This window comes from Nerophis lumbriciformis, linkage group LG33 (assembly GCF_033978685.3).
Source record: "Nerophis lumbriciformis linkage group LG33, RoL_Nlum_v2.1, whole genome shotgun sequence".
NCBI classification, from domain to species: domain Eukaryota; kingdom Metazoa; phylum Chordata; class Actinopteri; order Syngnathiformes; family Syngnathidae; genus Nerophis; species Nerophis lumbriciformis.
In genome coordinates this window covers 14,265,373-14,337,461 of record NC_084580.2, presented here as the reverse complement: position 1 = coordinate 14,337,461, position 72,089 = coordinate 14,265,373, and the positions used below count along the sequence as shown (strand labels likewise).

The 72,089-nt window shown below is 41.0% G+C and overlaps 2 protein-coding genes across 2 annotated transcripts in view; both read left to right on the top strand.

Moving 5' to 3' along the window:
• Window positions 1-27,118: 27,118 nt before the first annotated feature.
• Window positions 27,119-54,718, top strand: tspan36 (tetraspanin 36). The gene is made up of 7 exons (XM_061928667.1): window positions 27,119-27,260; window positions 45,769-45,960; window positions 46,047-46,121; window positions 47,900-47,995; window positions 51,778-51,927; window positions 54,042-54,125; window positions 54,291-54,718. The coding sequence occupies exons 1-7, from the start codon at window positions 27,201-27,203 to the stop codon at window positions 54,369-54,371; spliced, it is 738 nt and encodes a 245-aa protein (XP_061784651.1). The 5' UTR covers window positions 27,119-27,200; the 3' UTR covers window positions 54,372-54,718.
• A 2,002-nt stretch (window positions 54,719-56,720) lies between these two features.
• LOC133575820 (coxsackievirus and adenovirus receptor homolog) overlaps window positions 56,721-72,089 on the top strand; it is a 26,864-nt gene continuing 11,495 nt past the window's right edge. The window contains exons 1-2 of the mRNA XM_061928677.2: window positions 56,721-56,788; window positions 67,287-67,340. The gene's annotated coding sequence lies outside the window, so the exon portion shown is untranslated. The remainder of the gene's footprint in view (window positions 56,789-67,286; window positions 67,341-72,089) is intronic.

Here is a 72,089-nt window from a genome sequence, read left to right as displayed (position 1 = left end):
ACTTCATAGCGTAAATCACCAAAAATTATTCCCGGGCGTGGCACCGCTGCTGCCCACTGCTCCCCTCACCTCCCAGGGGGTGAACAAGGGGATGGGTCAAATGCAGAGGACACATTTCACCACACCTAGTGTGTGTTTGTGTGACAATCATTGGTACTTTAAGGTAGAGAGCCCCTTTAGTGTGTCGGTATCCAATCCATTCCACTTGTTCATATAGAAAATGCCCACATCACTCAAAACCCAGTCCGCATTTTCTCTGCGACCTTGCCTGCGGTCCTTGGACTTTTTCATATAGAAAATGCCCACATCACTCTTGTAGAATCTATATAAAGTAATATACATTAGTCTAATGTTAAAACAATGAAAAAAACATTAAATATATTTGTTTTATTGTATTGTTACATTAATAGCTGTTGTATTGTTATAGAATGGCTTGTTAAACATTTCATAGGATTTTCAGAGGGAGGAAAAACCAAGACATTTAATATAAAATGTCAAATTAATAAATACATTAAAAGAAAAAGAAATACAATGGTTAAAAGCCATCGTCCCGGGGAGCATTTCATTTCGTCCCTGCATTTTTTAAATAACAATAATAACAATGAATAATTTCTAAGTCTTTGTTAGACGTTTGTGAAGTTTTGTGCTCGTGCGCTACGTTCGCTCGTGTCCTGTGCATCTCCTGGGGGCTAAGCCCCCCCTGTCCTTAAAAGCTAGTGACGCTCCTGCAAATTAGTAACATATTGGCTCTTAATTAGTCATTATTAAGTATTTATTCTGCATAGCCTTATACAACCAGTAAGCCATTAACTAAGAGTCTTCCCTCAATAACCTCAGAATTATTGCTTATTAGAATAGAATAGAATGGACTTTATTGTCATTATATTTGCATATAACAAGATTAAGGACTCTAATTTAAGGTGCGGTATAGTGGGAACAAATATGGGGTAAAAATAAATTACACAAGAGGTAATAAAGAAAAAAAAACTAAGAATTGAAATAAACACTACTATTCAATAAAAAATAATAAGCAATCCTGTACAATATACAAAACTCTATAGAAATACAAAATACTGTACAATATACAGAACAAGACAAGAGTACCGGAGTAATAAATAACAATCAGTGTCGGATGTGTTGCACTCGAAGGTTGTTTTTTTTTCAAACTTGTATTAGTAGATTGCACAGTACAGTGCATATTCCGTACAATTGACCACTAAATGGTAACACCCGAATTAAGTTTTTCAACTTGTTTAAGTCGGGGTCCACGTAAATCAATTCATGGTATTTGATTTGATTTGATTGTTATTATTATTATTATTATTATTAGCCTTTATTTAACCAGGTAAAATCCCATTGAGATCAAAGGATTATTAAAGATCCCCATTAGCTGGTTGCCACAACAACCCACTAGTCTTCCTGGGGTCCACAATTCAGTACAATTCCAAGTAAATGCATATAATTATAACTACACAATACAGGAAAAAAAATAAAAGCATCAATAAGAAAACAAGCAAACAATTTACAGTCACAGAACAACAAATACCATATAAATTTGGGCGGCATGGCGTAGTGGGTAGAGCAACTGTGCCAGAAACCAGTGAGGGTTGCAGGTTCTCTCCCCGCCTCTTACCATCCAAAAATCGCTGCCGTTGTGTCCTTGGGCGGGACACTTCACCCTTTTCCCCCGGTGCCACTCACACCGGTGAATTGAATGATGAATGATAGGTGGTGGTCGGAGGGGCCGTTGGCACAAATTGCAGCCACGCTTCCGTCAGTCTACCCCAGGGCAGCTGTGGCTATGAAAGTAGCTTACCACCACCAGGTGTGAATGAATGATGGGTTCTACACGTAAAGCGGCTTTGGGTACTTAGAAAAGCGCTATATAAATCCCAGTTATTATTATTATTATTATTATTAAATTTAACTAAACAATATACAACCAAACAAATCATCAACGAGCAAACTAATTTAGAGACTCAAATAAAATATTACTTTCTTTTTAAAAACCTGTTTACTTTCAATGCCGGTGAGCATTCGAGGCAGGTTATTCCAGAGCGATATCGATCTATAAATAAAAGAGTTCCGCAAAGCATTCTTCCTGGGACGAGGGAGTACAAAATTCCCCTCACTGGACGCCCTGGTATTATGATTATGTATAGTGCTACTGTGAACTATTTGGGCCATGAGAAAAACAGGAGTTTTACTACCGGTTACTGATTTGAACAATATAAGAGTATTAGCTGACAACCTGTTCTGCACTGTTAGCCAGGAAAGAGAAGCATGCATTTGGTTAACATTGGTTCTTAGGGGACAACCCAGAACCAGCCTTGCTGCCCTATTCTGTCCTATTAGGGTATGATATTGTATAGGGGTGAATTATTATTATAAGTTAGAGGTATTAGTAACCCTAACCCTCACCCTAACCCTTATATGTTCCCCTAGTGTCCAAATAACTCTAAATTAAGTATGTGTTACTTTGCCTTATTCTGCATGGCCTTATTATACAACCAGTAAGCCATTAACTAAGAGTCTTCCCTCAATAACCTCAGAATTATTGTTTATTAGTAACCCTAACCCTAACCCTAACCCTTATATGTGCCCCTAGTGTCCATTTACTATTTATAACTCTAAATTAAGTATGTGTTACTTTAATAAGCAACTAATTAATGGTGAATATGTTCCCCATACTAAAGTGTTACCAAGAAAAAAATTAAGATATATGGTGTCAAAACTGTTGATTTACATACGACCAAGGTAAAATGCTTTATCAGTATCATTCATTCATTTTTTTCTTTCATTTATTTATTTATTTCAGGCAATGACATAAAAAAAAAATAAAAATAAAAAAGTACAAAGTTGACAACATATAATAATATAAATTGATATAGTGCAAAAGGTAATGTACAGTATGTAATGCATGATTGTCCAGTTTTGCCTGAAAGGGAGTGGGAAGAAGATAATATATTTAATCCCACCCCCAGTTCTCCATTCAGTGATTATTCCCATGAGTTTAACTGTTACTTTGTAACAGTGAAACAGTCATGCATCCAACCCCGCTTCGAAAAAGCTGTGCACTGAAAATTATTTACTCATTGTAGCCATGAATCCTGAAAAAAATCAGCACACATTGTTTTAATATTTTTTATTTTGTTTGTTGTTGTATCCATCCATCCATCCATTTTCTACCGCTTATTCCCTTCGGGATCGTGGGGGGCGCCGGAGCCTATCTCAGCTACAATCGGGCGGAAGGCGGGGTACACCCTGGACAAGTCGCCATCTCATCGCAGGGCCAACACAGATAGACAGACAACATTCACACTCACATTCACACACTAGGGCCAATTTAGTGTTGCCAATCAACCTATCCCCAGGTGCATGTCTTTGGAGGTGGGAGGAAGCCGGAGTACCCGGAGGGAACTCACGCAGTCACGGGGAGGACATGCAAACTCCACACAGAAAGATCCCGAGGCTGGGATTGAACTCACGACTACTCAGGACCTTCGTATTGTGAGACAGACGCATTAACCCCTCTTCCACCGTGCTGCCCCTTGTTGTTGTATACATTGTACTATTTAGTTAATGTTGGAGTTCAATTTAAATGTGTTACTATTTATTGAGTTTATTAAATAAATGTTTTCTTGTTCCTAGGGAGGGCGTACCGGAAAATAAATGGGAAGCACCGCCTTAATTGAACAATGTTGCAGTAAAACATAAACAACATTTTTAGATAATAACAAATATCAAATAATTGTAGCTGCATAATACTTACAGATACATGAGTTTCCAAGGCAGAGCCGTATTAGAAAGTGTTAACTTAGTGGGTCATTGGTGTTGTTAGGCCTATTTTAGGGGGGCTCAAGCCCCCCCAAAATATTCTTAAGCCCCCCTAAATAATTTGGTGTTTTTTTGGTTTTTATTACAAAAAAAATGCCGACATATTCATTATAAAGTGGCCCAAATATGAGTTTAAATAAATAATCATATAACCTGTTATTATTCACTCAGTTTCCCCTCACTTCGTAGCGTAAGGTAGAGAGCCCCTTTAGTGCGTCGGTATCCAATCCATTCCACTTGTTCATATAGAAAATGCCCACATCACTCAAATTCCAGCCCGCATTTTCTATGCGACCTTGCTTGCGGTCCTGCAGGTGTACGAAGCACATTATCTTCCTTTACAATGAGTGAAGCTGCACAAAACCTTGTGTGTGCAATTGTAAATCATTTATTTTTTTAAGTTTTGTGTTTCTTGTAGAATCTATATAAAGTAATATACATTAGCCTATTGTTAAAATAATGAAAAAAACATCATTAAATCTATTTGTTTTATTGTATTGTTACATTAATAGCTGTTTTCTTATTATAGGATGGCTTGTTTAACATTTAATAGGATTTTCAGAGGGAGGAAAAACCAAGACATTTAATATAAAATGTAAAATTAATAAATACATAAAAAGAAAAAGAAAATATATGGTTAAAAGCCATCGTCCCGGGGAGCATTTCATTTCGCCCCGTGCATTTAAAAAAAAAAATAATAATAACAATGAATAATTTCTAAGTCTTTGTTAGCCGTTTGTGAAGTTTTGTGCTCGTGCGTAACATTCGCTCGCATCCTGTGCATCTCCTGGGGGCAAAGCCCCCCTGTCCTTAAAAGCTAGTGACGCCCCTGTAGTGGGTTATATATATTTAGGGAACCGATTGTTTAAGCAGGATGTCATTTTATTAACTAGCTCTCAGTCAGCACAAGGCAGGACACCTTTAGCAAAATAAGCTAAGCATGCCCACCTGTGGTGTGGGTTAGAACTGCAGGTAATTAACTACATAACCACATCTTACGCCCCCTTAAAGTTAAAGTTAAAGTACCACTGATAGTCAGTCACACACTAGGTGTGGTGAAATTACCCTCTGCGTTTGACCCATGCCCCTGTTCCACCCCCTGGGAGGTGAGGGGAGCAGTGAGCAGCAGCCGTGGCCGCGCTCAGGAATCATTTTGGTGATTTAACCCCCAAATCCAACCCTTGACGCTGAGTGCCAAGCAGAGAGGTCATGGGTCCCATTTTTAAGATAGAACCACTAACCTAGGCATTTAGCTAATTACTTCTACTACAATCACTTGGTGGCTCCTGCAGAAAAATGTTTACCATCAAACAATACTGACTTATACAGCAACACAGGAATGTACTTTTTCCCATTTTTTTTAATATGTAGACTACCAGCCTTCCAGCAAGTCCCAGAGCGCATTCTTGCTCTTTTTTGTGGGATCTCGCCACGACCTAACAAAGTATCTCAAATAAGCAGGAACTTGACTGGACAGGTGTAGATATGACTCCTGTGTCTCCTGGAAACCCTGCACTGCTGTCTGGAGGTTCCGCCGCCACTGGAGATCTCTCAGGTGTGAAGACATCATTTTGTACAGGAGTAAAGACAGCCGGTCCCTCTGGAGAAAACTCCAATGGAAGTGTTGGACCCATAAGCTCAGTCGGTTCCCGTATCCTTCCAGTCAAGGGTTTTTCGGTCTCAGCTGTTTGTCTCCTGCAGATTTGATTGACGTGGCTTCTTACTGTACGTCCATCTCCTGTTTGGGCTGTGTTGGTCCCGTGTTTTCTTCAACGACAGCTGGTATCCTGTAATTTCTTATGTACACCTCATCCCCTGGCCTAAAGCTCCTCCACTCACGGTGTATGTCTTGCTGTTCTTTTTTATTAAGCTGCTTGCTACGGATCTTTGATTTCACGTCTGGCAGCAGCAGATCCAAGGTGGACCTCAGTCTTCGAGACATGAGCATCTTGGCAGGTGACAAGCCCGTGGTCGTTTGTGGCGTTACTCTGTAATTGAAGAGAAATCTAGAAACTTTCGTTTCCAATGTATCTCCTTTTATTTTGTGCATTCTTGTACAGGAGTAAAGACAGCCGGTCCCTCTGGAGAAAACTCCAATGGAAGTGTTGGACCCATAAGGTCAGTCGGTTCCCGTATCCTTCCAGTCGGGTTTTTCGGCCTCAGCTGTGTCACCTTCGGACTTGATTGACGTGGCATCTCACTGTATGTCCATCTCCTGTTTGGGCTGTGTAGGGCACTAGTCCCATGTTTTCTTCAACGACAGCTGGTATCCTGTAATTTATGTACATCTCATCCCCTGGTGTAAAGCTCCTCCACTTACGGTCTATGTTGCTGTTCTTTTTTCTTAAGCTGCTTGCAACGGATCTTTGATTTCACGTCTGGCAGCAGCAGATCCGAGGTAGACCTCAGTCTTCGAGACACGAGCATCTTGGCAGGTGACAAGCCCGTGGTCGTTTGTGGCGTTACTCTGTAATTGAAGAGAAATCTAGAAACTTTCGTTTCCAATGTATCTCCTTTTATTTTGTGCATTCTTGTACAGGAGTAAAGACAGCCGGTCCCTCTGGAGAAAACTCCAATGGAAGTGTTGGACCCATAAGGTCAGTCGGTTCCCGTATCCTTCCAGTCGGGTTTTTCGGCCTCAGCTGTTTGTCACCTTCGGACTTGATTGACGTGGCATCTCACTGTATGTCCATCTCCTGTTTGGGCTGTGTAGGGCACTAGTCCCATGTTTTCTTCAACGACAGCTGGTATCCTGTAATTTTTGTACATCTCATCCCCTGGTGTAAAGCTCCTCCACTTACGGTCTATGTTGCTGTTCTTTTTTCTTAAGCTGCTTGCAACGGATCTTTGATTTCACGTCTGGCAGCAGCAGATCCGAGGTAGACCTCAGTCTTCGAGACACGAGCATCTTGGCAGGTGACAAGCCCGTGGTCGTTTGTGGCGTTACTCTGTAATTGAAGAGAAATCTAGAAACTTTCGTTTCCAATGTATCTCCTTTTATTTTGTGCATTCCTTGTTCGAAGGACTGTACGGCCCTTTCCGCGAGGCCATTCGTATAGGGGTGAAAGGGCGCAGAGGTGATGTGTTGTATGCCGTTCTGTTTAGGGAAGACTCCAAACTCCTGGCTTGTAAAACAGGTTCCATTATCCGACACAATCACTTGAGGCAAACCATGTGTGCTGAAACACTGCCTTAGTTTCTCGATGGTTGCTTGGCTCGTGGCTGTTCCTGTGGGATATACATCCATCCATTTCAAGTGTGCGTCCACAATGATCGAAAATATTTTTCCTAAGAATGGACCTGCATAAACAATGGAATGCCAGGTCTCCATGGGTTTTAAAACCCATGGAGACCGGAGGCTGCGCCCTGAAGAGTAGGGGCATAGCAAGTCAGTGATGTACTGAGGGGCCCCACCATGCAATGCACGGAATGTCATGACTAAAAGTTTAAACTCAATGCGGAATTTAACTGGAAGCCAATGAAGACTGGATAAAACGGGGGTAATATGGGCTGTTCTGGGTGCACCGGTCAAAAGTCTGGCAGCTGCATTTTGTACCGTCTGAAGTCTCTTTAGCGTTGACTTGTTGAAAAGAGTGAAAAGAGAATTGCAATAGTCAATACGAGACGAAATTAACGTGTGAATGATCATTTTGAGATCCAATTTTGACAACAAATTTCTTAGTTTAGAAATATTTCTGAGATGATAAAAACTGTTTTTGGTCAGTTGATGACAGTGACCCTCCAAAGACATGGACTGATCAAACACAACCCCATGGTTTCTGAGGCTGCTCTTAACAGATGCACCCAGAGCACCAAGGGAGCTCTTGGTCAGGGGGATCTTTTTATCGGGAGCAATTATCAGAGTTTCCTTTTTGTTAGAAATTATCTGGAGGAAATTTGAGGACAACCAGTTTTTAATACAGGATACGCACTTCAAGAACTCAGACAACAAGTGAAACTCTGAAAGAGCATAACAGTTGAATATCATCTGCATAGAAATGATAAGAAACATTTTTAAAACTACTGTTTAACCTCCCAAGCGGCATCAGATACAACAAAAATAAAACAGACCCCAGAACAGAACCCTTGGCCACACCACATAACAGCCTGGACATATTGGACATTACATCATTAAAAGCAACATTAAAAGTAACATTAAGGTAACATAAAAAGCCTGACATGTCTGGACTTCCTGCTCAATGTCAGAGTCCATCCCTGGCCCCCATACATAGGAGCGTGCTAGGCCCTTCATCCTGGAAATGCTAGGGTGCATTTGGTGTAACTGTTTCAAAATAAAGTTCTGTCCTCTTTTGGGAATGATTACTCTTGCAATCCATCGTTCATGCTCAATTCAAGCCTTTGCTGCCTATACGATCTGTATTGTGCATCCACTTGTTCTGGCCACCCAGTTCTGGAACGCAGCATAATTCAGCCCTGAATTCGGGAAACAGGTGGAACAAGATAAAACTAATTGACAATGAGCGTCTGGTGTGCTGGCAGGACATGGAACAGAAAGTAAAAGTGTTTCAAAACACAGACCAAACAGGAAATACTGAAAAAACAAGAGTACCGGGACAAGAAGTGAGTCTAAACACAGCAACGATCATGTTGCTGTGTTTAGACAACAATGCTGAAGTGCTTTATTGATTTGTATTATTATTATTAAAAGTATGAAACTATTGTATCAAAATTATTTATTTTCCAAGCTTTCACGGGCCACATACAAATGATGTGACTGGCCAGCTGTGGTCCCTGGGCCTTGACTTTGACGCCTGTGTGTCACGGCCAGGGCGCATTCCAATGCACACTCTGCTGATTGAGCCTCCAAGAGCGCACCTGCGCGCGCCACTCCGGCAGAGGCTGCAATCATTCACCGGCAATCAGTACACTTGAAGCTGATCATCTGACCTGTCTTCATAAATCTGCACAACCTGCTAATCCCGCGCCAGAATGTAGTCATCTGTTCCCGTACAGTAAGCCGACTAATGAAGCTCTATGCATTCTCTCTCTGTGTTTCTCTACCGTTGTGTTTGATTGGTCTCGTTTCTTCCTTGTCGTACTTCCTGCAGTCTGCTTTCGTTCCACGTTTCGAGATGTGTGTCTTGTTTTCCTACGTTCCCTGTTTCCTTGGCTGCCTCTTAGATCTCGACCTCCCGCTTGGAAACGGACCTTCAACGCTTCGCTATAGCCCCGACTTCCTGCCTGCTCACGGATCAACGAGCCTGCCCTGCCCCTTTTGGACTTGCCTCTCGCTCAACACTCCGGTAACACTCAACAGCTAATCTACACACATAGTCACACACCATGCACTCTTGGATTTTGTCACACTCCATTCCCTTGTTTATTTAATATTATTATTTGTTATTTATACACTTCATATATATAAATAAATAGGGCTTAATACTACGCCCCTGTTGTCTGTGCCGTCTCCTCCTCCTGTACACACAACACTGCTGTACATGAAACACTATCTTCCAAGTGATACCTTTTTCTCTCTTAATCTATACAAATAATTACAGATTACACTCATTTTGTATTATAGATTCCATTTGATCTTGATTAAAACATGAAAGTGCGTCTTTATTGTTTTGGTTGTTTGTACACTTTTCGGTACTCTTATGTCAGTGTACACGTGCCTGCTGATACATGACTGACACCTTCTGGTGAGATTTATCATTCAATGTACTGTAGATTATTTTGTAAAATAAGATTTAATGCTAATTTTACAAGGGCATTCATATATACAGTCTCTTAATGTATGTTAATACTAGATCAGGGGTCCCCAAACTTTTTGACTTGGGGGGCTGCATTGGGTTAAAACAATTTGGCCGTAATATATAAATATATATATATATACATATTACACCTTCTCGTTCAATATGTTTTCTTTATTTTCATGACTATTTACATTGTAGATTGTCACTGAAGGCATCAAAACTATGAATGTAGACTTATGTACTTAACAAAAAAAAAAGGTGAGATAACTGAAAATATGTTTTACATTCTCGTTTCTTCAAAATAGCCACCCTTTGCTCTGATTACTTTTTTGCACACTCTTGGCATTCTCTCGCTGAGGTTCAAGAGGTCGTCACCTGAAATGGTTTTCACTTAAAAGGTGTGCTTGAAGCTCATCAAGAGAATGCCAAGAGTGCAAAGCAGTAATCAGAGCAAAGGGTGGTCATTTTGAAGAAACTAGAAAATACTTGGCACCAGGACACCCTAGGCCGCAGTTCTATGATCGACTTTGTAGTTGTGTCATCGGATTTGCGGCCTCATGTTTTGGACACTCGGGTGAAGAGAGGGGCGGAGCCTTCTACCGATCACCACCTGGTGGTGAGTTGGCTGCGATGGTGGGGGAGGATGCCGGACAGACCTGGCAGGCCCAAACGCATTGTGAGGGTTTGCTGGGAAGGTCTGGCAGAGTCTCCTGTCAGAGAGAGTTTCAATTCCCACCTCCGGAAGAACTTTGAACATGTCACGAGGGAGGTGCTGGACATTGAGTCCGAGTGGACCATGTTCCGCACCTCTATTGTCGAGGCGGCTGATTGGAGCTGTGGCCGCAAGGTAGTTGGTGCCTGTCGTGGCGGTAATCCTAGAACCCGTTGGTGGACACCGGCGGTGAGGGATGCCGTCAAGCTGAAGAAGGAGTCCTATCGGGTTCCTTTGGCTCATGGGACTCCTGAGGCAGCGGACAGGTACCGACAGGCCAGGCGGTGTGCGGCTTCAGCAGTCGCGGAGGCAAAAACTCGGACATGGGAGGAGTTCGGGGAAGCCATGGAAAACGACTTCCGGACGGCTTCGAAGCGATTCTGGACCACCATCCGCCGCCTCAGGAAGGGGAAGCAGTGCACTACCAACACCGTGTATGGTGCGGATGGTGTTCTGCTGACCTCGACTGCGGAAGTTGTGGATCGGTGGAGGGAATACTTCGAAGACCTCCTCAATCCCACCAACACGTCTTCCTATGAGGAAGCAGTGCCTGGGGAATCTGTGGTGGGCTCTCCTATTTCTGGGGCTGAGGTTGCTGAGGTAGTTAAAAAGCTCCTCGGTGGCAAGGCCCCGGGAGTGGATGAGATCTGCCCGGAGTTCCTTAAGGCTCTGGATGCTGTAGGGCTGTCTTGGTTGACAAGACTCTGCAGCATCGCGTGGACATCGGGGGCAGTACTCTGGATTGGCAGACCGGGGTGGTGGTTCCTCTCTTTAAAAAGGGGAACCGGAGGGTGTGTTCTAACTATCGTGGGATCACACTCCTCAGCCTTCCCGGTAAGGTCTATTCAGGTGTACTGGAGAGGAGGCTACGCCGGATAGTCGAACCTCGTGGAACTGTGGACCAGCTCTATACTCTCGGCAGGGTCCTTGAGGGTGCATGGGAGTTTGCCCAACCAGTCTACATGTGCTTTGTGGACTTGGAGAAGGCATTCGACCATGTCCCTCGGGAAGTCCTGTGGGGAGTGCTCAGAGAGTATGGGGTTTCGGACTGTCTGATTGTGGCGGTCCGCTCCCTGTATGATCAGTGTCAGAGCTTGGTTCGCATTGCCGGCAGTAAGTCGGACACGTTTCCGGTGAGGGTTGGACTCCGCCAAGGCTGCCCTTTGTCACCGATTCTGTTCATAACTTTTATGGACAGAATTTCTAGGCGCAGTCAAGGCGTTGAGGGGATCCGGTTTGGTGGCTGCAGGATTAGGTCTCTGCTTTTTGCAGATGATTTGGTCCTGATAGCTTCATCTGGCCAGGATCTTCAGCTCTCACTGGATCGGTTCGCAGCTGAGTGTGAAGCGACTGGGATGAGAATCAGCACCTCCAAGTCCGAGTCCATGGTTCTCGCCCGGAAAAGGGTGGAGTGCCATCTCCGGGTTGGGGAGGAGATCTTGCCCCAAGTGGAGTTCAAGTACCTCGGAGTCTTGTTCACGAGTGAGGGAAGAGTGGATCGTGAGATCGACAGGCGGATCGGTGCGGCGTCTTCAGTAATGCGGACGCTGTATCGATCCGTTGTGGTGAAGAAGGAGCTGAGTCGGAAGGCAAAGCTCTCAATTTACCGGTCGATCTACGTTCCCATCCTCACCTATGGTCATGAGCTTTGGGTTATGACCGAAAGGACAAGATCACGGGTACAAGCGGCCGAAATGAGTTTCCTCCGCCGGGTGGCGGGGCTCTCCCTTAGAGATAGGGTGAGAAGCTCTGTCATCCGGGGGGAGCTCAAAGTAAAGCCGCTGCTCCTCCACATCGAGAGGAGCCAGATGAGGTGGTTCGGGCATCTGGTCAGGATGCCACCCGAGCGCCTCCCTAAGGAGGTGTTTAGGGCACGTCCGACCGGTAGGAGGCCACGAGGAAGACCCAGGACACGTTGGGAAGACTATGTCTCCCGGCTGGCCTGGGAACGCCTCGGGATCCCCCGGGAAGAGCTGGACGAAGTGGCTGGGGAGAGGGAAGTCTGGGCTTCCCTGCTTAGGCTGCTGCCCCCGCGACCCGACCTCGGATAAGCGGAAGAAGATGGTTGGATGGATGGATGGAAAATAAAACATGTTTTCAGTTATTGCACTTTTTTTTGTGACTTCACATGTGTTCATTCATAGTTTTGATGCCTTCAGTGACAATCTACAATGTAAATAGTCCACTAATTGACTGAAAAGGCATGCATTTGCGCGATGATGTCACGTTATCGATGGGAAAATGCATTTTTAGACAATATGATTTACCTGAGTGACAAGGCGGTAGAAAATGGATTTGAAAGGACAGATTATTTTAAATAATATATATATACATTTTTTTTTACTTGGGACTTCCCGTGGGTCGGATTTTGGATGCTAGCGGGCCGGATATGGCCTGCGGGCAGTAGCTTGGGGACCCCTGTACTAGATAATAGAGTAAAAGTCAGCTCAAATATGTGTAAAACATACTTGCCAACCTTGAGACCTCCAATTTCGGGAGGTGGGGTGTGGGGGGTGGGTGCGGGGGGCGTGGTTGGGGGCGTGGTTAAGAGGGGAGGAGTATATTTACAGCTAGAATTCACCAAGTCAAGTATTTCATATATATATATATATATATATATATCCCCGCGACCCCGAAGGGAATAAGCGGTAGAAATTGGATGGATGGATGGATATATATATAAATATATATATATATATATGTATATATATATATATATATATATATATATATATATATATATATATATATATATATATATATATATATATATATATATATATAAGAAATAATTGACTTTCAGTGAATTCTAGCTATATATATATATATATATATATATATATATATATATATATATGTATATATAAATAAAAGAAATACTTGAATTTCAGTGTTCATTTATTTACACATATACACACATAACACTCATCCACTCATTGTTGAGTTAAGGGTTGAATTGTCCATCCTTGTTCTATTCTCTGTCACTATCTTTCTAACCATGCTGAACACCCTCTCTGATTATGCATTGCTGTGTGGCACGCACAAAAGTGTTTTCATCAAATGCACTAGATGGCAGTATTGTCCTGTTTAAGAGTGTCACAATATTGCTGTTTACGGCAGACGGACTGCTTTACTGTAGACGTTCTTTATATTGTGGGAAAGCGGACTCAGGTGCGCATGGAGCTGGAGGGGGCGTGGCCTCCATCTCCGCCTGAATTTCGGGAGATTTTCGGGAGAAAATTTGTCCCGGGAGATTTTCGGGAGAGGTGCTGAATTTCGGGAGTCTCCCGGAAAATCCGGGAGGGTTGGCAAGTATGGTGTAAAAAGATGTACCAAGCTACAAAGTTTTTATATTGACATAGAAATTGTTCTGCGGGTTTGTTTTTTACACACAGTGTTGCAGGGCAATAAGACATTAAAAAAACTGCTGAAACATTTTGCATTAAGAAAAACTACAGAATCTTGTGAAAAATGGGGATACAAAAACCAAGGCAGGCCTGTAAATTATGCCAAATAATCTTTTATTTTAGCAATAGCTACAAAACGCCACTAGATGGGGCTATTGCTATGCAAACACCTTGCTGTTCACGCCCTTATTGACGTCATGGTTGTTAACTTGCATTAAGGATGTTGTTTATGCAAACTGTTTATATTCGGGATTTTCCGATCAGGGTTTATGATGCTGGTTCTGATACCAATCATACATGAGTGAGATCAGCCAATACCAATACCGATTAAATGTATTTACTGTATTTATTTTTATTTTATGTGAGTACTATTAACAGCAAAACAAAGTTTATACACATTAACTAAACAAAAGTGAAAACTAGGGATGTCTGATAATGGCTTTTTTGCCGATATCCAATATTCCGATATTGTCCAACTCTTAATTACCGATACCGATATCAACCGATACCGATATATACAGTCGTGGAATTAACACATTATTTTGCCTAATTTGGACAACCAGGTATGTTGAAGATAAGGTCCTTTAAAAAAAATATATACAATAAAATAAGAAAAAAATTAAAAACATTTTCTTGAATAAAAAAGAAAGTAAAACAATATAAAAACAGTTACATAGAAACTAGTAATTAATGAAAATGAGTAAAATTAACTGTTAAAGGTTAGTACTATTAGTGGACCAGCAGCACGCACAATCATGTGTGCTTACGGACTGTATCCCTTGCAGACTGTATTGATATATATTGATATATAATGTAGGAACCAGAATATTAATAACAGAAAGAAACAACATTTTTGTGTGAATGAGTGTAAATGGGGGAGGAAGGTTTTTGGGGTTGGTGCACTAATTGTAAGTGTATCTTGTGTTTTTTATGTTGATATAATAAAAATAATTAAAAAAAAATAAAAAATTAACCGATACCTATAATTAAAAAAAAACGATACCAATCATTTTCGATATTACATTTTAAAGCATTTATCGGCCGATAATATCTCTAGTGAAAACTACTGTCTACTACTCATTTAAATCATTTGGGTTTTGCCCTCAAAGTCCTCACATGTGTCCATGGAGAGAATTTTCCTGAGGGAACTCTCCTGAAGGAATCAATAAAGTACTATCTATCTATCTATCTATCTATCTATCCAATGCCCCGAGTTTGGAAATATTAACAAAAACAAAAAATATATATTTTTAGGAAAATAAAATATCGTCCTAATCACTCTAGTGTCGATAATTTACTATTTACTATACTATATTTAGTATAGACTGTGGCAATGTTGACTTGTTAATTTCCTGTTCGTAACTGCTTACTTTTTTGTTACGATACACTTCCTAATTTTTTCTAAACACTTGTTTCTTAATGTCGTTTAAAGCTAGCAGTTAGCTTAAGCTATTAGCATGTCTGCTCTTGGCTTCCTCGGTGTGTAACATGTTTAGCCTCGTCCCCCTGATACTGACTGATACTTAGCTACTAAAAAAACACAGTTTATTTGCCATTATGGTGATTATTAGCTTAGAGGAGTGACAATACATGGGGCGGTATAGCTTGGTTGATAGAGTGGCCGTGCCAGCAACTTGAGGGTTCCAGGTTCGATCCCAGCTTCCGACATCCTAGTCACTGCCGTTGTGTCCTTGGGCAAGACACTTTACCCATCTTCTCCCAGTGCCACCCACACTGGTTTAAATGTAACTTAGATATTGGGTTTCACTATGTAAAGCGCTTTGAGTCACGAGAGAAAAAGCGCTTTATAAATATAATTCTCTTCACTTTTAGGGACAGAGGGGATCTGCATTTGTGATCGACTTTAAAAGTCAATAATCGGCAATGGTGTTTGTGTACTTTTTCACAAAAATGAGTCGATACTGTTCGGTGGCTGATTCATCTGCACATACAGATCATTTATTTCAAGTGATTTCCTTGAAATAGAACTTTGAAGTCTGGTGTGCTTTGAAAGTCAAATCAATTCAAGGCAGATGTGTCAAACGGCTGTCAGGCCCGCGAACAGGTTTTATCCGGCCCGCGGGATGAGTTTGCTAAGTATAAAAATGAGCCGAAATGTTTTGAATTAAAGAAACTGCTGTTCTAAATGTGTCCACTAGATGTCACAATAGCAATTCTTTGTATCTTTGTAGATGATGCTATATATGTACAAAAAATAAACCACATGATGTTAGAGCAGTGGTTCTTAACCTGGGTTCTTTCGAACCCTCGGGGTTCGGTAAGTCGGCCTCAGGGGTTCGGCGGAGGTCAAAACACACCCGACTCATCGTGTAAATAAAAACTTCTCCCTATCGGCGTATTACGGCTACGGCAACAGCAGAAGTCAGACTGATTTGCAGGTTTGTAATTTGTTGTGAGTTCATGCACTGTGTTGGTTTTGTTGTTTGAACAAGGTGATGTTCATGCACGGTTCATTTTATGCACCAGTAAAAAAAAACCTGGTAACACTTTAGTATGGGGAACATATTCACCATTAATTAGTTGCTTATTAACATGCAAATTAGTTACATATTGGCTCTTAACTAGTCATTATTAAGTACTTATTAATGCCTTATTCGGCATGGCCTTATTGTAACCCTAACCCTCTAACCTTCTGTTCATAACTTTTATGGACAGAATTTCTAGGCACAATCAAGGCGTTGAAGGGATCCGGTTTGGTGGCTGAAGGATTAGGTCTCTACTTTTTGAAGATGATGTGGTCCTGATGGCTTCATCTGGCCAGGATCTTCAGCTCTCACTGGATCGGTTCGCAGCTGAGTGTGAAGCGACTGGGATGAGAATCAGCACCTCCAAGTCCGAGTCCATGGTTCTCGCCCGGAAAAGGGTGGAGTGCCATCTCCGGGTTACGGAGGAGATCTTGCCCCAAGTGGAGGAGTTCAAGTACCTCGGAGTCTTGTTCACGAGTGAGGGAAGAGTGGATCGTGAGATCGACAGGCGGATCGGTGCGGCGTCTTCAGTAATGCGGACGCTGTATCGATCAGTTGTGGTGAAGAAGGAGCTGAGCCGGAAGGCAAAGCTCTCAATTTACCGGTCTATCTACGTTCCCATCCTCACGTATGGTCATGAGCTTTGGGTTATGACCGAAAGGACAAGATCACGGGTACAAGCGGCCGAAATTAGTTTTCTCCGTCGGGTGGCGGGTCTCTCCCTTAGAGATAGGGTGAGAAGCTCTGCCATTCGGGGGGAGTTCAAAGTAAAGCCGCTGCTCCTCCACATAGAGAGGAGCCAGATGAGGTGGTTCGGGCATCTGGTCAGGATGCCACCCGAATGCCTCTCTAGGGAGGTGTTTAGGGCACGTCCGACCGGTAGGAGGCCACGGGGAAGACCCAGGACAAGTTGGGAAGACTATGTCTCCCGGCTGGCCTGGGAACGCCTCGGGATCCCCCGGGAAGAGCTGGACGAAGTGGCTGAGGAGAGGGAAGTCTGGGTTTCCCTGCTTAGGTTGCTGCCCCCGCGACCCGACCTCGGATAAGCGGAAGAAGATGGCTGGATGGACCCTCTAACCCTGGCCCTAACCCTCTAACCCTAAGTGTTACCAAAAACATAACTTTGTCTTGAATTTGAAAAAAAAACAAAATTTTATTTTTCATTAAAGGGTTCGGTGAATGCGCATACAAAATGTGGTGGGGTTCGGTACCTCCAACAAGGTTAAGAACCACTGTGTTAGAGGAAAATGAGCAAACTACATAAATAACATCCTGCAATTGGATTTTTACATTATTTTTCCATCTTGATAGATAGAAAGTTAACACCAACGAGTTGACTGATGAACATTATCACATCATTCATTCAGAAAGTATATATAATGACAAATAAAAGTAGAATACTACAAACCCCGTTTCCATATGGATTGGGAAATTGTGTTAGATGTAAATATAAACGGAATACAATGATTTGCAAATCCATTTTAACCCATATTCAATTTAATGCACTACAAAGACAAGATATTTGATGTTCAAACTCATAAACTTTATTTTTTTTTTTGCAAATAATAATTAACTTAGAATTTCATGGCTGCAACACGTGCCAAAGTAGTTGGGAAAGGGCATGTTCACCACTGTGTTACATGGCCTTTCCTTTTAACACTCAGTAAACATTTGGGAACTGAGGAGACACATTTTTTAAGCTTCTCAGGTGGAATTATTTCCCATTCTTGCTTGATGTACAGCTTAAGTTGTTCAACAGTCCGGGGGTCTCCGTTGTGGTATTTTAGGCTTCATAATGCGCCACACATTTTCAATGGGAGACAGGTCTGGACTACAGGCAGGCCAGTCTAGTACCCGCACTCTTTTACTATGAAGCCATGTTGATGTAACACGTGGCTTGGCATTGTCTTGCTGAAATAAGCAGGGGCGTCCATGGTAACGTTGCTTGGATGGCAACATATGTTGCTCCAAAACCTGTATGTACCTTTAGCATTAATGGCGCCTTCACAGATGTGTAAGTTACCCATGTCTTGGGCACTAATACACCCCCATAACATCACAGATGCTGGCTTTTCAACTTTGCGCCTATAACAATCCGGATGGTTCTTTTCCTCTTTGGTCCGGAGGACACAACGTCCACAGTTTCCAAAAACAATTTGAAATGTGGACTCGTCAGACCACAGAACACTTTTCCACTTTGTATCAGTCCATCTTTGATGAGCTCAGGGCAAGGGAAGCCGGCGGCGTTTCTGGGTGTTGTTGATAAACGGTTTTCGCCTTACATAGGAGAGTTTTAACTTGCACTTACAGATGTAGCGACCAACTGTAGTTACTGACAGTGGGTTTCTGAGGTGTTCCTGAGCCCATGTGGTGATATCCTTTACACACTGATGTCGCTTGTTGATGCAGTACAGCCTGAGGGATCGAAGGTCACGCTGCTTATGTGCAGTGATTTCTCCAGATTCTTTGAACCCTTTGATGATATTACGGACCGTATATGAAATCCCTTGCAATAGCTGGTTGAGAAAGGTTTTTCTTAAACTGTTCAACAATTTGCTAAAGTAATTGTTGACAAAGTGGTGACCCTCACCCCATCCTTGTTTGTGAATGACTGAGCATTTCATGGAATCTACTTTTATACCCAATCATGGCACCCACCTGTTCCCAATTTGCCTGTTCACCTGTGGGATGTTCCATATAAGTATTTGATTAACATCCCTCAACTTCATCAGTATTTATTGCCACCTTTCCCAACTTCTTTGTCACGTGTTGCTGGCATCAAATTCTAAAGTTAATGATTATTTGCAAAAAAAATATTTTTTTTATCAGTTTGAACATCAAATATGTTGTCTTTTTAACATATTCATCTGAATATGGGTTGAAAATGATTTGCAAATCATTGTATTATGTTTATATTTACATCTAGCACAACTTCCCAACTCATATGGAAACGGGGTTTGTATAAACCGCAACATGTAAGTGCAAAAAAACAACAACATGATTTGTACATTTTCAGAATGTGCTTGTTCGTATTTTTTAAACAAAGAAAACAAATCTGAAATTGTCTTTATTTTTAAGTTATCGTGCCGTGATTTGACCAGTCCCGGCCCACTCGGGAGTAGATTTTTCTCCATGTGGCCCCCCCCATCTAAAATGAGTTTGACACTCCTGGTCTGTTTACCTTTTTTATTTATTTTTTTGTCACATTATATTTGTACACATATGACAGTTTTTTCAAACAGCAGGTGGAGTAAAATAGATTTCTGAGAATAAAAAATAAAAAAAACAGTCCATCAGTAGTTCTGGATGACTTGAGGAGCCTTACATCCTCCTCCTCCTCCTGTATGTCCTTGGTCTGACTCTCCTTTGCCTGGCTCTGCGGACCCTTCTGATCCTTCGAGGTGCGACTCTCCTCCTCCTCCCTCTCCTCCTAGTGGCTCTCCTCCTCATAGGAGTGCGTCTTCTTCTTCTGGGGCGAGGCCTCCTGGTTCTCCTTCTCCTGCTCCTCCTCCTCCTCCTCACTCTGACCATCCTCCTCCGTCTCCTCCTCACTCTTCTTCTGCTCCTTGGTCTTCTTCCCACTCTCCTTCTACTAACTCTCCTTCTGCTCACCCTCCTGCTCACCCTCCTTCTGCTCACCCTCCTTCTGCTCACCCTCCTTCTGCTCACCCTCCTTCTGCTCACCCTCCTTCTGCTCACACTCCTGCTCGTACTCCTCCCTCCTTGCCTCCTTCCTCTCCCCATCCTCCTCCTCCTGCGAGGTGAGTAAGGATTGATCTTATATGAGGCTCTGGCGCCTGTGCCTCTGGTGCGCAGAATGTACTTTCTGGCATGCAGCCTGCGGACTGCGAGGCGGATTGTGCGTCTGTTCCTGGTCACGTTGTAGCCATTGGCCTTCAGGACCCTCCTGAGGCCGGCCATGGACACGCCCGACGCCCCCCCGTATGAGGAGAGGGCGTGCAGGATGAGGTTGGACACCATGGTCCCCCCTCTTTTTCCATACTTCTTCCGTGATTTTGGAACAGACATTTCTTCAGGTGTGTTTTTAGGAGGGGGAGCGTCAGCTTCAGGTCTAGGTTGGATTTACAAGATTCTTCTCATGGCATCTATAAAAAGCTTTACTCTCAGTTACGCGCGTATAGTTCAGGGCCTTGGGCGGCTTTTGGATACAGTGCGATGCGTAATTACGCGCGGCAGCGGGTGACGTGTCAACGCGCGTCATCATTACGATGTCGAATTAAACAACCCTATTACAAACGCCTAACAGCCTGCCACTTAATTTGGGGGAATTCTGGGATTAAAACTTTGAAAAAAAGCTTTACTCTCAGTAACAGGTCTATAATTTAGGGCTGGGGTGTCAAACTCGTTTTCATTGAGGGCCACATCGCAGTTATGGTTTCCCTCAGAAGGCCACTTTTAACAATGAGTAATAAATTAATATACATTAGGGGTGTGGGGGAAAAATCGATTCGAATTCGAATCGAGATTCTCACGTTGTGCAATTCAGAATCGATTCTCATTTTTTAAAAATCGATTTTTATTTTTATTTTTTTTAATTTATTTTTTAAATTTATTTATTTTTATTTTTTTCTATTTTTTTCATATTTTTTTTAAATTAATCCATCCAACAAAACAATACACAGCAATACCATAACAATGCAATCCAATCCAATTCCAAAGCCAAACCCGACCCAACAACACTCAGAACTGCAATAAACAGAGCAATTGAGAGAAGACACAAACACGACCAAAAGTAGTGAAACAAAAATTATTATTATCAACACAGTATCAATATAAGTTACAATTTCAACATAACATAGCAGTGATTAAAAATCCCTCATTGACATTATCATTAGACATTTATGAAATAAAATAAAAAAGAACAATAGTGTCACTGGCTTACACTTGCATCGCATCTCATAAGCTTGACAACGCACTGTGTCCAATATTTTCACAAAGATAAAATAAGTCATGTTTTTGGTTCATTTAATAGTTAAAACAATTTGAGATTATTGCAATCAGTTGATAAAACATTGTCCTTTACAATTATAAAAGCTTTTTACAAAAATCTACTACTCTGCTTGCATGTCAGCAGACTGGGGTAGATCCTGCTGAAATCCTATGTATTGAATGAATAGAGAATCCTTTTGAATCGGGAAAATATCGTTTTTGAATCGAGAATCGCGTTGAATCAAGAAAAATCGATTTTGAATGAAATCGTGACCCCAAGAATCGATATTGAATCGAATCGTGGGACACCCAAAGATTCACGGCCCTAATGGTTTCCCTCAGAGGGCCACTTTTAACAATGAGTAATATATGAATATACATGTATATATATATAATACATTAACGATATATATTTTTTACAAAAACTGCAAAAAAAAACCTTAAAATTTTACTTCAAAAACTGGCAGCTCAGTCACCAGAATTTTACAGTAAAAGCAGTTGTTTTAATTTTAATAAATGGAATGGAAAAACAATACCAGTTTTTAGCCAGGTTTTTTAGGGGTTTTTTTTGGTTTTAATTTTAATAAATGAAATGGGAAAACAATACCACTGTTTTCAGCCAGGTTTTTTTTTTACTGTAAAATCTTGTCGTTTTAATTATTATTTTTTTGGTGTTTTTTTTTAAGTTTTGGTGTCTTACTGTATATGGGAAAAAAACAGTACCAAAGTTGATTTTACGGTAAAAAACTTTAAATTTTATTGTCAATTTTACAGTCTACAATTTGATTGTTGATTTGTTTTGAAATCATAAGTCAAAGCAGATATTTCAGTACAATATTTATCTTTATTTTAACAACAAATATTTTCGGAATACATGATAATATAATATTTAGATATTGATGATATTGAATTTTAAAAAGATATGCAATTACATGTAGTACATGATTTTTAATGTCAAAAGGGAAAGAACAAATATATTTAGTAAGAAAAGATTAGGCATTTCATTAACGCATATTATTTCCAGGCTTTCGCGGGCCACATAAATAGTGTGGCGGGCCAGATTTGGCCCCCGGGCCTTGAGTTTGACATCAGTGCTTTAGGGCCGTGGTCCCCAACCACCGGGCCACGGCCCGATTGGTACCGGGCCACACAAGAAATAAAAAAATAAAAAATAAAAAATAAATTATTTATTTTTTATTTATTTATTTATATTTCTGTTTCCTACATTATATATCAATATAGATCAAAATAGTTTGCAGGGATACAGTCCATAAGCACACATGATTGTATTTTTTTATGACAAAAAAAATAAATACAAAATAAAAAATAAATACCTATCCATTCCCAGTCTTGTTGCTTTTTGAAGTATTGGACTATTCCATATGACTTCAAAATGTATTTCTGCTTTTTGAAATATTGGACTACTCAACTACCATTCCTTTATAAAATCTAGTTGCTCTTTGAACAATTGGACAATTCCATATGCCTTCAAAGTCTTCTTCTTTTTTAAGGGTTTGGAATATTCCATTATTTTGCCTTCAAAAAGTATTTTTGCTTTTTAAAATACTGTTTTGCCTTTAAACATTTAGTATTTCATAGTGATGTCCGATAATGGCTTTTTTGCCAATATCCGATATTCCGATATTGTCCAACTCTTAATTACCGATACCGATATCAACCGATACCGATATATAGTCGTGGAATTAACACATTATTATGCCTAATTTTGTTGTGATGCCCCGCTGGATGCATTAAACAATGTAACAAGGTTTTCCAAAAATAAATCAACTCAAGTTATGGAAAATAATGCCAACATGGCACTGCCATATTTACTATTGAAGTCAATGGGTTCTGGGTATTTGTTCTGTTGTGTTTATGTTGTTACGGTGCGGATGCTCTCCCGAAATGTGTTTATCATTCTTGTTTGGTGTGGGTTCACAGTGTGGCGCATATTTGTAACAGTGTTAAAGTTGTTTATACGGCCACCCTCAGTGTGACCTGTATGACCAAGTATGCCTTGCATTCACTTGTGTGTGTGAAAAGCCGTAGATATTATGTGACTGGTGCGGCACGCAAAGACCGTGCCTTTAAGTTTTATTGGCGCTCTATACTTCTTCCTACGTCCGTGTACAAAGCGGCGTTTTAAAAAGTCATACATTTTACTTTTTGAAACAGATACCGTTAATCGTGAAACCGATACAGATAATTTCCGATATTACATTTTAATGCATTTATCGGCCGATAATATCGGCAGTCCGATATTATCGGACATCCCTAGTATTTCATTATTTTTGCCTTAAAATATGTTGTTGCTTTTTAAAAATAATGGATTATTTCATTCTTGGCCTTCAAAAAGATATGTTGCTTTTTGAATTATTGGAGTATTTAATTTTTTTGCCTTCAAATATGTTTCTGTTTGAAATATTTGACTATTTCATTATTTTACCTTCAACAAGTCATAGGTGAATTCTTAAAATATTTCAGACTCCACCTTATTGTTTTAATTGCATTTAATGAGAGCAGAAATTAAAGGGACACATGACGTGGTGTGCTTTGAATCATGAGCAGTTCTTTTTTTTTTTTAATTTACCATAATCTTCTCTTCTACTCATCTCATGTATAAATTAGCAGTATAGTTTACTATCTATGGGTGTCCTGATCCTATATTGATATTGGCTATAAGCCCGATATTAGCAACAACAATAAAAAAGTATCTCATTCTATTGGCTTGCACATAAAATGTCCAATAAAAGCTCAGATAAAAGCAGTCCTGCAGCGTGTTTAAATGTGCAAAGATGGACAGCCAGTTAACATCTAAATGTCCTTCAATGAGCAGACGGTTGGTCTTTTCTTGTATTTTAGTCAAAAAGGTAAACATTGTAGGCTCTAGGGCACTAGAAGCTCGCAGCTACAGGAGAGAACAGCTAAGCACACAATAGCACACAAGCCAGACATACGTAATAAGTGTCCTTAGTTGAACAATATTGCAGTCTAAAACACAATATTTGTCAATATTAAGAAAAGTCAAATAATTACAGTTGCATATTACTTACAAAGTCTCAAAGGCAGAAGCGTATTGGAAAGTAACCTGTAACAAATGTGTCCGCATCATTCAATTTACTGCATCATATGCACAAGTGTAATTATTTTTTGTAGATATCTATCTAATGCTCAGTGGCCTTGTAGTTAGAGTGTCTGCCCTGAGACTGGAAGGTCGTGAGTTCAAACCCCGACCTAGTCATACCAAAGATTACAAAAATGGCACCCATTGCTTCCCTGCTTGGCACACCGCATCAAGGGTTGGAATTGGGGGTTAAATCACCAAAATGATTCCCGAGTGCGGCCACTACTGCTGCTCACTGCTCCCCTCACCTCCCAGGGGGTGAACATGGAGATGTATCAAATGCAGAGGATAATTACACCACACCTAGTGTGCGTGTGACTATCATTGGGACATTAACTTTAACTTTTTAATATAACCCCCCAAAAAATCACCACTTCAATTTAAAGACAGCATATGTCCAATCCATTCCAGACGGTTAATAATAAATAGGTTAGTGTTTTTCTCACCTACCATTGTTTTATTTTTGAATAATTCCACTTGATCAAGCCTTTTCTAACATTCCACACAAAAATGATACAAGTATGCATGATTCGTATCATTCATATCGTATCGGATCAATATTGTTAGCGACCAATATCGAGGCTACAATATGGGTATCATACCGGATATTAAAACATTGTATCGGGACAACCTTATTACTATCCCACTGCAAGGACTCAACATGCGACCATTTTACCTATATAGCTGAAAACATAATTGTCTCGCCAAAATAAAATCAAACTCTATAAAGTACTTTTAAGGTCGCTCTTGAAAAAGAGATTTTAATCTCAATGAGTCTTTACCTGGTTAAATAAAGGAAATTTAATATACATTTAAAATGCAGCTGTGGAGGGGGGCGTGGCCTGCGGGCCTGCCACGGACCGGGGTGTGCAAGGACCGGCCTCGAAGACAGCGGTAGGTGAGTGGATTGCCCAGCTGGGCGTTGTTGTCTAATCACCTGTCGCCCATAGTAGCAGCAGCCGGGACGAGACAGGGGGTGGGAGTGGGAGCCAGAGAGACTGAGGAAAAGACACTTTGCTGGAAAGCAAAAGCCCATCAATATTTATGCAAATAACCTGTACCCTGAAATCCGGGCTCTCGTGGCAGTGTGTGGTGGTCCGAAGAACCCACCAGAGGGCAACCTCTACAGCAACATAAAGTGCTTTACAAAAGTAATGCCCTAATACCCCCCTCCTTTATATAACCTATTTACTATAGACTAATTTTTTAAGGTGAAAGTAAATCTACTGCTATACAAAGTGTACACTGACTACTCTAAAGTATAGTTATGTTGACTTTTTATAGTTTTGCCTTTGTACATCTACACCTCCCGCTGCCTCAACAGAGCCAGTGCCATCATCAAGGACAGCACCCACCCTGGCTCTGACCTGTTCCACCTGCTGCCCTCAGGGAAGCGCTACAGGTGCATTAAAACCAAAACAAACAGGCTAAAGAACAGCTTCTTCCCCAGGGCCATAACCATCCTGAACGGACTGCCCCATTGTCCCTCATAACTGCCTTCTCTTCGGTGCAATAACCCATTCCACCAACCACCCTGTTTTTTTTTTGTTTTTTTTCCATGTATATATTCATTTCACACCATATTCATTGCACTTCTACATTTTTTATATTTTTATATATTTGCACATTGTTTTTCTAGCATGCACACATCGCACTGTATGGAATGGCCTCAATCTCATTACCTTGCGTAATGACAATAAAGCTGATTCTGATTCTGATTCTGTATACTTCAGTATTTAGAGCAGGGGTGTCAAACGTAAGGCCCGCGGGCCGTGAACAGGTCTTATCCGACCCGCGGGATGAGTTTGCTTAGTGTAAAAATGTACCTGAAATTTTTTAATGAAAAAAACTGCTGTTCTAAATGTGTCCACTAGATGTCGCAATAGCAATTCTTTGTATCTATGAGGAAAACTCCCAAGGATGCATTACATATGTAAAAAAAAAACCCAAAAAAACACGTTAGTACATCAGTCGAGGAAAATGATCAAACTACATAAATAACATACTGTAATTTGATTTTGATATTATTTTTTTTATCTTGATTGAAAATTAACACCCATGAGTTGACTAATGAACATTTTCACGTCACTTATTCAGAAAGTATAAATAACGACAAATAAAGGTAGAATACTATAAACCGTAAACATGTAAGTGTAAATAAAACCCAACAACATTATGATTTGTAACCGCCGCTCCTCCACATTGAGAGGAGCAAGATGAGGTGGTTCGGGCATCTGCTCGAACCACCTCCCGAGGGAGGTGTTTAGGGCACGTCTGACCGACCGGCAGGAGGCCACGGGGGAAGACCCAGGACACGTTGGGAAGACTATGTCTCCCGGCTGGCCTGGGAATGCCTCGGGATCCCCCGGGAGGAGCTGGACGAAGTGGCTGGGGAGAGGGAAGTCTGGGCTTCTCTGCTTAGGCTGCTGACCCCGCGACCCGACCTAGGATAAGCGGAAGACAATGGATGAATGGATGGCACTTTCAGAATGTTCTTGTTATATTTTCAAACAAAGAACAATCTGAAGTTGTCTTTATTTTTAAGTTATCGTGCCGTGAGTAAATTTTTCTCGAAATAAACTAAGTTTGACACCCCTGATTTAAAGCAAAGTTTCAGCTAAATGTGAATTTTTAATTATTTTTTTTGGCATTATTCCTTTCTTTTGTGTTCTTTATCATTCTTTTTTTTTCAAAGGATCCAACCACATGCTTCTGCTCACATTATACGTGACGTACAGACATCGGTCTTAATAGGTTTAAAAAGTGCATCAGAAAACAGTTAAATAATATATCCGTGATTACGTGCGTTGTTGAGAAATGTGACTTCCTCCTTCTTCCATGCGAGGAGATCATGTGACCTGCTGACGTCAGAGCAGTCCTGACTGGAAACCTTGTGACCACTTCAGGGACTGCCAGAGCAACAGTTGGAGCACTGCGACTTTGCCCGGGCTGTCTCATCACACAAACATGGACTGCGGCATCATCACCTCCAAGACCATCCTCATCTTCCTCAGCCTTGTCTTCTTGGTAAGACTCCTTATGCCTCTCCTATCCCTTATTGATGACTCATGTATGTATTTTAATCGATATATTCCCTAACTTTGCTGCATAATAATTCAATCACAGTTAGGCCTGGTCAACCGAGTGTTCGCGTGTTTAAAAAAAAACAAACCATCGTGCGCACTTTGCGGAGGTAAACACGACTCGGCATTCTCTTTTTAAATAAAGGAAACGTATAACCACGAATATTATACGCCAAATAAACAAGAATGCTCTGTGACTTGCTTTTTTTTCCGGCAGGTTGTTTTAAATGAGTCGTTTTGCCCTTTTTTATGTTCAGTTCAGTTGCCTTTACGTGTCGTCGATCAAATGGCTACTAGCTCCTCTACGACTAGCAATGTCGTTTACATTTGATCTTTTACCTGCATTCGGCGAACATGTTGTCAGTCAACATTCACTTTCATTTGATTGGATAAGTGCAAGCGGCAGAACAGGCCATTGTTCTGTCGCACACACATACACACTTGTCTCTGTAATGAAATTACATTGTTGTTTTTATTATAATTGTTGTGTCCGTGTCTCGCCCGTTTCTACTCCCTTTATAGAGGCTTCACGTTTGCATTTCAAATCAACAGCTAGTTTTATGAGTGGTTATATGCTTTTAACGCTCAATTATATTTTCGATTGCATTAGAAGTTTATCAGACAGGTTATAAACCACTTTCCTCGACCTAGTGGCTTAATTGTACACAGGCAGGTATTTGGCCACCTAATTCTAATGAGGTTTTTCGGTCGGTGTATGTTTTTGTCGTTTTCTTTTCTTTTCTTTTCAACGTCATGTGAGCACCATTTGAGGGGAAAAAAAGAGGAACATTTCTATAAACACACAAATTTTCCATGCAAACCCCAAAAGGAGATTTTGAAAATCAAGACTACATTTACTGCAATTGGGTGCATTTCTACCTTATTTTTTACCTTTACATTTATTCTCATGGACCAACCTCTTTTTGTTGTCCTTCAGGCCTCGTTTACACTAATAAGGTAATCCAGGGTAAATCCCACCTAACCTTATTCGTGTCCACACATAACAATGCCACCGTTTAAGACCCCCTCCGTCCACCGGCGCAACACAACCTAGTACGCATGCGCGGAAAACGCGCACGTCATAGTCACCTCCAGTGTTGCTTTGTGTGCAAGTTCTTCAATTTAACTTATCTGAACAATATCCAGTGTTGTGGTATTTCACTCAACTGGAATCCAGTGTGCTGTGGGGCCCGTATGTAGTGAATCACACCTTAACAACATTCCCTCTAAGGCGCGCGCCTGCGCAATTGCGCACTGCTCACGCGTCCTCTGTGCACAGCAAATCTATGCCGTGCAAAAAATCAAATCCCACTCTAAACAAAATAAACAAAATGTTTGTTTTGTATGATTTTGCAATGCAACTGTGAGTAACAGGTGACGAAAGGCGGCCACAACAGATAAAACAATGTTTGTCAACACTTAAATTATTGTAACGTCTGTGGAGAGTGGAGACACTTAAAGGAGGACAGGAATTCCTTCGGCCCCTTTATTTAGCGAAATTGTTTGTCGGCCATAACCACACCAAAACAATGTGTAAAATACTTTTATCTAGCAAAACTGGTCGTTGTCTACCGTACAAACCAAGCCAAAAGCAACTCTGTGTCATCTGTTATATCAACAGCAGCCGCTTGCTCTCTCTCACCTGCACCAACACATACACTTTGGCAATTAGCCACTGGTGCGTTTATGGCCACACAAAAAGTTGGACAACTCCAACTAGGGATGTCCCGATCCAGGTTTTTGCACTTCCGATCCGATACCGATATTGTTTTTGCATTTCCGATCCGATACCGATACTGACCGATACCGATACTGACCGATACTGGCCTATCCGAGCATGTATTAAAGTTTAAAGTTATTTAGCCTACTTAGTTGTCAGAATCATGTTGAAAAGGGTTTTAGTACTCTTGATAACAACTAGCCAGCTGAATTAGGGGAGTTTGAATAATACACAATGGTTGGTAACAAGAAACTGACCTGTTTATTCAAGGATAAACACAAAATAGACAAAATTATACATGACAAACAGAAATGGCATCATTGAACTAGGGCTGGGCGATATGGCCTTTTTTTAATATTGCGATATTTTAAGGCCATATTGCGATACACAATATATATCTCGATATTTTGCCTTAGCCTTGAATGAACACTTGATGCATATAACAGCAGTATGATGATTCTATGTGTTTTGATTGATTGATTGAGACTTTTATTAGTAGGTTGCACAGTGAAGTACATATTCCGTACAATTGACCACTAAATGGTAACACCCGAATACGTTTTTCAACTTGTTTAAGTTGAGGTACACTTAAATTGATTCATGATACAAATATATACTATCAGATATATACTATCATCATAATACAGGCATCACACAAGATAATCACATTGAATTATTTACATTATTTATAATCCAGGGTGTGGAGGGGGGCGCCGGATGTAAGTGTCAAAAAGACAGCCAAAAGAGTTTGATATGAGAATAAATCTAAAGTTAAAATATAGGGTAGAAATGCACCCATTTGCAGGAAATGTAGTCTTTATTTTCAAAATTTTCTTTCAAGGCTTGCATGTCTACATTAAAACATTCTTCTTCATACTGCATTAATATATGCTACTTTTAAACTTTCATGCAGAGAAGGAAATCACAACTAAAAAATCACTAATTTTTTCATACGGTGTTGATGTGGAAATTTTTGCCTCAGCATTTTGATGGTGTGGACGTGTGGCACCGAATGGAGATGTCTCGACAGACGTCACAATATTTGAACAATGATGACGAAAACTGTTTTCTCTGTCGTGTCCGTGTGTGTCGAAAATTGTTATGCGCTTATTTTTTTATTTGATTTTGTGCGTGGCATAGATTTGCTATGCGCAGAGGACGCTTAAACAGTGCGCAATTGCACAGGCGAGCACCTTAGAGGGAGCGTTGCTCGCACGGCTGCGCTAGCATCACAGCTAACGTTAGCCATGCTGCTACCTCTCTGCTCGGGGAGGACGTATACGTATGTGACGTATGACGTGACAGTATGTGACGTATGTCGTGACAGTATGTGACGTGTGTAAGAAGGTGCGCTTGCTGTCTGTGAGAGGGAGACACAGGAAAGAGTGAGAAGAGCCTGTCGTGTGATGCCAGCAGCTAAAAGCAACTGCGTGAGAATTCACAGACGTGTGGATGTGTTGAAGGTGTGCTGGAAAATGCGGAACGGAAATTACGGAGCAGCAGAAAAGTGGAATGTATTATTTAAATCAGTGCGTTGGAAAACACGGACCGGAGTTTTTTTTTAAACTGGATGTGGATCGGCATTTTCCCATGCCTTGCCGATACGCAATTTTTGGCAAATATCGGCAGCCGATCCGATCCAAATATCGGATCGGAACATCCCTGACTCCAACACTACACGTAAAGTGTAAATTTCAAGTCGTTTTACTATGACTCCTCAATCAGTGTGCTTATTCTACTGTCATTTGTTAAGAATGTTATTTTTTGGATATTAATCATGAAATTATGTTACAGGACTACATAATTGCTAATAAAAATAGTTATTTTACGGACAGAAAGTTAATAAACACTTAATCTCATGCAACATGTGCATGTTTTAAGGGGAACTAAATGTGATCTCTGAAAGGGGTACACAATCTTTCCAAAGTAGGACCCCTACCCAGGCATAAAATACTATAGTGCATAGCTGATTAAAAAAAAAAACAATATCTAAGTGGGCCAAATCACATCTATTAGAAAACAATCTCTTGAAATTGACTAGTCACTTGATTATAATAATAAGACATTTAAATTGTTATGTCAGGTTTGAGACAAATGTGCTGCTGGTATGGCCACAGTGCACATCTGTATTCCACTGAATGCTCAGGGTGTTTGTGCGTTTGCTCACACACATGAAAAATTAGAGGGAACATTGCACCTGAGCCATCATAAATCAATCAAATCTTTATTGGACACGAAAGTATACAATGTGATAAAGAACATTTGACAACAATCAATCTAGGGATCTAGATATCTGGTCAGGACACTCCTCACTCTTTTGCCTTCACCTTCATTGTCCATTCCTTTTTGTTGACTTTATATACTCTGGACCTGGACGTTGAGTCTGCGACATACATGGCGGACAATAACAGATACAGTCTGCTTTGCCAGTCCAAAAGCATTCGCCGTTTTCCGTAGTCTTGGCTCGACGGCCAGGTAATACAAAGCACACGCTACCTTACTTATCAAATCCACGGTAGCCCGCATTCTCATTGACTCTCCTTTCACAAATGGACGGAGTTTTTCGGTAAGTAGAATCACTGCTGTGAAAGTTCGAAAGTTCTCCTACCGTCTAAGAAGTGCTGTATCCGAAATAGCTGCAATCGCTTTCTCTTAAGGTATTCATGTATGATTTCCACAAGCGTCTGTACATGTAGAAGAATGAGAAACACGGGCATGTCTGGATGACTCGCCTCCATATTTCCAGTGGTTAGCTCTTAGTTACGAAACCGCTTTATTATGAAACTGGCTGCGGCACGTTCTTTCAGACGTCACTTCCTGTGTGGGGCGCGGTCTTTCCGGCGTCACTTCCTCTCCGAACTCAGTTTGTATACGATCAATGAGTCCATACAAAGCTAAGAGCCGGAGATTCAAGAAATGCACGCCGCACTTACCGGTGTAAAAAAAATGTCCGAGGAGAGGGACCTCAAACGCTTGTTTAGTGTGGCTGAAACGGGGCTTAGGCTAAATAATTATTCGTTTAAGGGGTTTTCCGGCTTAGTGTAGACATAGCCTTAGACACATGTCCCATGTAATTTTCCACAACATTTTTAGTTTCATTAGTGGATCATTTACTACTAGAGATGTCCGATAATGGCTTTTTTGCCTATATCCGATATTCCGATATTGTCCAATTCTTAATTACCGATACCGATATCAACCGAAACCGATATATCCAGTCGTGGAATTAACACATTATTATGCCTAATTTTGTTGTGATGCCCCGCTGGATGCATTAAACAATGTAACAAGGTTTTCCAAAATAAATCAACTCAAGTTATGGAAATAAATGCCAACATGGCGCTGCCATAATTATTATTTTTTTTAACATGCCTCAAAACAGCAGCTTGGAATTTGGGACATGCTCTCCCTGAAAGAGCATGAGGCAGTTGACGGGGTGGGGGGTGTATATTGTAGTGTCCCGGAAGAGTTAGTGCTGCAAGGGGTTCTGGGTATTTGTTCTGTTGTGTTTATGTTGTGTTACGGTGCGGATGTTCTCCCGAAATGTGTTTGTCATTCTTGTTTGGTGTGGGTTCACAGTGTGGCGCATATTTGTAACCGTGTTAAAGTTGTTTAAAACAGCCACCCTCAGTGTGACCTGTATGGCTGTTGACCAAGTATGCTTTGCATTCACTTGTGTGTGTGAAAAGCCGTAGATATTATGTGACTGGGCCGGCACGCAAAGGCAGTGCCTTTTAAGGTTTATTGGCGCTCTGTACTTCTCCCTACGTCCGTGTACAGCAGCGTTTTAAAAAGTCATAAATTGTACTTTTTGAAACCGATACCGATAATTTTGAAACCGATACCGATAATTTCCGATATTACATTTTAAAGCCTTTATCGGCCGACAATATCGGCAGTCCGATATTATCGGACATCCCTATTTACTACTATTATTATCATTGAAGATGTAATGTCAAATTCTATAACATTCATGCAAAAAACTCAGAAAACATCTCCCGTTTGGCAACGCTATCCTGTAGCCACGCCCCCTTGGCTACCGTCACGTCAAAAATATACTTTTTCGCCCACTACTAATAAATACTCTAGAACTACAACTGGTTCAAAGCTAACAGTGTTCAGATTGTAATTATCCAAATGAGATTAGAAGCAAAGTGAGAGAGACAAGTGGTAGAAAACGGATGGATGGATGGACAGCTGTCAACATTGTAGCTCAGAGAGTGAGCGGAGGCGACAAGTAAGCGCGCTAGATGGTTAGCTAACTAACCAGCTTGTTTCGCTGCTCTCACCAAGATCTAAACTTTTTTTTCTTCTATTTATTTTGGAGCACCAAAACAAGCATGCTAGTTAGCTCACTATCTAACTAGCTTATGATTACCGAGCGCGGCGCACGCTGCTGCTCACTGCTCTCCTCATCTCCCAGGAGGCGAACAGGGGGATGGGTCAAATGCAGAGGATAAATATAACCACACCCAGTGAGTGTGTGACAATCGTTGGGACTTTTAACTTTTTAACTTTAAATGTTGTCGCCTCTGTCCGCCATCAAAGCCACGGCATTGATCAAATTAGCTTGTCCTCCAACTCAGTGCGGCGTTTAGGCAAGGGAAACAGCTGAGGAGATCGTTTAACAAATTTAGTTTGGATCTTATTTTTATTGATATTTTTATTTAAAAAAACAAAATGTGGAAGTGATGTTTTGTCGTAAAAATGTATGTTTAAAAACCCAGATTTTTGCAGAACTTTCTCATGCTTTCTCTTTCAGTTAAAGAGCTTTATGTACATCTTTAAACTGTTTTCTTATCTGTTTATCTCTTTTTTGTTTGCGTCTGCTATTTCTTTGTTAGCAGCGGCTATTTTTTCTTAGATTTTTGGTGGTTCGGTCAATTACCAACCCTAATTACCACATGAACACACACAAAAAGTATGAAAATTGATACCGTTGCATACCAATATCGAGTCCCAGGTACAGGGAATTGCTATCTGTGAAAATGTGAACGATCGCAACCGCTATTCAATTTTGTTCAGAACACTATTAAAACATTTTTTACATTTTTTTTTACATTTTTTGCGTGTCCAATGTATATCCTCAGAATAATACAGTACATTTTAAGATACATCAACACAAATGTTTGGACACACTTGCTTATGCTTATTGAATAAGACAGAGTCTTAAGATTTTTGACTGATACTGCGTAGAAGCTACCGTCTTGACCCAATGTTGTAGCTAATGCCCGTCATTTTAACTTCAGAACAACATCGTTTTTGCTCATAAATAACCAAATAGAGCTTATTAACTCGCCGGGACATATTTGATTGAAACCATTGGAGGACAAAAGACGACTAACTTATTACATTATTTAGTATCATCATTCTTCAAAGTAGTGTTGTCTCTCTGAATTAAGAAAAAGCTGGGAATGGAGCCAAAGTGTAATAGTTTTAAAGTGGCGAACAAAGTTTTATATATCTCACGGCTTTTACAGACAGGCCCCACCGATACTCAACACTTGGAAGCAGCGTGCGTGCACATTCCCACCGCTTAAATAGCTTCCCGGCGACTTTGCTACATTCCAGTGAGCTGGTGTGTTGCGTCTTTTTGTATTTTAAGCCTCTTTGCTGCATCGCTTCATCTGCACAAGATCAGAAATTCTAGGCCGTGGGGACGGGGGGAGGCTTGTGGGACGAGCCCACAGCCATCCCGTGACTGCGTGGTGATTAAGAGACGTGAGTCATGCGGCCGAAGAAGAGAGACCACAAAACACTACAATGTCTTGAGATCACATGAAAATGATGGTATTTCTCCAGGGCGTTGAAGTGTTGATACAGTCCTGGTCAAAGGTCTAAAGGAGTTTCAGGCGCACTGATAATGGCTTGAGCACATCACTGCAGCGTCTCTTTGTCTGTTTTACCATTTGCATAGCAGAAGTCATAGACTAAGACCCTGTCTACATTAAAGGGGAACGTTATCACAATTTCACAATTGTTTAAAACCATTAAAAATCAGTTCCCAGTGGCTTATTATATTTTTCAAAGTTTTTTTCAAAATTTTACCCATCACGCAATATCCCTAAAAAAAGCTTCAAAGTGCCTGATTTTAACCACCCGTCCATTTTCCTGTGACGTCACATAGTGAAGCCAACACAAACAAACATGGTGGAAAGAACAGCAAGCTATAGCGACATTAGCTCGGATTCAGACTCGGATTCAGACTCGGATTTCAGCGGCTTAAGCGATTCAACAGATTACGAATGTATTGAAACGGATGGTTGTAGTGTGGAGGCAGGTAGCGAAAACGAAATTGAAGAAGAAACTGAAGCTATTGAGCCATATTGGTTTGAACCGTATGCAAGCGAAACCGACGAAAACGACACGACAGCCAGCGACACGGGAGAAAGCGAGGACGAATTCGGCGATCGCCTTCTAACCAACGATTGGTATGTGTTTGTTTGGCGTTAAAGGAAACTAACAAATATGAACTAGGTTTACAGCATATGAAATAAATACATTTGGCAACAACATGCACTTTGAGAGTGCAGAGAGCCCAATTTTCATCAGTTAATATATTCTGTAGACATACCCTCATGTCAGCAGGCCAGGGAAGCTAGGGTCGATATTCTTCTCTTGATCATCTTCGGGACGGTGTGAGCCAAGACATCCAGGGGGTTTAGCTCGCTCGTCTGCGGGAACAAACTGCCGCCATTGCTTGCCGTGCTAGCGAGGTCCTTTGTCCCTGAATTGCTCACACACTCCGGCAGATTCAATGGGGGTCTGGCGGCAGATTTCTTTGACTTTTATCGTTGGAAATGCATCTGCTTTGAGTGTCGCAGGATATCCACACATTCTTGCCATCTCTGTCGTAGCATAGCTTTCGTCGGTAAAGTGTGTGGAACAAACGTCCAATTTCTTGCCACTTTCGCATCTTTGGGCCACTGGTGCAACTTGAATCTGTCCCTGTTCGTGTTGTTACACCCTCTACAACACACCGACGAGGCATGATGTCTCCAACGTACGGAAAACAGTCGAAAAAACGGAAAATAACAGAGCTGATTTGACTCGGTGTTTGAGAAAATGGCGGATTGCTTCCCGATGCGACGTCACGTTGTGACGTCATCGCTCTGAGAGCGAATATTAGAAAGGCGTTTAATTCGCCAAAATTCACCCATTTAGAGTTCGGAAATCAGTTAAAAAAATATATGGTCTTTTTTCTGCAACATCAAGGTATATATTGACGCATACATAGGTCTGGTGATAATGTTCCCCTTTAAGCCGGATAACCCCTTAAACGAATAATTATTTAGCCTAAGCCCCATTTCGGCCACACTAAATCATCGTTTAAGGTTCCCCTCCTTGGATAATTTTTTACACGGGTAAGTGCGGCGTGCATTTCTTGAATCTCTGGCTCTTAGCTTTGTACGGACCCATTGATCGTTTACAAACTGAGTTCAGAGAGGAAGTGACGCCAGAAAGACCGCGCCCCACACAGGAAGTGACGTCAGAAACCACGCCACAGCCAGCTTCAGAATAAAGCGGCTTCGTACCTCGGAGCTAACCACTGGGAATATGGAGGCGAGTCATCCAGAAATGTCCGTGTTTCTCCTTCCGTCTGTACGGACGCTTGTGGAAATCACACATGAATACCTTAAGAGAAAGCGATTGCAGCTATTTCGGATACAACACTTCTCAGACGGCAAGAGAACTTTCCAATGGCCAGGTTAGCTGTGATTCTACTTACCGAAAAACTTTGTCCATTTGTCGAATCGGAGACAATGAGAATGCGGACTCCCCTGGATGTGATTAAAAAAGGTAGTGTGTACTGTCCGCCATGTATGTCGCGGACTCAACGTCTAGGTCCAGAGTACCGTATTTTCCGCACTATTAGCCGCACCCAAAAACCACAAATTTACTCAAAAGCTGACAGTGCGGCTTTTAACCCGGTGCGCTTTATATATGGATTAATATTAAGATTCATTTTCATAAAGTTTCGGTCTCGCAACTACGGTAAACAGCCGCCATCTTTTTTCCCCGTAGAAGAGGAAGTGCTTCTTCTTCTACGCAAGCAACCGCCAAGGTAAGCACCCGCCCCCATAGAACAGGAAGCGCTTCTTCTTCTACTGTAAGCAACCACCCGCCCGCGTAGAAGAAAAAGCGCGCGGATATTACCGTACGTTTCATTTCCTTTGTGTGTTTACATCTGTAAAGACCACAAAATGGCTCCTACTAAGCGACAGGGATCCGGTTCATGAAAAGACGCAATCTCTCCATCCGCACACGGATTACTATTTCACAGCAACTGCCTAAAGACTTTCAAGAAAAGCTGGCTACTTTCCGTGCATATTGTAAAAACAAGATATCAACATGGACGAGGTTCCACTGACTTTTGATATTCCTGTGAACCGCACTGTGGATACAACGGGAGCACGTACGGTGAATATTCGCACCACAGGGAATGAGAAGTCATCCTTCACTGTGGTTCTAGCTTGCCATGCTAATGGCCAGAAACTTCCACCCATGGTGATATTCAAAAGGAAGACCTTGCCAAAAGAGACCTTTCCAGCCGGCGTCATCATAAAAGCTAACTCGAAGGGATGGATGAAGAAAAGATGAGCGAGTGGTTAAGGTAAGTTTAAGTTTACGCGAAGAGGCCGGGTGGCTTTTTTCACGCAGCTCCGTCCATGTTGATATACGATTCCATGCGCGCCCACATCACGCTGGTTTTAATATATTATTAAAGTTTGACTGACCTATTTGACTGTTTTTTTGACTTTCCTTTAGCGCAGTTAGATGCGGCTTACAACACGGGGCGGCTTATAGGTGGACAAAGTTTTGAAATATGCCGTTCATTGAAGGCGCGGCTTATAACCCAGGGCGCCTTATGGTGCGGAAAATACGGTATATAAAGTCACCAAAAATGAATGGACAATGAAGGTGAGGAGTGTCCTGACCAGATATCTAGATCCCTAGATTGATTGATGTAAAATGTTCTTTATCTCATTGTTTACTTTCACATGTACATTAAAAATGTGATTTATTTATGATGGCTCAGGTGTGATTCACTACAAAAGGGCTCCACAACACACTGGATTCCAGTTAATTGAAATACCACAACACTGGATATTGTTCAGATAAGTTACATTTAATTTAAGAACTTGCACACAAAGCAACACTGGAGGTGACTATGACGTGCACATTTTCCGCACATGCATACTAGGTCGCGTTGCGCCTGGGGACAGAGGGGAGAGGGGGTCTTAAAGGGGAACATTATCACCAGACCTATGTAAGCGTCAATATATACCTTGATGTTGCAGAAAAAAGACCATATATTTTTTTAACCGATTTCCGAACTCTAAATGGGTGAATTTTGGCGAATTAAACGCCTTTCTATTATTCGCTCTCGGAGTGATGTGACGTCACATCGGGAAGCAATCCGCCATTTTCTCAAACACATTACAAACACCGAGTCAAATCAGCTCTGTTATTTTCCGTTTTTTCGACTGTTTTCCGTACCTTGGAGACATCATGCCTCGTTGGTGTGTTGTCGGAGGGTGTAACAACACGAACAGGGACGGATTCAAGTTGCACCAGTGGCCCAAAGATGCGAAAATGGCAATAAATTGGACGTTTGTTCCGCACGCTTTACCGACGAAAGCTATGCTACGACAGAGATGGCAAGAATGTGTGGATATCCTGCGACACTCAAAGCAAATGCATTTCCAACTGGACTGGACAGATCAGCTTTCAGGAAAAGAGAGCGGATGAGGGTATGTCTACAGAATATATTAATTGATGAAAACTGGGCTGTCTGCACTCTCAAAGTGCATGTTGTTGCCAAATGTATTTCATATGCTGTAAACCTAGTTCATAGTTGTTAGTTTCCTTTAATGCCAAACAAACACATACCAATCGTTGGTTAGAAGGCGATCGCCAAATTCGTCCTCGCTTTCTCCCGTGTCGCTGGCTGTCGTGTCGTTTTCGTCGGTTTCGCTTGCATACGGTTCAAACCGATGTGGCTCAATAGCTTCAGTTTCTTCTTCAATTTCGTTTTCGCTACCTGCCTCCACACTACAACCATCCGTTTCAATACATGCGTAATCTGTTGAATCGCTTAAGCCGCTGAAATCCGAGTCTGAATCCGAGCTAATGTCGCTGTACCTTGCTGTTCTATGCACCATGTTTGTTTGTATTGGCATCACTGTGTGACGTCACAGGAAAATGGACGGGTGTATATAACGATGGTTAAAATCAGGCACTTTGAAGCTTTTTGTAGGGATATTGCGTGATGGATAACATTATGAAAAAAACTTTGAAAAATAAAATAAGCCACTGGGAACTGATTTTTAATGGTTTTAACCCTTCTGAAATTGTGATAATGTTCCCCTTTAAACGACCATTGTGTGTGTGTGGACAAGGATAAGGTTAGGTGGGATTTACCCTCGATAACTTTAAGTCAACGTGCTGGTTTGAACAAAAATATAATTTTCAAGAGATAGCTGCAGCATCACATGATGCTGAATAGTGTTGATCCCCCTGCCCCCGACCCCTACAAAAAAAAAAGGAATAATGTGCTTTTATAGGTTTTAAAACAGATAACATAAAGAACAAACCAGCTGCTTTGTCCTTGCTCTTTGGTCACGCCATGAGTTAGACAACAATAATGTCATGTCCTCAAGAGCACTTAAAAATCGCATACTTTGTATGTGTTTTGGCCTCTTTTCCACATGTCCTTCAAAACAGACTTGAAAACCCCAGTCATTTTGGAGAGTTTAAACATATCTGTGAGTGTGTATGGACAGATAAAACTGCGCTTTTTAACTTGTGTCATAAGAAATGTAGGACTAATGTTTTTAAACCTTATCAAACAACAGAACATGAAGCTTAGGTATGTATACCGAGCAGTGTTGGCGCTAGGAATTTTCAAAATGGGGTCCCACTTTTTTGTAAGCGTTTTGAAAACAAATGATACATGTATGCATTATCCTGTTTAATGCATCCAGCGGGGCATCACAAAAAAATTAGGCATAATAATGTGTTAATTCCACGACTGTATATATCGGTATCGGTTGATATCGGAATCGGTAATTAAGCCAAGTAAAAAAGCCATTATCAGACATCTCTATTTAAAGTCATTAACAACCTACAGTAGGAGCAATCACATCAGTTACAAGACATGGCTACTTGGGGCTGGGCCGATAAAACGACCATATTAGTCACTGCACTGGCTTCCTGTTGCTCAGAGAATAGACTTCAAAACAGCTTTGCTTGTGTAAAGTCTTTTCATGGTCTTGTGCCCAAGTACATCCGGGATATGTTAGTGTGATATGTTAGAGACATAGAGGTGGTAATATTTGGGCACTTTATGATTCGATTATGATTACGATTCAGGAGCTACAATTCAATCAACAATCAATTATTGATGCATCTTTAATATATATAGATATTAATACAGTTTTACATTTTGTTTCATTAAATAGGCTTTTATCACTTGCAACTTTTAAAAACAGGGCATTTGTAACAAGAAACCGTTAAATTAATTACTATCACATTTATTAAATCAATGGAAATGTGTGCAAAACTGGAACATACGTGCCCTAAAATAAAGGAGCTGGTCGGATCTCTCGGTGAGGTAGCCCGCTTCAGTCAGCCAAATTTTAGAACTGTTTGCATTACTTTATTTACAATAAATACATATATTATTGATGTTTACTAATCCATTTTATAATAGCCCATGTCCGAATTGCGATGCATCTAAAAAATCGATTATTTCCCCCACCTCTAATATGAATCACCTCGGGCTCTGAGAACCTCAAGGAGTGGTCTCCTTGTGGTTTCCAAAGTAAGGACACATTTCTTTTTTTTTTTGCTCCTAAATAGTATAAAATAGTATTCCGAAAATGTTCGACAGGCTTCAACGTTGGCAGTGTCCAAACCAGACTGTAAATACTTTTATTTAATTGTGTATATGACAAATGAAAGTGTTTTATCAACACTCTTTGATTTTGATTTGAATGACAATGGGGACGGCGTGGTTACCGTTGGGAGAGTGGCCGTGCCAGCAACCTGAGGGTTCCTGGTTCGATCCCCACCATCTACCGACCTCGTCACGTCCGTTGTGTCCTTGAGCAAGACACTTCACCCTTGCTCCTGACCCGCATGTGTGAATGGGTGAATGTAGAAATAGTATCAAAGTGCTTTGAGTACCTTGAAGGTAGAAAAGCGCTATACAAGTATAACCCATTTACCATTTACAATAGCTCTATCATGATTTTATTTTCAATTTGTTATCTTGATTACTTTTATGATTATTTAATTTTTGTTTTGCCGTCCTCTAATATACCGTACAGCACTAGCCTTGTGTGGAAATTGTGCTTTATAGATAAACTTGCCTTGCCTATTTATATAGGCAAGGCATATTTACATTCCTAAACAGCCGATTTAGTCATTTTAAACAGAGGGACAAGTTCAGGGGACGAGACTCCCCTATCTGTCATTAAGCCTACAGATCTGTGCGTAGCCGGAATGCCCATCCATCCATTTTGTACCGCTTGTCCCGTTCAGCTGCATTCGGGCGGAAGGCAGGGTACACCCTGGACAAGTCGCCCCCACCAACAGAGAGATACAGACAACATTCATACTCACATTCACACACTAGGGCCAATTTAGTGTTGCCAATCAACCTATCCCCAGGTGCATGTCATTGAGGTGGGAGGAAGCCAAAGTACCCGGAGGGAACCCACGCAGTCACGGTTCGAACCCAGGACCTTTGTATTGTGAGGCACACGGACTAACCCTGTACCACCGTGCTGGTCCTGTGATATTGCTGCTGCAGCCATATGTACAACCTGAAGGATTTCTTAAATTGCACTTTTACCGTACGGACGATATAAAAGACATTTTTAGTGGTATTGAAACTAACTTTTCAATACCGTGCTATACCTTTTTAAAACATAACCGACCCATGCCTAGTTCACACTTGCACAGTTCAACAAATCCGAACAGCAGTCGGAAGAAGCAGAGCTTTTGTATGCATTCTATATTTTGTGGGGTTCTCTGCACACACCAGACTCTTGTTTTGTTTGCCACAAAAACAAAAAAATCTCTTCATTTTGCCTTTAAACATAGTTTGCTTAACAGGTATAAAATACATGTTTTTTCTCTAGCTGCTGTGCCTCACCTGTTAGCCAGTTTGTGTCAAAGGTGTATATTTTTTACTTCGATTCGGGCGATTCACAAGCTAATGTGCCCGTGTGGTACTCAAGCTGTACACAAACTGCAATATTTTAATTGTAGTGCTAGAAGGATGTTACAATATGAATAGGGATGTCACGGTATGAACATTTCTTATCACCGTTATTGTGACCAAAATTATCACGGTGATCATTATTATCGTGGTATTTTTAAATGTTAAAATTACTTTTTACTGAAATCTTTTAACCAAGTTTTATTGGGAAAAAACACAAACAACGCATTCAAAATGATGTCCTTTGAAGAAGAACCATATCTGTAGATAAGAACACTGTACTTGGACCTTAAGGAGAAATTTAATGTGCATATGAAAACAACACAGGCATTATAAACTAAGTAAGATGGCAGAAACAAAATAACATAATTATGTAAAAATAAATGTGGAAGTTGAGCAAGATGGCACCTTGTGGACATAAGAGAGAAACAAAAACAAATGTAAGAATTTTGCAAGATTGCACCTGTCCATATAAATAAAAATGGTGTTCTTGTATGAGATCTAGTCTTATACATAAGGCTGCACGATTATGGTCAAATTAATAATTAGGATTATTTTCTATTAATAGTGAAATCACGATTATTTTTCAGGATTATTCATTATGTTTGGTAAAACAGTGTTGGGTTGGCATGTGAACGTAATGTCTAATAAGGCTATAAACGTTATCCATATATTTAATAGCAGTCTATGTTCATTAATATTATCAAAATGTCGGCCTTTTCACATTACATGATGCTTTTATCTCTATTTTTACATTTTTAACAGATAATTTATTTTTGAAGTTATGCACATTTATATGTACATGTACATGCTGTATTGGAACAGATGGATCCTTAAAGAGTTAAATATGTCATATAGGAATTAACTACACCATAACACTTTAACAAAGCGCTATGTCACATGAATGGTTTTTAAAGTAACTTTGTGAAATCAACAAATCCACAATATGTAAAAACATGGTGTATACTTTTTGATATCAATATAAAAAATAGGCAGTTTGGCTAATGAAGATAAAGTCAAATAAACAAGCTTTGTTCTTCTCTGACAGCATTTCCTTGTGGTTCAGTGCAACAGTTTAGCCAACAAAATTAAACAGGAGTGATACCTCTCACATTGAATACACAATCTTCACAGCCTGCATTCAGTTCGAAGAGATGACAAAACATTTTAGCTAGTATTGATGTTGTTGGAACACTGAAAAAGTTAGCAGCTAAATAAAGGACGAGTCACCATCCCAGTAAACAAACGGCATTACTGTATAAACAAGTTGTGGCAACGTTCCCGACACATCGCCTGCTGCATGTTTCCTCACGTCATTAACTCTCAGTCACATTAGGACGCTGTGTTAAGAAAATGAAAGCAACATCTCCTCCACGGTATACTTTTAGCGTGGGACAAATGTGTCTGTCTTGTCCACACCTGTAGTCATCTAATAGCAGCAGTGCGCTCTTGAGAGCAAGCCAAGACTCCACGGAAATTAATCGAGGGGAAAGGAAGTTAAACGAAGCACTCTGCTCTGTTTAGTCCGAGGGGAACTCTACGAAGCAAAGTCTGTGTAGTTGCTTTCCGCCATGTTTCAAGCCAAACGTAGTCAGTGGGCATGCGCTGGCGCTGCTGTGACTCTGTTTCCAGGAAGTAAGCGGTGTTGCCTGAAATTCATTAATAAATGACGGTTTTTAGTAATTTAAAATTGAAACAGTATTACTAACAGTCTGTAATTTTACCGCGGTTTATAATTTTACCGTTTACCTAAATATGAAATGTTATAAAGCACTGGTTTTGTGACCAAAATTATCACGGTTATCATTGTTATCACGGTATTGTTGCATGTGCTCAAAAAATACTTCTACAGACACTAAAATTGTTGACCAAGTTGTTATAAAATAAAATTAGAGATGTCCGATAATGGCTTTTTTGCCAATATCCGATATTCCGATATTGTCCAACTCTTAATTACCGATTCCGATATCAACCGATACCGATAAATACAGTCGTGGAATTAACACATTATTATACATTATTATGTCTAATTTTGTTGTGATGCCCCGCTGGATGAATTAAACAATGTAACAAGGTTTTCCAAAATAAATCAACTCAAGTTATGGAAAAAAACGCCAACATGGCACTGCCATATTTATTATTGAAGTCACAGTGCATTATTTTTTTTAACATGCCTCAAAACAGTAGCTTGGAATTTGGGATCTGCTCTCCCTGAGAGAGCATGGGGAGGTTGAGGTGGGCGGGGTTGAGGTGGTGGTGGTGGTGGTGGGGGGGGAGTAGCGGGGGGTGCATATTGTAGCGTCCCGGAAGAGTTAGTGCTGCAAGGGCTTCTGGGTATTTGTTCTGTTGTGTTTATGTTGTGTTACGGTGCGGATGTTCTTCCGAAATGTGTTTGTCATTCTTGTTTGGTGTGGGTTCACAGTGTGGCGCATATTTGTAACAGTGTTAAAGTTGTTTATACGGCCACCCTCAGTGTGACCTGTATGGCTGTTTACCAAGTATGCAGGGCATTCACTTGTGTGTGTGAAAAACCGTAGATATGTGACTGGGCCGGCACGACCCCAACATTGTTGTCTGGGTGGAAATCGGGAGAAATTCGGGAGAATGGTTGCCCCGGGAGATTTTCGGGAGGGGCACTGAAATTTGGGAGTCTCCCGGGAAAATCGGGAGGGTTGGCAAGTATGACTGGGGGACGCAACTGCTCTGTACTTCTCCCTACGTCCGTGTACCACTCCGTACAGCTGCGTTTTAAATAGTCATAAATTTTACTTTTTGAAACCGGTGCTGATAATTTCCGATATTACATTTTAAAGCATTTATCGGCCGATAATATCGGCAGTCCGATATTATCGGACATCTCTAAATAAAATGAATTTACCGTTAGAAAACCCACCTTTGCACGTTTCGTGTTTTGCCTTTGCTTCCCAGATAGCGTTTTAGTCCTACTTAGTATTTTATCTGTTTTAATAGCAAAGCTTTTATTATTTTTAAATATTTTTTTGTACTGTAGCACTTTAAAATATATTTAATGAAAAGTGCGTAACAAATAAAATGTTACTTATTATTTCTGGCGGGCATTGTGTCCTACTCTGTTTAGCAGTCCTTGAACGCCCCGTAATAGCATCTTTTTCCTCTTTTCCTTTGAGTATAGAACGATCACTCTATTCTAAGAGAGCACAGCTTGTAGGTTCAATGTGCACTATTAAATATTTTACTTGCCCACACAGCAATGTGTTTATATGGTCAGATTTGGGTATGTTGTTTCCTAATGGGGAAAGATGTTTTCATGTTAGCATTTGAACTAGCAAGCTGGTGCAAATCAGTCTGTGTGAGTTTATCAAAGTGAAGGATTTTCGATAATTTTAATCTAAAACGGTAACACTAACCGGCGGAAGTTTTACCACATTTATCAATATTTCCGTTATTCGTTATATCCCTACATGGTGCAAAGTTCTTACCAGTACGAGGTCAAAAACTCAGAAAAGTTTCACCCTCGTTTAGGCTGCAGGAGCCGGCTTGGCCCACGTGGGCGCCCAGGTTCTGAGCAGCTATGGCACCTTCGAGAGCTTCATTCAGGAAAGCCCAACGCTCATCCCGGGCGTCGTCATCATCAGCATCAGTGTGGTGATGTTCATCTTTGGGCTGCTGGGATGCTGCGCTACCGTGAGGGAGTCCAAAGTGGGCCTGAGCTTTGTGAGTTACCCCGACCCACCAACTAGCAATAACAGTTACCTCAGTATGATTCTGATCGACAATATATTTTCTTTTTTTTGGTCTAGTTCTTCATGATCATCATGGTGATGTTTGCAGCCGAGGTGGCCGCTCTGGTGCTCAGCTTCATCTACCAGGGCAAGGTTTGTCATCTCCTCTGACTCCTGTCACATTGTTCCTGCTGTTGTACTAACAACCACATAAGAAGTTGCTTTCACTTTCCTTTTGGAAACTGCGAAAGAATTCCTACAAAACAAGAACATGCAATTTCAGGAGGTAAAACTACCTAAAAAAGTGAACATGCAAACAGTTAGCATGTGTCAAGTACCAAGTTATATGGCTCCGAGAGTACACCTGTAAAATTAGCTAAACAATTCAGCATGCGTCAAGTACCAAGTTATATAAATGTGAGGTGTACGCCATCAAAATTGGCTCAAAAAAAGTTAACATGCTAATGTTAACTGTTCAACTTTTAGGAGATTTACAGTATTTTTAGTTTAACCTTTCCATCTTTAATGGACATTACAGTGGCAGTGGTATACAGTAGATACCCGCTCTTAGCGGGTGTTCCTTTGCAAGAAAAAATGGATGTACCCTTAAAAACCCTCTTTTGACACCTAATACCAGGAGTGTCTAAACATTTTGCCTCTAAAGGCCTAAGTAAAAATGTGCCGATGGGCCAAAGAGCAATTTTAAGCATACACCATCATTATAAGTGAAGAGTTTAGCCCCATACCAATATATTTAAAAAGGAGATTGTCACAATAGATGGCAACTAATTAGCCTTGCGAACATGCTCTCAATAATTGTGTGGGCTTGTTATGTCAGTTATTTTATTTTTTTAAATTCAGTTTAGCACATTAAACTTTTACAGGCATACAGTATAAATAGTGATGGCTAAATGATGCCTCAGTGAGTTAACAATTGACTGGATTAACAAAGTCACTGCACTATGTTTGAACAGCAAATAAAATGAATAGTTAGCATATACCTGTATAATTGTTATTTAAATGAATAGCTGTGCAGAAATGAATATGAAACTGTGGTCAATGAGCAAAATAGTTAACAGGAAATATGCGTGGGAACTGCAAATAGTCGGAGACCAGTTGTACACAGAAAATGCACAGACCAATCCACATGTATTGTTGTTGTAACATGTTTTATTTTGATAATGATAAATGTAATAGCACGTAAGATGTGAACATCTTATCTTTGTTTTTTGTTTCATTTTCTAATTTTGGATTAGGTTGTGACTTTTTTCTTGTATTTTTACTGTCATTCACAAAACCATTAACCATTTGATTTGAAATGTTGGAATTGTTGCGTGTGACCAGCTCTTCCTCCCAGGGAATGTAAGTCTCTGGTCAATCCCAAGTTCTTTCGATGACATATATGCTGAGTAAAAAGGACCATCAAGACAGAATAGGAATATTATCAAGTTTTACTGAAGGTTCAGAAGAACAGCCCAGACCAATACATTCATACCGGTTTCTCAAGTTGTTCTAACACTCAAACGGAAGAGCCAACTTCTTGCACACGAAGAAAGCCCCCACCTGTCCGGAAAGGAACATAGCCTCATTGTTCTACTACAGATAAGACAAAAGGGAGTATTCCATCTCCTACAGTGCAAGCCTTCAAGGTAACACACACAGTTTACTTGCGGACATAAGATAAAAAATAGAAAGAGTACAAATGGAAAAACACTAGCTGATTTAAACATGACTATGAATACAGAAAGAACTCTTTCATATATGCATTCTCCACAGTATACATTGTGGACATCTACAGCCTTGCCTATGTAGTTTAGTGTCATCTGTTGAATTTTGATTAACACAGCTTCATTGTTGATTCATTTGCAACATAAGAAACCTAAAGTTTTCACATAGTCCATGTGTATTTTACAAGTGTGTTTCCTGTCCAGATAAACGGCAACTTGGAGCGCTCCATGAACAACGTCTTTGCAAAGTATGACGGCCAAGACCCCGAGACTAAAGCTGTTGACCTTCTTCAGACTCAGGTAATGATTGGAGGGTTTTCAAACACATTGAAGCACACTTAATTGATCTACCCCTGCGTCAACTATGTTTTATATGTGTGTGTATAATATAATAAGTATATATATATATTGCAGCTGAGATAGGCTCCACCACCCCCCGCGAACCTGAGAGGGAAAAGCGGTAGAAAATGGATGGATGGATATAATACACACATGTACTGTATGTACAGTCGTGGTCAAAAGTTAACATAGAAAGAACATAATGTCATGGCTGTCATGAGTTTCCAATAATTTCTACAACTCTTATTTTTTTGTGATGGAGTGATTGGAGCACATACTTGTCGGTCACAAAAAACATTCATGAAGTTTGGTTATTTTATGAATTTATTATGGGTCTACTGAAAATGTGACCAAATCAGCTGGGTCAAAAGTATACATACAGCAATGTTAATATTTGGTTACATGTCCCTTGGCAAGTTTCACTGCAAAAAGGTGCTTTTGGTAGCCATCCACAAGCTTCTGAATTTTTGACCACTCCTCTTAACAAAATTGGTGCAGTTCAGCTAAATGTGTTGGTTTTCTGACATGGACTTGTTTCTTCAGCATTGTCCACACGTTTAAGTCAGGACTTTGGGAAGCTCATTCTAACACCTTAATTCTAGCCTTATTTAGCCATTACTTTACCACTTTTGATGTGTGTTTGGGGTCATTGTCCTGTTGGAACACCCAACTGCACCCAAGACCCAACCTCCGGGCTGATGCTTTTAGGTTGTCCTGAAGAATTTGGAGGTAATCCTCCTTTTTCATTGTCCCATTTACTCTCTGTAAAGCACCGGTTCCATTGGCGGCAAAACAGGCCCAGAGCATAATACTACCACCACCATGCTTGACGGTAAGAATGGTGTTCCTGGGATTAAAGGCCTCACCTTTTCTCCTCCGATACTGGGTATTGTGGCCAAACAGCTCCATTTTTGTTTCATCTGACGTCACATGGACAAAGATAAGACCTTCTGGAGGAAAGTTCTGTGGTCAAACAAGCATGTGCTCCAGTCACTCTATCACAAACAAATAAGAGTTGTAGAAATGATTGGAAACTCAAGACAGCCATGACATTATGTTCTTTACAAGTGTATGTAAACCTTTGACCACGACTGTATATGTGTATGTATATTTTATTTTTTTACAAAATATATATTTATGTGTGTATTTTATATAGGCCCCCTGTACCCCACCTTTGGCACCCCTGCTGTGGAACCTAACTGTCTATGGCCACTATAGACTACTGTAGTATATTTGTTGATCCTATGGTCACACATGGGATGCGAGTCACATTGTTGTCTTAATGTCAACGCTGGAAGTAGTAAAATCAGCTGTTCCCCTGCTATAACAAGGGAAGTTTTATTTAGCTGTTGCCTTGTTTTTCATATATTACTGCCTTTGCAGGAGTCAATGTTTACTTTTTTATTCACAATAAATCAACACACAATCGGTACTTTGGAGCAATGTTCACAGACTCTAGTATTTGGCTTGTTAGCTTCTCGCCGCAGGTGAGCGATGGTGGTCTTGGGCTCGTGGATGAGGGAATACTTGTTTGATGTTGGATGCTAGAAATTGTCCGATGCGTTGCAACAGTCAGCCTTAATGTATTGTTGCAGCTCGATGATTTTTGTGCACGTTATGCCATACGTGTTTGCGAGACTAGCGGGTGCAGTGTGGCCGCACCCAGAGGAGTGGGGCTGCGGCTTTGAGAGCGGCGGGATAAGAGGCTGAAGCAAGAGAGGCAGAGGCATGCATCCGTGTTAGGGGTTAAAATGCTTGCCTGTATAGTCAGTAGGGATGTCCTGATCCGATATTTGGATCGGATCGGCCGCCGATATTTGCAAAAAAATGCGTATAGGCAAGGCATGGGAAAATGCCGATCCAGATCCAGTTTAAAAAAAAACTCCGGTCTGTGTTTTCCAACGCACCAATTTAAATAATACATTCCACTTTTCTGCTGCTCCCTAATTTCCGTTCCGCATTTTCCAGCACACCTTCAACACATCCACAGGTCTGTGGATTCTAACGCAGTTGCTTTTAGCTGCTGGCATTACACGACAGGCTCTTCTCACTCTTTCCTGTGTCTCCTTCTCACAGACAGCAAGCGCACCTTCTTACACACGTCACATACTGTCACGTCATACGTCACATACTGTCACGTCATACGTCACATACTGTCCCAGCAGAGAGGTAGCAGCATGGCTAAAGTTAGCTGTGATGCTAGCGCAGCCGTGCGAGCAACCTTCCTTCGAAGGTGCGCGCCTGTGCAATTGCGCATTGCTCAAGCGTCCTCTGCGCATGGCAAATCTATGCCACGCACAAAATAAAAGAAAAAAAAAGCGCATAACAATGTTCGACACACGGACACGACAGAGAAAACAGTTTTCGTCATCATTGTTCAAATATTGTAACGTCTGTCGAGACGCTTATCTCCATTCGGTGCCACACGCCCACATCATCAAAATGCAGAGGCAAACATTTCCACATCAACACCATATGAAAGAAATAGTGATTATTTTAGTTGTGATTTCCTTCTCTGCATGAAAGTTTAAAAGTAGCATATATTAATGCATTATGAAGAAGAATGTTTTAATGTAGACACATAGAATCATCATACTGCTGTGATTATATGCATAAAGTGTTCATTCAAGGCTAAGGCAAAATATCGAGATATATATCGTGTATCGCGATATGGCCTTAAAATATCGCAGTATTAAAAAAAGGCCATATCGCCCAGCCCTAGTTCAATGATGCCATTTCTGTTTGTCATGTATAATTTTGTCTATTTTGTGTTTATCCTTGAAAAAACAGGTCAGTTTCTTGTTACCAACCATTGTGTATTATTCAAACTCCCCTAATTCAGCTGGCTAGTTGTTATCAAGAGTACTAAAACCCTTTTCAACATGATTATGACAACTAAGTAGGCTAAATAACTTTAAAGTTTAATACATGCTCAGATAGGCCAGTATCGGTATTGGATCGGAAGTGCAAAAACAATATCGGTATCGGATTGAAAGTGCAAAAACCTGGATGGGGACATCCCTAATAGTCAGTGTTATTATTTAAAAGCAAAGCAATTAATGTTTGCTTAACACCAAACACTAACACCTCTTTCAAATGTATACAGTATTTCAGAATACATTCATTACAATTTGTTGCTTGTTGCATAATTTTCATTCTATGTGATGTTTTTCTAATGCTATATGTGCACTTTAAGTTAAAGACCAGCATGTAAAGGGTAAATTACATTTTATTGTTTATTTTAATTTTAGTCCACTTAAAAATAACATTTATAAACCTAATACAGGTGTCCAAACAAAAGCCTGTTTGTTTTGAAACTAGTTGAAAAAGTTAGGTGGCGCAACTGGAAGGAATGTCACTCATGTTAATAGAATAATTCATGTTATTTATACGTTTAATAATGTATTTTGTCAATATTTTTTATGATATATGTTACATGATTTTCATTGATATAGAGTTTTTCAATGTTTTTAGATGCCACTGTCACACACTTTTAGAAGCATATTTGTCATCGACCCAAATATAATCAATAGTGACATAATGACGCAACTTAAATAGCTGCAGTGGGACAACAAGAGCATAATTATTGTGCTTTGTACGTCCTTGCATTGACACTACACACATCAAAACCACAGAGTGTTTATGCCAGGGGCCGGCCCTGGTCCAAACTATCCATGTGAAATGCATGAAGTGATGCTGTGAGCATGCCGGGTCAACGTTTAAAATCCTCCCCCCGTTTTCAGTTGCAGTGCTGCGGTGTGAAAAACTACAGCAGCTGGTCCAACACGGCCTGGTACAACAGCCACAACAACACGGTGCCACTGTCTTGCTGTAAAAATGTCACCGCACAGTGTACTGGCAGGATGGACCAGTTGGACTTGATCAATTTAGCGGTAAGTTATTCTGTTTTGGGGTTTAAGGAGCTTCTAATAGGTACTTTTTATTGGAATTTTGTCTTATTATTCACAATCCTTTATGTAAGACAAGCACACATATTTTTCTTTTTTTTGTGCATTCTATCTAGTAAATAATTGCAATCAAAACGGCTTACAATTGAGCCTAAGGGAGTCGCTCTATTCTGTTTATAAAGCGCTTAAAACACTTCCAGCAATGTTTTTATCTACATGCTGTAAGTACATATGTAATGTAGTTACAGACACACTCATAATAACATGTAATATTTACATATTTTGCTTATTTTAAGCTTTCGTGGCGCATTAATTTCACAAACGCATCACTATGTTTGCTTTTTACTTCGACAACACCACTGATTTCTACTCACTGCAGACTTCATGAGGGCCAACAAACATAATACATGATCACCTACTGGACAATGTCTGCTCTCACTGGGATGCCGACTGTTACAATGTTGATATATTTCCGTTTAAATGAAAATTGACTCATAATGGGTGGAACCAAGCGTCTTTTCAGGTATTTCTCGCCATTGCTTATACGGCCATATTAGGATTATGTCCTCATCCTTCTACTATCCAAGTCAGTGATAATTTTTATTATTTAGAATAAACTTTTACCTGCTCCAGGGCAGGAAAGCAGCTCACCAGCTCATGACATCAATATAGCAGAAACAAGATAAGTTAGCTTTCTGTGATCACGGCGCCGCTAAAAATAATTTGTCTGCGTTAGTACTTGTAACCACAATATCACTAATACTTGGTTAATATTCAGGTCACAAAATGTAATTGGATTATTGTTGGTGGTTTTTGGATGATTATTTAGAAGACTTTATGGGCGGAATAGAGGACCTCCCGTTGACTCTATTGTAAGCAGATCTTTACGAATTCGAATTTTTAGGCACATTTTTTTACTGGACCTCGGCATATCCTAAAATTCAATTACAGTTGAATGCATCAAAGTGGAACAATTTGACCTAGAACAAAAATACTTGGGAGTAACCATCGTCAGGTGTGGTGCCAGCCAATGTAATTATCTCACCTTATAGAAAATTTGATAATATTATTCATCTATTATGTGAATTATAACTGACTTAAACGTGTATTTAAGAGGACTGTTAAATTTCAAATTACTTGATTTACAGTTACACAAAGAGAAGAAGAAGTGAACACGTGTTAGCAATTTCCATGAACTGGAAAAGGAGTTTGATTAAAATAAGCTTTGCTTTTTTCTTCTTTTCAGACATGTCGTAGGGGGAATTAAGAATATGTAAAATATGTATTTTCTATTTTAATATATATGTCTATATAGCAGTGATGAAAAACAGTAATATGCAATACTGAACATAGAACAGAAAACAGAACTTACTGAAACAAAGAAATAGTTTTAATTGAGATGTGTTTTATTTTTATACCTGTAAAGCAATATTAATATCAAAATTGTACAGCACTTTAGGTTTTATGAAAAGTTCCACCAACACACTCGTAGTTTCATCACCTACAAAGTCACTTGCCCCAAATGTGGCACAATTTAGCATCCAACACAAATTTTAAGGACAAAACTGTTAAGAAATAAAGGTAAAAAAAAAAAAATACTACATGTATGTGAAGTGAAGTGAATTATATTTTTATAGCACTTTTCTCTAGTGACTCAAAGCGCTTTTACATAATGAAACCCAATATCTAAGTTACATTTAAACCAGTGTAGGTGGCACTGGGAGCAGGTGCGTAAAGTGTCTTGCCCAAGGACACAACGGCAGTGACTAGGATGGCTGAAGCGGGGATCAAACCTGGAACCCTCAAGTTGCTGGCACGGCCACTCTACCAACCGAACTATACCACCCCAAAGTGTTTTGCCTTTGCCTTTGTTTTTTTTTGTGTGATGGCAATAAGGAAACATGTGACTATCACCATAAAACAAAAAAATTCAACTGACTTTTTGATATATTTAGTTTTAACTTATGTACACATCCTGTACAGATAAACAATTATTTTCTGTGGACATTTGTTTGTGTGGGTGTGTTGAAAATGTGCTTCGAAATGACAGCAGCATGAAAGTCAACCACCAGAGTTTAATTGAAAAACATGTCTTCTAGGGTTGTGAAGCCAAGCTCGAGCACCTGCTGCATGATGTGCTGAAATACGCCATGCTGGTTATTCTAGGTCTTGCTATCATCAAGGTAAAGAAAAATGTTGTTACACACACACAACATTGTAACACTGTTGCTAACTTCTGGAGGCATCCTGGCTTGACCATGGCAACCACACAGATCCTATACTCCCATAATGTCTCTCATAACGCCCATGCACCTGTGTCTAATTGACCTCACCTTTGCGTCTTGCAGTTCTTCGGGATGCTGAGCGTGTGCGTGATAACGTGTCGAGGTGGCGGACGGAGGAGCGGCTACCAGCCTCTCTACGCCTGAAACTGTCACCGTATCAACACCGCATAAAACTCACTGTAAAAAAACCAACAACCACAAAAATCTGGAACGTTGCCTGTTGTATTTTGTTCCTGAACGTTCCATTCCGCTGACAGCCTACCTTTTTTTCTGTTACTATTAGGAATTGTTAAACAGCCACACAGGATTTTAATTTGCACATATTGTAGATGATATAGCGTAAAAAGGTCATAAAGTATTCTTCACTGGAGGGAACAGTGCCTTTTATGAGTTGCCAATCATATTTATAGTTCTAGCCCACTGATTTGCTGCATTTTACAGATGCTTTATTGTCTTTCTAATATAATAAATTGACTTTCACATTAAATTAACGCCAGAGGATGCTTCACTAGGTGTTTGTTTGAAATGAAAAAGTCTTGTCCACAAAAAATATTCAAAACTTCCAATTTGAGTCCTGTATCCACGAAAACAGGGGTTGGCAACCCAAAACGTTGTAAGAGCCATATTGGACCAAAAATGCAAAAAACAAATCTGTCTGGAGCCGCAAAAAAATGAAAAGCCTTATATAAGTGTTATAATGAAGGCAACACATGACGTAGGTGTCTATTAGCTATAACAGCCTACTATCAAAATGACTGTGTCGCAGGCTGAAGCAAATCTTCATTGACAGAAATGTTGAAATGTAATATTCTACACATTTTTACAACATTAGAAACCATTAGTAAATCAGGCTACTCAGAGGGTGAGAACTCCTGGAAATTACTGTCTTAATGGCCAAAGGTATAGATGTGTGTGTCCAAGTTAAAGGAAATGGCACAGTGTCTTCTTTTAATAGATTTATTACAATCTTTGGCAAGTTTGTCTAAGCTAGGTAATGTTTGCTGTGGTCTGGAACAACATGGCACACAAAAAAACTGAAATGCAGCCAATATTACATGCAGATAATGTCATGAGACATGCAAATATAAATCATACACAAACAGGATAAAAGTAAAGGATATCAAATGAGCTCAAATTTACGTACTAAAGAGGCATAATGATGCAATATGTACATACATATAGCCTAAATAGCATGTTAGCATTAATTAGCTCACAGTCAGCACTGACCAAATATGCCTGATTAGCACTCCCAACAAGTCAATAACATCAGCAAAGCGCACCTTTTGTGTATTCACGCACAGCATAAAACGTTTGGTGGACAAAATGAGACAAAGGAGTGGACGATTTTACATGTCAACAAACTGTTGCGTCACAGTCCACACTATGGTGAGTTCAAGAGCCGCCGAAATTAGTGGGACAAAATGATGTTCACCAAATACTGAAGCATACACACAAACATATTCAACAGTGGGCTTTCTGACAATTGGGAAGGTTTGTGTCACGTTTGTCCTCAAACAAAAAACAGACTAAAACCAAAAATATATATTTCCCCCTTTTTTTTTTTCCCATTTTCAATCCTTTTTTTTTTTTAAATGTTCCAGGGAACCACTAGAGTGGCACTAAAGAGGTTGCTGACCCCTGCACTAAAACAATTCTAAAATAGTTAAACTAGTTTTACAGAAATATTTGATAAATGATAAAATACTGTGTTGTGGTGAAGAAGGAGCTGAGCCGGAAGGCAAAGCTCTCAATTTACCGGTCGATCTACGTTCCCATCCTCACCTATGGTCATGAGCTTTGGGTTATGACCGAAAGGACAAGATCACGGGTACAAGCGGCCGAAATGAGTTTCCTCCGCCGGGTGGCGGGGCTCTCCCTTAGAGATAGGGTGAGAAGCTCTGTCATCCGGGGGGAGCTCAAAGTAAAGCCGCTGCTCCTCCGCATCGAGAGGAGCCAGATGAGGTGGTTCGGGCATCTGGTCAGGATGCCACCCGAGCGCCTCCCTAAGGAGGTGTTTAGGGCATGTCCGACCGGTAGGAGGCCACGAGGAAGACCCAGGACACGTTGGGAAGACTATGTCTCCCGGCTGGCCTGGGAACGCCTCGGGATCCCCCGGGAGGAGCTGGACGAAGTGGCTGGGGAGAGGGAAGTCTGGGCTTCCCTGCTTAGGCTGCTGCCCCCGCGACCCGACCTCGGATAAGCGGAAGAAGATGGATGGATGGATGGATAAAATACTGTGTTTTTAATTTTTGTAAATCTATTTACTGTGACTTTAAATGTATCTTTTAGTGTTATTTCTAAGTGTTTAAAACTGTATTACCCACAATGTTCTACAGGTGGCGCATTTTGGCACACGATGCAGAGCCTTCAAAGGCGGCCTCAAAATGGCACCGGGTAGTCACGTGACGAGCTTTTGACCAATCATATAGAAGATCTTCTGGCCACAGTCTCTCTTATTGGCCAGAATCCCCTCAGTGAATATTGGGCGCCATATTGAGGCAACTACGAAACCAAGTTGGCCATACAAGATGGATAAGAACGCTGTTCCTTATAATACCCAGGTATGAATACATTTATACATATTAGCCTATTCAGGGGTTTAAAAGTGTATTATAAACATACATATTATATATTTGAATTTGTGGACCCATCTTGATGTAAAGAAGTAATGTACCTCCATACTAGAAGTGTTTGACCAGATAGCTTGAAAAGTGAGTTTATGGATCCATTCCATTCCATTTAGCTCTTTTGTGACGTTATCCGACTTGTAAATTCGCCATTAAACCTTTCACATTCACTCACCTAAGTAAACGGTAGCCATGTTGAATGTGTAAATTAAATAGTCGCCATGTTGAACGTTTGCCCATTTGGGAGGAGTGGCGGTCTCTAGGCCTGTGTTTTTCAACCTTTTCTGAGCCAAGGCACATTTTTTTCCATTGAAACAATCTCGAGGCACACCACCAGCAGAAAACATTAAAAAAATGAAACTCTGCAACCAATATTGACAGTAAAAAGTTGTTCTCGCAGTTGTTGGATATAAATTCAAAGCATAACTATAGCATCACTTTAGCGCTTGTTTTGAAGTACACTGCAAAAACTGAAATCTAAGTAAGATGAAATATCTCAAATAAGGGTGATATTTGCTTATTTTCTGTCTGATAAGATAATTCTTCTCACTAAGCAGATTTTATGTTATAGAGTGTTTTACTTGTTTTAAGGGTTTTGGTTAGAGATGTCCGATAATATCGGCCCGGCAGGCCGATAACCATAAATGCGTTAAAATGTAATATCGGAAATTATCGGTATTGTTTTTTTTTTATTATCGGTATCGTTTATTTTTTTAATTAAATCAACATAAAAAACACAAGATACACTTACAATTAGTGCACCAACCCAAAAAACCTTCCTCCCCCATTTACACTCATTCACACAAAAGGGTTGTTTCTTTCTGTTATTAATATTCTGGTTCCTACATTATATATCAATATATATCAATACAGTCTGCAAGGGATACAGTCCGTAAGCACACATGATTGTGCGTGCTGCTGGTCCACTAATAGTACTAACCTTTTAACAGTTAATTTTACTAATTTTCATTAATTACTAGTGTTAAGGTGTTTGAGCTTAATGGAGTTCTTTATGCGTGCACATGAACGACACTTTCATCGAGTCCGATCATCAACGTCCTCTCACCGAGGATACTTTATTCTTCTTCTCCTGTTGAACACAACTGCTGCGGTGTTAAACATTACACAGCACCAGAGCGCCCCAAGTGGAGAACATGCGCTACAACATCCAACCTCTACAACAAAGCTACACAGAGTAAGAGCGCAGATATATACAATCTTAACACCCCCACTCGCTATTAAAGTTAAAGTTAAAGTACCAATGATTGTCACACACACACTAGGTGTGGCGAGATTATTCTCTGCATTTGACCCATCACCCTTGATCACCCCCTGGGAGGTGAGGGGAGCAGTGGGCAGCAGCGGTGGCCGCGCCCGGGAATCATTTTGGTGATTTAACCCCCAATTCCAACCCTTGATGCTGAGTGCCAAGCAGGGAGGTAATGGGTCCCATTTTTATAGTCTTTGGTATGACTCGGCCGGGGTTTGAACTCACAACCTACCGATCTCAGGGCGGACACTCTAACCACTAGGCCACTGAGTAGGTGGTATTAGCTCACTGTGTTAAACCAATTTGTAAACAATATTTCAAGAACATCTTCCATCATCCTGTTTTGTTAAGATTCCTCCTTCTAGTCTTTATCCCAAAATGCCAAACATATTCTGTGAAAAACATTTCCACTTCTGTTTAGTAGCTGGTTTTGTCAGGATATCAGCAACCATTTGTTCTGTAGGGCAATATTCCAGTAATACCCTACCAGTAGCAACAATGTCTCTTATGAAATGGTATTTCACATCAATGTGTTTGCATCTTTGTCTGTTAACAGGATTTTTAGTGAGTGCAATCGTACCTTGGTTATCTTCGTACACTTTTGTTTTAACATATTGATAGTTATCAAGTCCTTTTAGTAGCTGTTCAATGTAAAGACACTCCTGTATAGCTGAAGCTAACGAAATGTACTCTGCTTCACAGGTAGAAAGAGCTACTGTTGGTTGTTTTCTTGTCTTCCATGAAATGAATGAACTGCCTTCACACAAAGTTGCACAATAGCCTGATGTGCTACGTCTGTCTGTTTCATTTGATGCCCAACTTGCATCACAGTAAACTGTCAGACCGAGTCTTTCAGTTACATTCTTCTTGAAGTTAAGTCCTTGTTCTGATGTACCTTTTAGGTATCTGAATACATGTTTCACTGTATTCCAATGTTCCATAGTAGGTTCATTAAAGTGTGGAGATAGTTTACTCACAACAAAGCTTATGTCAGGTCGAGTGCATGTGGATAAGTAAATTAAACTTCCCACTGCTTCTCTGTACTGTCTTGGTTGTTTCAACTTTTCAGCATTTTCTGCGTAATCAAGTTTTGGTTCACAAGGAGTTTCTCTTGGTTTACAATTTTCCATATCAAACCTTTGTAAAACCTTTTTCACATATCTCTTGTGACATTTTGACTAGTCCATTTGTTTGTTCAAAGTCTATTCCTAAGAAATGTTTTAGGATTCCCAAATCCTTCATTTTGAATCTCTGAGTTAACATTCTTTTTACATCCTGCATTGATTTTTCACTTGAAGCAGCTAAAATAAGGTCATCTACCCAAATAATAAGTATTACCTTTTGACCATATTTTTCTCTTGTGTACACACAATGATCTGCTTCATTTTGCACAAAGTCATTTTCACATAAATGGGTGTGTAACACTGTATTCCAGTTTCTGCCCGACTGTTTGAGTCCATACAATGATTTGTTCAGTTTACATACCAGTTTTTCACCAGTGTTAGAGTTTTTCTCGTATCCTTGTGGTTGTTCTAAATAGATTTCACAGTCTATGGGTGCGTGCAGATACGCGGTCTTCACGTCCATCTGATGTAAGATTAGGTCCTCCTGTGCCGCCTTCTGCATGAGAATTCTTACACTTAACATGTCAGCTGTCGGTGAAAACGTCCCTTCGTAATCAGTTCCTACTTTCCGGTCGTATCCTTTGGCAACAAATCTCGCCTTATATTTATTAGATCCATCTGTGTCTGTTTTGAGTGCATAAACCCACTTCGCTTTTAAAGCTCGCTTACCTGGTGGTAAGTCAGTCAACTGGAATGTGTCATTTTCCACTAGTGAGTTCATCTCCTCATCCATGGCGTTTTTCCAGTGCATTGACTTGGATGATAACACGGCTTCCTGATAAGTTTCTGGAATGTCACAAACTGCTCGATAACAGAAATCAACGCATGTTTGTAATCTGTCCAATGAATCATCAGTCTCAAAATCTTGTAAATAAGCTGGCTTTTGTTTTATCCTGAATGGATTCTTTCTGATTTCTGTTTCGGCATTTGCCGCTGACTGTTCCACATCTTCCTGCTCATTTAAATCCTCAGTTTTGTTTTCAGGTTGAACTCTGTCCTCATCTTTCTGGTCACTGTCACAGACTGCATTGTCTCTGTTGCCAATGTCATGTCCTGCGTATGGCTCCAAAGTTTGTGTCTCTCTCTCTACACTTGTTTTGGTTGCGAATCTCACCAATCTGATCTTTTGGACCTTTTCCATTTCTGGATAATATACAAGGAAGGCTGGGCTGTTTTTATCATATCCTATGAAAATGCCCTGCTCACTTTTGGAGTCTAGTTTTCCTTTTTCTTGTTTGTAACTAAAACATGTAGACCCAAACTTTTGCATTTGTGACACATTTGGTACTTTTCTTGTAAGTAACTCATATGCTGTTTTCTTTGTCCGTCTATTGTAACACCTGTTTCTAACATGAGCTGCTGTTTGAATGGCATAGTTCCACAAATAGTTTGGTAGTTTGCTTTTTATCAGTAAGCATCTAGCCATGTCAAACAGTGTTCGCCATTCTCTCTCTGCTGGGCCATTTTGGTGTGGCGAATAAGGCGCTGACGTCTCATGTCTTATTTTGTTCTTTGTTAGTAACATTTGGAACTCTCTGTTTGTAAACTCAGTGCCGTTGTCTGAACGTATACACTTCACATCTCCATAGGGTGCTACATCTAAGAATCTTTCTGTTGCAGCTACTGCATCACTTTTTGACTTAAGAAAATATACCAATACAGCACCTGAATAGTCATCTGTGAAACATTGTGCGTATTTGTGTCCTTCTATGCTCTCAGTTTTCATTGGCCCTGCTAGGTCTGTATGGATTAACTCCAGGGGTTTATTTGCTTTAGCATCTAGCTCCCTATTTCTCGTTTGGGTAAACTTGCCTTTTGTACATATTTCACACATCTGATCTGGCTTAACAACATTTCCCTTAATTACCATACCTTTGACCACAGTTTGGAGTTTGATTACATCATCATAGTTGCAGTGCCCTAGAATCTCGTGCCATGTTTGTACGTTATGACAAACTTTACACTGATCTTCATTTGCATCAACAGTTGGTAGATAATATAGCTTCTCATTTTCGTTTATGTTAAATCTGTTACCATCTTTAGTGATCATGTGGCTCTCTCCTTTCTTGAACGTTATGGTTGCTCCTCCGTCGGCTGCTCTCGCCACTGAAAAGATGTTGTGGGGATATGAGGGCATGTACAGAGCATTTCGTAGTTGTGCCCTGTGCTGTCGTCCATCGCTGTCCACTAGATGTATCGTTGCTGTTCCTCTTCCTTGGGCCATTCCACTGCATCTTGTCCCATCAGCTAGTTCCACTGAATGAGTCTCTGGTTGAAAAGTGTTGTCAAAGCTTGTAAAGTTATTTACATCATTTACAATGTGGGATGTCGCTCCTGCATCCACCATAATGCCTTTCATCTTTATTTTGGGTGCTGACTCACTTTCTTCTTGTGCCGCTTTGAAGAGGTAATCATTGGATTGTTCATCCGTAACCTTTCTGACATTGTCTCGTTTATCTTTCTTTTTGCATATGGTTTCTTGGTGTGTGTTGCTCTTACAAAAGTTGCACCACACTTTTCGGATACACATTCTTGCTCTGTGTCCTTTTAATCCACATTTGAAACATGTCAGATCTCCATCTTCACTTCTACTTTGAGTGCTGCTGGTGTACTTCTTCTGGATATTTCTATCCTGTTTTGTGAACGTTTTCATCACATTGTCTGTTGGCTCAGCAGTACTAATTTTCTCTGACTCTTCGTAAATACGTAATCTTCTTTTGAAATCTGTAAATGTCACATTGTCTTCATTTTGGGTTACATGTACAGCTAATGGCTTGTAAGAGTCAGGTAGGCCTCCAAGAATCATGGCTATGATCAGACTATCACTGAGAGTCTCACCGGCATCACGAAGTGCTGTAATCAGGTTTTCTGCTCTGATGATATAGTCCGTAGTTGACTCTCTGTCTGCGTTCCGTAGTTTTGTCAAGGACGTGTACAGGTTGATTATTCGTGGCTTGCTTTTTCCTGAGTAATGGTCCCTCAGTATTTTCAGTGCTTTCCTGCCATCGTATGCAGCATCATGTCTTATTAAAGACAAGCTTTTATCATCGATCAACCTGATGAGCTCTGCATAGCAGTCTGGATTCTTTATTCTGTCCGCTGCTGCTTGCTCTTCTCCTACTGGTTCATTTAGAACAGTGTCTTTCAACTTTAAAATATGTAAGTGTCCCAAAAATCTTGCTTCCCAAAGGTCATACTTGCTTTCGGATCCATCAAAGTACAGTTGCGGGGATACTGCTCCAGTAGTATGAGCCGCCATATTTGTTTAAGCTCCGCACTTTAGCACTATGCTATGCTAATTAGCTCAAACTTTACCGCGGTTACTTCTTCTTCGAGGGTACACGCTACTTTATTGGCTAAAGTCACTTTTATGCTCCGTGTAATACTTCACGTTTGCAATACCTTTATCCTTGGTCAAGCAGTTCTCCTCTGTTAGCTTAAGTCCACACCTGCAAACTTTCTTGGCTTCTCTGTCCGTGCGTCGACTCAACGCTACCTGGCCTTGTTTGCTTGAGTTGGCTGGAATCTCTGGGGTTCCTGGGCCCATAACCTGTTAAGGTGTTTGAGCTTAATGGAGTTCTTTATGCGTGCACATGAACGACATTGAGTCCGATCATCAACGTCCTCTCACCGAGGATACTTTATTCTTCTTCTCCTGTTGAACACACAACTGCTGCGGTGTTAAACATTACACAGCACCAGAGCGCCCCAAGTGGAGAACATGCGCTACAACATCCAACCTCTACAACAAAGCTACACAGAGTAAGAGCGCAGATATATACAATCTTAACAACTAGTTTCAACGTAACTGTTTTTATATTGTTTTACTTTCTTTTTTATTCAAGTAAATGTTTTTAATTTTTCTTATTTTATTTTATAATTTTTTTTTTAAAAGTACCTTATCTTCACCATACCTGGTTGTCCAAATTAGGCATAATAATGTGTTAATTCCACGACTGTATATATCGGTTGATATCAGTATCGGTTGATATTGGTATCGGTAATTAAAGAGTTGGACAATATCGGATATCGGCAAAAAGCCATTATCGGACATCCCTAGTTTTGGTCCTAAATGATCTCAGTAAGATATTACAGCTTGTTGCTGAGATTTTATGACCTATATTGAGTAAAACATGCTTGAAACTAGAATATCAACTGTTGCAAAGCTGTGTCATTAACACTCACAAGTATAAAACTATTTTTTTAAAGTAATCATTTCGTACTTCAAGTATGAAAAAAAAATCACGATGTATGCATATCATTATGTCAAGACAATGGCACTAGCACTTACTTAATTTAAGAATATTTTTCAACTATTGAGCAAAAAGGTCTCTTTTTTTATACCGAGAAAAATGCACTTGTTATTAGTGAGACTATACTTATTTTAAGGTATTTTGGGTTCATTGAGGTTAGCTAATTGTACTTGTTTTGGAAAGTCTTGACAAGCCAAATTTTCTTGTTCTATTGGCAGATAATTTTGCTTAGTTTAAATAAAATACCCCTAATTTTTGTATTTTTTTTAATTGTTTTTGAACACTGACTTTTTGTAGTGTAGGTGTACTGTCACCACCTGTCACATCACACCCTGACTTATTTGGACTTTTTTGCTGTTTTCCTGTGTGTAGTGTTTTAGTTCTTGTCTTGCGCTACTATTTTGGTGTTGATTGTCATGTCATGTACGGATGTACTTTGTGGACGCCGTCCGCTGCTCCACACGCTGTAAGTCTTTGCTGTCGTCCAGCATTCTGTTTTTGTTTACTTTGCAGCCAGTTCAGTTTTAGTTTAGTTTTGCATAGCCATCCCTAAGATTTAATGCCTTTCACTTGGCTTTTGTTTATTTTTGGCTTAAGCATTAGACATCTTTTTACCTGCATATTGCCTCCCGCTGTCGTCTGTATATTGTGATCTCAACAAACCATGTTTCTGACATCGACAGAGCAATTAGCTGCCGGCTGCCACCTACTGATATGGAAGAGTATTACACGGTTAATCTGCCGAGCTCTAGACAGTACAGACACTCAACAACGGCACATTTGTGGATTATAATTACTTGTTTGCAAAAAAATATTTTTAACCCAATTAGGGGAAATTACATAATCTCCTGCGGCAAACCAGACTGTATCTCACGGTACACTGGTGTGCCGCGGCACAGGGGTTGAAATACACCGCTCTAAGTCACGTGGTAACAATACTAGCAGGGGGAATACATAGATAAGGAAGTAAGTGTGGGAAGAAAAGTTGACTAACTTGTCCTTATTCTGTCTTTTTTTTTTTAAAATTTATTTCCCCTACTCTCATGTCTATTTTTGTAACTGTTTTACATCTCTCTTTCGGCTATAATTTTCACCTGAGGCATTCTGCTCTTGTTTTACCTGCTCCCTTCTCCAGTACATGATCCATTACTGTCTACTCGGGCTATGAATCTTTGGGCACCACACGATTCGATTTGATTATTGTGAGTAAAGATTAGATTCAGAATTTATTCTTGATTCAAAACATTTCTCGATATTTTAATAACAATGGGTGCCAGTTCTATGATTAACTACCTTCCTCCATAAACAAAAAAAACAGCTGCGATACATTTTTATATTACTGGGGGGGAAAAAAACTGGTTTTGTTTAATAAAATTCTACCCAAAGGTTTAATAAAGTCAAATACAAATAAGGCAACAAAATAAGTATAAGTATAATAAGTATAAGTCGCTCCGGAGTATAAGTCGCACCGGCCGAAAATGCATAATAAAGAAGGAAAAAAACATATATAAGTCGCACTGGAGAGAGTATAAGTCGCATTTTTGGGGAAATTTATTTGATAAAACCCAACATCAAGGATAGACATTTGAAAGGCAATTTAAAATAAATGAAGAATAGTGAACAACAGGCTGAATAAGTGTACGTTATATGAGGCATAAATAACCAACTGAGAACGTGCCTGGTATGTTTACGTAACATATTATGGTAAGAGTCATTCAAATAACTACAACATATAGAACATGCTATACGTTTACCAAACAATCTGTCACTCCTAATCGCTAAATCCCATGAAATCTTATACGTCTAGTCTCTTACGTAAATGAGCTAAATAATATTATTTGATATTTTACGGTAATGTGTTAATAATTTCACACATAAGTCGCTCCTGAGTATAAGTCGCAACCCCGGCCAAACGATGAAAAAAACTGTGCCTTATAGTCCGAAAAAGACGGTAAGCATCTACATCAGCAATATGATTTGCCTGAGTGGCTGGACAGGACAGGTTAATTTTTTTTTTTTTTTTAAGAATCAAAAGTTTTTTTAATCTATTAAAAATCGTTACAAATTAGAATCGCAATTTATTCATTCCAAAATCGATATTTCTTTTGGCACCCCTACTTGTTTGTATTACATTTGTTGTTATTACATTGGGGTTTATTTAATTATTGACCATATAGCAAGAGTTTGTGTGTGACTCAATTTTAGAATTGATCAAATATTGTGTAAAGATCCTAAAAAAACAATCCAATGTAGGTCAATGTGCTGACTGAACAAAACATCCAGGATTCAAGAAACTTTATTGTCATACCAACATGGTCACATGACAAATTTAGTACCTGAGTTGCCAGATTTAGCCCAATGAGTACCACAAGAACGACTTTATGTACATAATAATTTACATGTAATACAATTCAAATAGAGTAGATTATAAATAGGTTAATGGGAATTATGCTGGTGCTCATTACACATCTAAGCTCCTATATCATTACAAAAGTGAGCATGTTTATTGTTCTTCTGCAGTGTTCAAAGGTATATAATACAATATATAATACAATATATAATATTGCAGTGTTTATTATCTAATACTGTTTATTATGCTGCAGTGTTTATTTAGTTGGGATGGAGCGCTGGCTTTTAACAACACATATGTTCTATAAAGAGAAACTGTTTTAGTTTATTAGTCAATGCTAATATGGCAGTAATACAGTGCAGACACGCACAACAAAGCAGCTCTTTAGTCTGAAAGATGAGTTTCTATTACATGTTGTGTTTGTATTATACATTTTTGCTTTATCCTCCACTGCTTAATTATCCTACTATATTTGTATTATGCCAAAAATACACAACTAATTTTCTTGTAAAGAAATGAACCATATGCCCAGGTAAGAAATATGCATCTTAGTGCAAATCTGGATATAACGCAAACAACAAGTTCTCACTCATTCTCCATGAACTAGGAAGTTGCTTCATGCTGACTTTTTGTGTGTGTTCCAGATAATAAAATGCATTGGTGTTGTTAGGTCTATTTTAGGGGGGCTCAAGCCCCCCTAAAATATTCTTAAGCCCCCCTAAATAATGTTATGTAATGTAATGTTATATTTATTATTATATTATTATTTTATTTATTTTTTACAAATACATGCCGACATATTCATTATAAAGTGGCCCGCATATGAGTTTAAATGAATAATCATATAACCTGTCATTATTCACTCAGTTTCCCCTCACTTCATAGCGTAAGGTAGAGAGCCCCTTTTAGTGCGTCGGCATCCAATCCATTCCACTTGTTCATATAGAAAATGCCCACATCACTCCAAATCCAGTCCGCATTTTCTCTGCGACCTTGCTTGCGGTCCTGCAGGTGTACGAAGCACATTAGCACACAGCACTGCAGAACAAGAACGTGAACGGATGCAAAATGGACATAAGAAACTTTTTCAAGAAAGTAAGTATTCATCACTGCTTGTAGTAAAATGTATTAGCTCCACTTTACACCAGGTCTGTGTTTGACAAAAAGTTACATTCCCGCTCTAAAATAATGCTGCTACTTAGTTAGCTAGTTAGCCTGAAATGCATCATGAAGGTCCTGGTTATTTATAAAATTATTTATTAAATGTGCACTCTTTTTTACCATTTGCTATCTTTGGGGTAACTTCCTTTTGGAGCATCAGCTGTGTTTCTCACTTTACACATGGAGGAGAAGAGGAGCTGAGCTCATTCACGTATGACTATCATAAGTAGATAATAATAATAATAATCACTCCACAACCCCTATTGATCCGTAGGAGTCAGGGCAGAGGAGCACAGAAAGTGATAGAGGAGAGGCCTTTACTGGAAAGGTGAGTAGGAGAATAATGATACATATAAATAAATATTAAAACATTTTTTTTTTTAAATGGCTTATCGATTATTTTATTTATTTCTGGGTGGATCATGTTGACTATTGGTCCTCCTAATTGCCAATCATTCTGGTGATGTTACGTAGTTACGTAAGGACATATATATATATATATATATATATATATATATATATATATATTTGTTCATATAATAGATTGTATTTGTAATCTACTTTACATTTGATTCCAAATCTCAAAGTGCTACAGAATTACAACCATTGGCGTTGTTAGGCCTATTTTGGCGTTGTAATAAATAAATAAATAAAAAATGGCTTATCAACAAGCCATTTGTTTTATTTTATATATATATATATATATATATATATATATATATATATATATATACTATCTGTGTTGGCCCTGCAATGAGGTGGCGACTTGTCCAGGGTGTACCCCGCCTTTCGCCCGATTGTGGCTGAGATAGGCTCCAGCCCCCCCCCCCCCCGCGACCCCAAAAGGGAATAAGCGGTAGAAAATGGATGGATGGACATATATGGATATGTATGAAAGACTTATATATATATATATATATATATATATATACTCCTCTCTGAGCTGCCACCTTAACGTGGTAGAGGAGTTTGCGTGTCCCAATGATCCTAGGAGCTATGTTGTCCGGGGGCTTCCATGCCCCCTGGTAGGGTCTCCCAAGACAAACAGGTCCTAGGTGAGGGATCAGACAAAGAGCAGCTCGAAGACTTCTATGGAAATGCAAGAACCGAGACTCAGATTTCCCTCGCCCGGACGCGGGTCACCGGGGCCCCCCTCCGGAGCCAGGCCCGGAGTTGGGGCACGATGGCGAGCGCCTGGTGGCCGGGCCTGTCCCCATGGGGCCCGGCCGGGCACAGCCCGAAGAGGCAACGTGGGTCCCCCCTCCAATGGGCTCACCACTCATAGCAGGGGCCATAGAGGTCGGGTGCAATGTGAGCTGGGCGGTAGCCGAAGGCAGGGCACTTGGCGGTCCGATCCTCGGCTACAGAAGCTAGCTCTTGGGACGTGGAACGTCACCTCGCTGGGGGGGAAGGAGCCTGAGCTAGTGCGCGAGGTAGAGAAGTTCCGGTTGGATATAGTCGGACTCACCTCGACGCACAGCAAGGGCTCTGGAACCAGTTCTCTCGAGAGGGGCTGGACTCTCTTCCACTCTGGCGTTGCCAGCAGTGAGAGGCGACGGGCTGGGGTGGCAATTCTTGTTGCCCCCCGGCTCAGAGCCTGCATGTTGGAGTTCAACCCGGTGGACGAGAGGGTAGCTTCCCTCCGCCTTCGGGTGGGGGGACGGGTCCTGACTGTTGTTTGCGCTTACGCGCCAAACAGCAGCTCAGAGTACCCACCCTTTTTGGATTCACTCGAGGGAGTACTTGAGAGTGCTCCCCCGGGTGATTCCCTCGTTCTACTGGGGGACTTCAACGCTCATATTGGCAACGACAGTGAAACCTGGAGAGGCGTGATTGGGAAGAATGGCCGCCCGGATCTGAACCCAAGTGGTGTTTTGTTATTGGACTTTTGTGCCCGTCACGGATTGTCCATAACGAACACCATGTTCAAGCATAAGGGTGTCCATATGTGCACTTGGCACCAGGACACCCTAGGCCGCAGTTCTATGATCGACTTTGTAGTTGTGTCATCGGATTTGCGGCCTCATGTTTTGGACACTCGGGTGAAGAGAGGGGCGGAGCTTTCTACCGATCACCACCTGGTGGTGAGTTGGCTGCGATGGTGGGGGAGGATGCCGGACAGACCTGGCAGGCCCAAACGCATTGTGAGGGTTTGCTGGGAACGTCTGGCAGAGTCTCCTGTCAGAGAGAGTTTCAATTCCCACCTCCGGAAGAACTTTGAACATGTCACGAGGGAGGTGCTGGACATTGAGTCCGAGTGGACCATGTTCCGCACCTCTATTGTCGAGGCGGCTGATTGGAGCTGTGGCCGCAAGGTAGTTGGTGCCTGTCGTGGCGGTAATCCTAGAACCCGTTGGTGGACACCGGCGGTGAGGGATGCCGTCAAGCTGAAGAAGGAGTCCTATCGGGTTCTTTTGGCTCATGGGACTCCTGAGGCAGCGGACAGGTACCGACAGGCCAAGCGGTGTGCGGCTTCAGCGGTCGCGGAGGCAAAAACTCGGACATGGGAGGAGTTCGGGGAAGCCATGGAAAACGACTTCCGGACGGCTTCGAAGCGATTCTGGACCACCATCCACCGCCTCAGGAAGGGGAAGCAGTGCACTACCAACACCGTGTATGGTGCGGATGGTGTTCTGCTGACCTCGACTGCGGAAGTTGTGGATCGGTGGAGGGAATACTTCGAAGACCTCCTCAATCCCACCAACACGTCTTCCTATGAGGAAGCAGTGCCTGAGGAATCTGTGGTGGGCTCTCCTATTTCTGGGGCTGAGGTTGCTGAGGTAGTTAAAAAGCTCCTCGGTGGCAAGGCCCCGGGGGTGGATGAGATCCGCCCGGAGTTCCTTAAGGCTCTGGATGCTGTAGGGCTGTCTTGGTTGACAAGACTCTGCAGCATCGCGTGGACATCGGGGGCAGTGCCTCTGGATTGGCAGACCGGGGTGGTGGTTCCTCTCTTTAAAAAGGGGAACCGGAGGGTGTGTTCTAACTATCGTGGGATCACACTCCTCAGCCTTCCCGGTAAGGTCTATTCAGGTGTACTGGAGAAGAGGCTACGCCGGATAGTCGAACCTCGGATTCAGGAGGAACAGTGTGGTTTTCGTCCTGGTCGTGGAACTGTGGACCAGCTCTATACTCTCGGCAGGGTCCTTGAGGGTGCATGGGAGTTTGCCCAACCAGTCTACATGTGCTTTGTGGACTTGGAGAAGGCATTCGACCGTGTCCCTCGGGAAGTCCTGTGGGGAGTGCTCAGAGAGTATGGGGTTTCGGACTGTCTGATTGTGGCGGTCCGCTCCCTGTATGATCAGTGTCAGAGCTTGGTTCGCATTGCCGGCAGTAAGTCGGACACGTTTCCGGTGAGGGTTGGACTCCGCCAAGGCTGCCCTTTGTCACCGATTCTGTTCATAACTTTTATGGACAGAATTTCTAGGCGCAGTCAAGGCGTTGAGGGGATCCGGTTTGGTGGCTGCAGGATTAGGTCTCTGCTTTTTGCAGATGATTTGGTCCTGATGGCTTCATCTGGCCAGGATCTTCAGCTCTCACTGGATCGGTTCGCAGCTGAGTGTGAAGCGACTGGGATGAGAATCAGCACCTCCAAGTCCGAGTCCATGGTTCTCGCCCGGAAAAGGGTGGAGTGCCATCTCCGGGTTGGGGAGGAGATCTTGCCCCAAGTGGAGGAGTTCAAGTACCTCGGAGTCTTGTTCACGAGTGAGGGAAGAGTGGATCGTGAGATCGACAGGCGGATCGGTGCGGCGTCTTCAGTAATGCGGACGCTGTATCGATCCGTTGTGGTGAAGAAGGAGCTGAGCCGGAAGGCAAAGCTCTCAATTTACCGGTCGATCTACGTTCCCATCCTCACCTATGGTCATGAGCTTTGGGTTATGACCGAAAGGACAAGATCACGGGTACAAGCGGCCGAAATGAGTTTCCTCCGCCGGGTGGCGGGGCTCTCCCTTAGAGATAGGGTGAGAAGCTCTGTCATCCGGGGGGAGCTCAAAGTAAAGCCGCTGCTCCTCCGCATCGAGAGGAGCCAGATGAGGTGGTTCGGGCATCTGGTCAGGATGCCACCCGAGCGCCTCCCTAAGGAGGTGTTTAGGGCATGTCCGACCGGTAGGAGGCCACGAGGAAGACCCAGGACACGTTGGGAAGACTATGTCTCCCGGCTGGCCTGGGAACGCCTCGGGATCCCCCGGGAGGAGCTGGACGAAGTGGCTGGGGAGAGGGAAGTCTGGGCTTCCCTGCTTAGGCTGCTGCCCCCGCGACCCGACCTCGGATAAGCGGAAGAAGATGGATGGATGGATGGATGGATATATATATATAAGAAAAAAACAGACACCATCTTTGTAGTAATTTTTCTACTGCGTGGACTTCCGTCTTCCTTTACAATGAGTGAAGCTGCACGAAACCTTGTGTCTGCAATTGTAAATAATTTAGTTTTTAAGTTTTGTGTGCCTTGCAGAATCTATATGAAGTAATATACATTAGCCTATTGTTAAAATAATGAAAAAAACATCATTAAATATATTTGTTTTATTGTATTGTTACATTAATAGCTGTTGTATTATTATAGGATGGCTTGTTAAACATTTCATAGGATTTTCAGAGGGAGGAACAACCAAGACCATCCATCCATCGGATGGATGGATGGTCTTGGTTGGATGGGGCGGTATAGCTCGGTTGGTAGAGCGGCCGTGCCAGCAACTTGAGGGTTGCAGGTTCGATCACCGCTTCCGCCATCCTAGTCACTGCCGTTGTGTCCTTGGGCAAGACACTTTACCCACCTGCTCCCAGTGCCACCCACACTGGTTTAACTGTAACTTAGATATTGGGTTTCACTATGTAAAGCGCTTTGAGTCACTTGAGAAAAAGCGCTATATAAATGTAATTCACACTTCACTTCCATCCATCTTCTTCCGCTTATCCGAGGTCGGGTCGCGGGGGCAGCAGCCTAAGCAGGGAAGCCCAGACTTCCCTCTCCCCAGCCACTTCGTCCAGCTCTTCCTGTGGGACCCCGAGGCGTTCCCAGGCCAGCCGGGAGACATAGTCTTCCCAACGTGTCCTGGGTCTTCCCCGCGGCCTCCTA

Coding starts and splice junctions, on each gene's coding strand:
- tspan36 (XM_061928667.1), top strand. CDS start 27,201: ATGGACTGCGGCATCATCACCTCCAAGACCATCCTCATCTTCCTCAGC. Junction 46,122..47,899: donor GCTTCATCTACCAGGGCAAG/GTTTGTCATCTC, acceptor TTTCCTGTCCAG/ATAAACGGCAACTTGGAGCG. Junction 51,928..54,041: donor TGGACTTGATCAATTTAGCG/GTAAGTTATTCT, acceptor CATGTCTTCTAG/GGTTGTGAAGCCAAGCTCGA.